The sequence below is a fragment of the Drosophila innubila genome (genome assembly GCF_004354385.1).
Source record: "Drosophila innubila isolate TH190305 chromosome 3R unlocalized genomic scaffold, UK_Dinn_1.0 2_E_3R, whole genome shotgun sequence".
NCBI classification, from domain to species: domain Eukaryota; kingdom Metazoa; phylum Arthropoda; class Insecta; order Diptera; family Drosophilidae; genus Drosophila; species Drosophila innubila.
Genome location: NW_022995380.1, coordinates 22,096,543 through 22,159,252, shown reverse-complemented (window position 1 = coordinate 22,159,252; position 62,710 = coordinate 22,096,543). Strand labels below are relative to the sequence as shown.

Below are 62,710 nucleotides of genomic sequence, written 5' to 3'. Positions count from 1 at the left end.
CCCAATGATGACTTTATTTTTGTAATTATGATTTTATTTTTTGTCTACTTTGTGCGGTGAAATTGAACCGTAATGAACCTTAAACGTTAATTCATTTAACAGCAAATTTTGTATGCTGGTGAAAACATTTTCATATGCTTAATTCACACATTTCCGTCAACGTGCCGGGCCAAATCAAATCTCTGCGGCGATCTGAGACGAAATTAGAAAATCGCATGCTGCGATTCGATATTGATATTGATTATAGGCGTGTCAAATGTGACCCAGGTAGGCCACATTATATTACATGGCTTATATAAGCATCGGGTGATGCATTCGTATTGCATTTATGCTAATTATGTGCACACATCATCGAGAAGTCGAGCGAGAGATTGAAGTCAAGTCACAGTGAAAGCGTATGCATGCCAAAGTCTTGCGCAAATTGCAGCAGCATGCACACACACACACACACACACACACACTTGTATACATACACACTAAAAAATAGTTTTCTTTGAATATTTATTTCATTTGCAATGGGTTTTAATTGGTATGCAAATGGCTGAAAAACAAAACTCCAGGCAAAACAAAGCAAAGCAAAACAAAACATTAAATGCAAATCAATGACGCAGCCGTGAAAAGGTCGCAGCAACAACAGCAACAACAACAAAGTCAACAACAATAACAGCAACAGCAACAGTATTTTTGTGGCCAACTTTCCAGCGAAAACGGTGTCTAGAAGAGTTGTGAGCACGCTGTTAGACGACTTGATGTTACCTCATCAAGGGGCGTCGCTGTCGACGTCGTGAAATTGCAACAATTATGGTCAGTAGGCAGCGACGCTGACAGCGACGTCAGCAGCAGTTGCGGTGTAAATGAAAATCAATGAAGCGGCTAACAAATGTTGCCAAGAGACGACGACGAATGTTTTGGCCAAAGAAAAGGCAAAGCTAAAAGTGCCGCATAAAAAGAAAGTTCAATTTTTATTGCTTTTTCTTTGCTTACGAGTGTTTTTTGGCTTTGATATATTTGTTGCTGTTGTTGTTGTTGTCTTTGATTTTTGCTCGAGACTATTTGATATGAGCTAACAAAAGTTGCCGGCCGCTCAGCAAACAGTTAATTGTCGTTGTCATTGTCATGCAGCTGGCCGAAAAGTCAGACGACGATCCAAACCACGTACACATTTACTAAGGAAACGGTAGCAAGCGTAATAAAAATCTAAATCAAAATAAAATGTCGACTTTATGAGCACAATTTTAATGCAGGCGACGCAGTTGATAATTGCCTGTGTAAATCGAAGCTCAACAAAAAAAACTAGTTATTTCTGTGTAACTAAACAACTAAAACAACTAAGCAACTAAACAACTAAACAACCAAAAATTGCAACATTTGCCAACGGCGCCAAAGAATTTGTGTCATGCGCTTGCACAATGACCACACAGTCGCCGTTTGCTTTTGCCGCTGTTGTCCGTTGCCGTTGCCGTTGCCGTTGAGTTGCAGTCGCGCCTTGCACACGGGGCGTATGAGCAACGTGTTGACTACGAGGGCAAAACTAGCAGGTAAACATCGACGACCAGAAAGAAGTAAAACAGCAATTGGTAAAACGTTGCATAATGCTTACTTACTTACATATACAACTGGGAGTCGGCTGAATCAACTTGGCAAAGCCCACTTGACGGAAGTCAAGAAAACTATATAACACACACACACACCAGTATATTCCTATATGATATAAATGCATACAGGTCGGGTGGGAAAATGTTAGTCAAAAATGACATTAAATTTGTTGAATACACTTAACAGGAAAAATTGGCGAGACAACGTCAGCGCTATGTGGAGTAAGCCAATAAGTAAATTGGCCAAAAGCGACAAATAATAACAACGCAAGTAAGCAACAATTGCCAGCGACAAATTGTCAGCTAACCACAATTTCAAAACAACCACAACAACTGCATTTGACTTGGCAAATATACAAACAAAAAAACATCAATATCCGGTTTGAGCTGGTAAATTATTTAAACAGGATAACAATTGGTATATTAAAGCTGTTGCAGTTTATGCATAATAATTTTGTGTTAATAACCAACACATTCACGCCAAAGCAATACTTATCAAACTATTCAAGTAGTTTACTCTAATTGAACAGTTCCATTATCTTTATTGACGTCTGTTATAAATTGATGTGATTTCAAATAATGCGCGTTCATATAGTCGTACTGCTCACACTTTAGTGGCTCTCTCGCTCGCACATAGCTGAGTTGCTGTGAAAACAGCGCCATCTGTATGGGTAACATGCAGGGTTGCATATGCTACTGGCGCCATCTATACAGCAGAGTTGTGAATTAGTCACGCACAAATATCGATAGCTTTTCGATAATAAATGCAAGTATATCGCCCGACCGCCACTATCTGTCGACTGTAAAAATTGTATATGTCGCGCAGTTTTTATTAAAACAAACTGCAAAAATTTTAAAAATTCTAGCTTTAAAAATTAGATGGACTCGGAATCGCATAGTTTTTGGAAAAAGTGAGATATATGACTATCGCCCATTTGTGGAATTGAAGGCTGCCAGATGATCAAACTATCGGCCACTTTTTCTGGAACATCTGGCAACACCTTCGACAAAACGCCGCATTTTTTTACGTAAATTCTTATTCATTTCGTAAATTCAACAAGTTAGTTATTCAATTACCAAAATAACTAAAAGTAACAGCGTTGACAAACTCGAATAACTTCGACAAACTGAAAATGATCTACACAACGACGCTGCTCTCGCGGGGTTCCCTAATTGGGTCGCTAATCAGCAAAGTCAGGCAAGTTGTAGCCAAAAATCCAAGCACAGCACATACAAATCAAATCAACAACAATTTTACACCTACATCGAACACAAACAGACCATTGGCCGCAGCTAACATTAGCAACAGTTCGGTGCATCAATCCAAGACGCTGGAAGAGCAGGTTGGACTCCCGCCAAGACCCAAGAAGCCGTTGACTCCCTATTTTCGTTTCATGCGGGAAATGCGTCCCAAGCTGCTCGCCAAGGATCCAAAGATAACCACAATTGGTATAGTACAAGAGCTGTCCAAGCAATGGGTCGATGTCGATCCCAAGCTAAAGGAGCGCCTACAGTCCGAGTACAAAAAGGATCAGGAGACGTACATGGAACTGCGCACCAAATATGAGTCGAAGCTAACAGACGAGCAACGTGCCGAAATCAAACAGATGAAGCAGGATATCAGCGATGCCAAGGAGCGTAAACAGCTGCGCAAGCGTGTCAAAGATCTGGGACGTCCCAAGAAACCCGCCTCTGCCTTCCTGCGCTTTGTGGCCAGCGAGCGTTTAAATACGCCACAAACATCACAGCAAACATACCGTGAATGGCATCAAAAGGCAACAGCCAAATGGACACGCCTCTCCGATGAGGAGAAAGCTGTCTACTTGCAGGAATCCCGCAAGGAACTCGATCACTACAAGTACGCAAATAGATTTGCCACACTCTAAAAATAGAATCTTTCACTACATTTCAATCACTTCTCTTACAGAAAAGCCATTTCTATCTGGGAGGAGAAAATGATACGACTTGGCCATATTGATGTTGTGCGCAGCGGCATTCTCATCGATCCCCCAGAGCCAAAGGCCCGCAAGTCTCAATCGATCAAAGAGAAGCTAGTCTGAAAACTGCATGCCAACATTTTCATAACATTTTATTTTCTACAACTACAACTACAAGTTTTGTTTTCTGTTTTTCTTCATCATTTAAAAATTGTAATTGTTAAGTTCAATTCTTAAGTAAGTTACTACGGCTGAATGAAAATGGTGTGAATTCTGTTATTCTCTTTGAAGAATGTAAATAGCTGCAGCATTATGTATTAAATATAAAATATATATTTAATTTTTTGAATTGAAATAATTCTGTTTAAATATTTAAACTAAAATGGGGAAGCAAAATTTTTATATTTACTTAAATAATTTAAATTGTAAAAAAATTTATTGAAAAGTAAATGTGTTTATAGAAAATTTTACATTACAGGGCTAACGTAACACTACAGATTAGGTGACTAAATTCATATAAAAAAATTTCCATAACTTTATTTGGTTTTGAAATCTGAAATAATGCTGTTACCTACCATTCTAGGGTTAAATATAACCTACGATTATTTTATATTTGAAATAATGCTTTTTAAATATAAATAAAGGGGGGTTAATATTATATATATTTTTTTTAACATCTCAAACTATAAGTATTAAAAAAGTGTTTAACAAAAGCATGCTTTGTAGGGTTAAATATAACTTAACACTATAAATTGGTTGAAGAGAATGTTGAAATGTTTATATAATTACTTAAGCTAATCTAATCATAATAACTAAAGGGCATTTGGCCAACACGTGGCATTGACCGAAATCTATAAAAAAAAAATTGGCTGCAAAAGCAACACGTGTCTGAGTCTTACGGGGTTAAGATCACACTTGTTTCTTAGTTGATTTAACACGGTAATCGACACAGTTTTAATCTATCTGCGTAGATCACGGTAAACAAATATGCAATAAATTTGTCACCTCAAATGCGCAGAATATCAATTGACAATTAAATTCAATTAGTACAGTACTCTATATACATATATGTACATATGTATAGCTATGATTCTTAAAGTCCGCTTGCAACGAGGCACAACCGTACGACTCTTAAGTCAGTTTCCAAATGAACGATGCACTCAGTTTTGGGATAGGCTTGACTGGAGAGACTGAAGGCAGCCATATTTAATGGACTGGAATGTTGCTGACTGGATGACTATTTCCACTGGTCATCAAGTGTACGCTCACACTCTCTCTCTCTCCCACTCTTTTTCTTCGTTTGACATAGATAACAGTTTTATATTTTGGCTGCTCCGTGAGCATTCCATTTGTTACGCTCAGCATTTTGTTACTGTTGCTCTCTCTGAGTCTGTTATATATGACGGTGTGCCTCTCTCATACATAAAGTCACTTCAGTGAGAGTTGGATCTCTTGTTGATGTTGTTGTTGTTTTGTCAACAGGTAGCTAAAACTCATGGCTTCAAATTTTCATTTGCTACCTGACTGTAAAAAACTGGCTAGGAACTGAGCTCTATACTTAATGGAAATTGCCGAAAATTTTGTTAGTACTGTACAATTGCATGGTCATACATATGTATGTATTTATGTAGCTGGCTGCTTGATTGGCCGCCACATTCTTTAGTTTTTAGCTAGAATTAAACTTACCTCCGATTTTTGGCCAAATAACACGTTCTTGCAGTGACTTAGAGCCATGTCGGCAGCGCAATTGCGAAAGCCATACGGGTATTGGCAAAACCTTGAGCTACTCTAAAAGCCACACAAAAATAAACAGTCAAAATATCTCTACTAAAACTAACTGTGTATACTTAGCCAGGCCAATAAAATGTGTATAAAGTTTTTCGGCTGCAAATGACAACTTGGAAAATACACACAAGTCAACAGTCAACATTGGCGCACGTTTAAAGATCCAACGATTTGTCTTGCGTTGCATGTATCTTGAAGATACGTAAGTATCTATATGCATGTAGGTAGTCAGGTAGTTAGCCAGATAAATAAAGCTCTTGATGTTCTGTGCCAGCCAAGTGGAACTGTTTATACTGCAGCTTTTGCTAGCTGCTGTTATTAGCCAGGTTGATTGTCTGCTTTGTTGGCATGTGTGTGTTGTTGTTTCAGCTTATTATATTCATTATTAGCCCATAACATTGCCCAGTTGTGCCGCCCTTCCCTTCCTTCTGCCGCTTGAACAATCTTCTTCAATAACCTGGCCTAAACTGGAGGCCAACATGTTGTGTTTGTTGCTTGCGCAATCAGAGTTCTGCTAGAAATTAAACATTAAAGTTTTGGTATTATAATTTTTTTTATTCAACAATTTGGTTCGATGCAAAAATATATATATATATTTAACAACTATCGAATGACGTCCTCGTATTGCTCGAAATAATTGCTAAAAACACAATATACAAATATATATATTAGATATTAATATTTATTAGGTAGCCGGCATTAAAACTAAGACTTAAAGAACATCTACAAAAATATTTACATACAATATTTGTATAATTTTGGACAAATGAAAAGAAAATAATTTAATACTTGTGAAAATGGAAAATGTTTGCTCAACTTGAACTACATAAAATGTGATGTGGATTTTCGTAATGTTTGTGAATAAAATAAAAATAAAAAATAAAAACAAAAATTAAAATAGAGCCGCTTGAAGTAACACCTCCCTCCAAGTGGAAAAAGAGCAATAATATATTTGAATTGTTAACTTTATGGTAGTTACTTCATTTGGCAGAGTCAAGTATGTGTGTATGTGTATGTATGTGGATGCAAAACGATACAATTCGCTAAACAAAAAGAATCACGCAAATAACGACTAAGGATTTAGCCTCGTTTGCCACTGGATTGGGCATAGGTGTGACTATCCTCCGAGGGGGGACGCACCCAGCCGCCATAACGACGCTCCATTTCGCGTGCGACGGCCAGACAGAGATGATCCTGGCCAGGATTGGCGACCACTTGAATGCCCATGGGCAGATTGCGACGATCCAGGCCAATCATACAGTTGGTGACAGGCAGGCCAAGAGTGTTGAATATGGCCATATACATGGGCTCCAGCAGCTTGTGATAGATCTGATAATGCTGATGCGCTGTGTTCGGAAATGTTGGATAGAGAAAGACGCCATCGGTTCCCAGCAGCTCTTTGAATTCAGTCTTGAGCGCCTCAATGATGCTGGCCAGATGCTTGTGCCTCGAATTGGGTATTATCTTCATGAAGTTCTGCAGATGTCCAAAGATCACCGATGGCAGAATGCTGTCGGAGCAGCCAAAGAAATACTTGACCGTCTCCTTGCACACGGTCTTCGGTTGTTCACCCTCCTCCGTCTTGTGGTAAATCGTCTCGATGTTCTTCATGGTCAACATGGCCGACAGGGAGATGTCCAGTGACCACTTCATTTTGCGTATATTAACACGCTTGGCATTGAAATCACTGGCCACCCGATTGATGGCCGCATGCAGATCTCGGCTGAGGGGACGCATCATGCCCGATGGTCCATCGTTGTCCATGAAAAAGAAGCGTATGCCATGTGCGCTGATCTCCTTATCGAGCGTCAACTTCGGTCCAGTGGGATCACTCATGCACTTGAGCAACAGCGGCAAATCCTTGGCATAACGTGTCATCGGAGCAATTGTAAAAAAGTCACCCCATTTGGGAAAGTCACTCGTCGGATGATGACCACGAAAAGAGACCGCGTATGGAGTCGGCTTGTGGCCCCAAATTCCACTGAACATGGCGGGCAAACGAGACGAGCCGCCAATATCCGAGGTAAGACCCAGCAGGGAGGCGCCACTGGCCAGCAGCGCTGCCTCGCCACCCGAAGAACCACCCGGTGTGCGCTTCAAGTCATATGGATTCTTTGTCTGACCCGTCACATTGTTGTAGGTCTCCCAGAGCAGGCACAGCTCAGGTGTGTTGGACACCAGCAATATGATGCCGCCACAGCGTTTGATCTGCTCCACGACAGGTGCATCCGATTGGGCAATCTGGGGTGTCTTGAAGACTCTTCCCGCCTGGTTGGTCAGACCCTTGACGGCAATGCTCTCCTTGACTGTCACCGGGATGCCCAACAGTGGTGTGAGCTCCTCCATAGACTCGACGCTGTTGATGCCCATGGCAATAACATTGTCAATCTCACGCGCCTCCTCCAATGCCTCCTCGAAGCGATCCTGCACAATGGCGTTGATCAGCGGATTTACCTGCAGAAATGCACAATTCCCTTCAATTACAACTTATCTAATTCGGGTAATCACTTAATCTCTTTACCTGTCGACATCGTTCTATATAGGCCTCGACGACTTCTTCGCTTTTAATCTGTAAATACAAATAAGAATAAAACAAATTGGATTGATCAGTTCCGCATTTTCTACAGTATTATTTTTATCGTCTCGATCTCCTTCGCCAATCGTTTAAATGTGCCATTGTTCCATTCTTGTCGTTTAATTGCTTGTGAGAAACAAGCGACAATACAAAAGCAATTTACGTTAAATTAAAATCAATAAAAATTCACATTCATGCAGCATTCTCAATTGTCTGGCTTGTGGAATGAAAAGCCAAAGCAACTCTACAGCGTGCTACGTGGCGTATGAGTAATCTTTGTATTTTACAATAGATAAAAGAAAAAAATTTCAAAGCGGGAACCCTTACCATCAACATAGAACTATGGCTTCGATTTTCGAAAAATAATAATTTTACTAAATCAACAAAGTTTGAATACAGAATAAATAAAAAGTCCAAACCATGATCAAAATGACATTTCGCTTGAAAATCGGTAAAGTTTTGCCAAAGTTATGACAGTTCAAAGTTGCTCAAGCCTCTGACCTAGCAACTTTACAAGTCAAAATATTTGCTAATTTTGACAAGATTTTTTACAAAAAAATGAAAGGCTTCAGAATCAAGTTTAAAGTGTCGTTTTATGCTAATTACGATATATGGAGTTGATTAAAAGTAAAAACTTAAGATTCAAAATTTTGAATTTTCAAAATTTCAAAGGGGGGACCCTTACCATTATCGTGGAGCCATGGGTATTATGGTCAAAAAATAATAAAATTTTCTAAATGCATAAAATTTAAATACAAAATGAATTTAGAAGCCAAATCATGATCAAAATGACATTCCGTTTGAAAATCTATTCAGTTTTGATCAAGTTATGACAGTTGGAAGTTTGTCTTTGACCAAGCTACTTTGCCACAACCGTACTGGTACAAGCGTTTCGGTTCTTGAGAGAGAATTAATTTCAGTTACGGTTTAAGTTTCGGTACTAAAAATGAAACGGTAAGTTTCGGTTAACGGTTTCGATACACGTTACGGTGCTATTCCCTGATTGATATTAAATATTTTGAAAAAAACAAAATTATTAGTTTTAAAAATGTACATAAGTGTATACTAATTACACTAGGCAATTATTTTCTAAGAACTACTTTAATTAATTTATAATTTTATAAATTAAGACGCATATTGAACTGTATTTTAATATTACATTTAGTTAAAAAAAAAAACAAGTATGTATTTATTCTTATTTCCTTAAACAAATAATGCACTTTATTTTTAAATTGTATATGTATTTATCATAATTTGCTTAAGGCCATTGCATTTACAGCTAGCTTAATAAATAGTTTGCGTCAATCGTAATTTGTAATTGCAGCTTGGCGGCAATTAGAATAAATAAACAAATAAATGCCGCAATAAAATAAATTGTAGTAATTGTTGAAAAAGTAATACGATGAACAATTTTTGACTCGGGATTTGGACATGGCTTGAAAATACTAATGGAAATGCGAGCACAGAAATGGGACTCAGATTTCACAACCGCTCTTAGTTCAAAGTATAAAAATTATAAGCTATTCAAAATTATATTTTTAATTTGTTATTGCAAAACAATTTAGATTTGTTATGTAGATAATCCCAAATGTTAAACTTTATGCGATTTTTTTATATTTCCGCAATAATTAAATTTTGCTTATAGATTGAATTAGAATAGAATTTAAAAAAATTGAATTTATTGTTGTATAGTTATTATTGTATAACTGTGTTAACAAACTTCACAAATTGTTCAAATCGTGTTGAACTGAAACTAAATCAGCTAAACGTAAACTCAGATGAAATATCTGAGTTACCTACCGAATTTCAATGTCTGTAAATTGAAATTACATTGAGGCATTGCCGCATTAACTCTTGTTGTTTAAATGCGGTGCATATTCACAAACACACAGATATAAAAACACGTTCATCTATAGTACTTACTTACATACATATATAATTAAATTTAAGGCTACTTGACTTTTTCAATGACTTCCAGTGTAATAATAAATCAGAAGCGGCAGCCAACTCAAACTCGAATCAAGAGGGAGACTGAAAGGGGCGCTTTGAGTAAGCGGGGGGAGAGAGCATAAAGCAGATACTGATACAGACGTCATAAACCCACATAAAGGTATGTATGTGCACAACATGCACATTGCTACAAGAGTCTCAGACAGACGGACAGACAGACAGACGGACAGACAACGGAGCCGCAAGAGTGGAACAATGGGTAAATCAGTGACCCAAAAGCAAACCCAATTCATATATTGCGTGTATAATTAAATTAAATGGAACACATGCTTACATTGATACCCTGTAACTAGAAATAGGTAATACAAATTAATGCAGCGAACAAAGTTCAATAAAGTATTCTGTTTGTCTCTAATAGAAGATAGGGCTACCAAATATTGAATGTAACTTCTCTTATTTGTGTATAACTGGATGATACCCTAGAAATTGTAACTAAAATAAAGAAGCATAAGTTAAAAGAAGTATATAATTTAAAGAATTCAATTCGACTTTGGCTATACCCTGAAAATTATTATTTTTTAAATCTTTTAAAGTATTATTTCCAGTTCTTCGGATGGGAATCTACGACTAGACTAAAAATACATACATCATTTGTATGTGATGTGATCCATCTCAACGTTGAAATAAATCTTCTTTTTAACTGTAATTAAGCAGAGTATCGTCTACTTTTCTATCTCATCTATTTGTTGTTGAAGCGATGACCCCAAAGTCTAAGATGAAGCACGCAACTAGTTTGAAACTGAAAACAATTGAAAATTAACAAATATTTGCGTAAACAAAGTGAGGCAATCTGACAATGAGATTTGACAGCAACAACTATAAAATAACAATTAAAATAATAAATTTTAAACACATGCATTAAGACGGTCCCCAAAAAAAAATTCAAAATGTTTCATGAGAGACGAACGTGCAGTAAAATGTAAACATAAATAAAACCGACTTGAGCTGCGATTAAAAAAAATATAACACAAACGCAATGCATACAGTGAAGTTTTTCTGGGGGGAGTGGGGAGGGTCTCGATAAGGTCTGTCAAGTAACAACCTTATTTGCGGTAGATGTGGATATATGTATCTGCCGGAGCTCAACAGACAACAATTATGAGCATAAACCAGGCGATTGCAATTAAGTACAAGTATAAAATATTTCACAGATACTCGTACTCTTTACTAGGGGTATTCGTCATCTGATCATGTGTGTGTAACTTGAGGTAGCTCAGCAGATGCTATTGATATGGTCGGTCTGGTCAGTCTGTCGAGTATATGGGGATTGGCTAACCATTTGCGAATTACTGACTGTTCAGACTGGAATTTCTACAACTTATGCGACAGGCTGATTTTGAAACCGTCAAAGTCGAATACATAATAAACAGCTTTGTTTAAATTGAAAATTGAATGAGTAAGATACGAGTAAACGCATTGTTGACGAAAGCCTCTCCACTTGACACCAAATTGTAAATAAACTTGAAAAACATTAAAATATATTTTTATTTATTAAGATAAAAATTTTCGAAAAATTAAAAAAAAAATTGTAATCAATCAAAATTTTTCAGTTAAGGATATTTACATTTAAATAAATTATACTTAACAAGTCGAAAAGACTATAGTCGAGATTCCGACCATAGAATACCCGTTACTTATTTCAATATATAAAAAAGTACTTTAAAGAAATTACTTGTATTACTTGGAAATCATTAAATCGCACACTTTCTATCTAATATTATGATTTACTTTTAAATAGTACTGTACTTTAAAATATTTTAAAATAAATTTTAAGAATATTCAATTTTACGGCCTCTATATTTTACGCTAATGTTTCCTTTTAAGTACTTTCATATGTAATTTTTAATTGAATTAAAGTACAGGCTATAAAAGCTACAGCAGTCGTTAATCACACTCTGTTGCCTAATTTAATTTTTGTTGTTTTTTATTCATGCCAGACAGTATTAAAAGTGTATGAAGAAGTAAAATCTTTGTGGCAAAGTTTAACACAGCTGACACCTGCGACACGACCCGTTAATGGGCGTTGACTTGGCCAACGGCCATCGAGAGAGTTGAGTCAGATTGCCTAAACTTTGCCACAATGTGTCTAATAAATGTGGCAACCGCACCGAATGGCCTTTGTTGTCGTTGTTAACTTGGCGCGTGCATTAAGTGGACTGAACACTGTACTCCCCACCTGCCCAACTGTCTATCTGACTATCTAACTATCTACCTATTGATTTTGCAAGATTTCGCCAGCACCAATTTTGAGGTGCGTTCGATTGAAGTATTTTTTTTTTTTTTTTTTTTTTGCGCAAGTTACCAATTGAGTGTTTTGCTTAGAGTTGGCCAGGCTAAGTTGAATAATATGAGCTTGTAATATTTAGTTTATTTTGGCTGTTGCACTTACCTTTCTGGTGCGAATCAGCTTGGCCAGATCGACGGCAGGTATCTCCAGCAGATGGCTGCGGATGGGCGGCAGCTTGCGCCGCATCACCTTGATGTTGGTGTAGCGGCTGTAGGGTACAACAAACCAGCTGAAGACAATCATGGCCGAACGCAAGAAGCGACGCATGATGTACCCCAGGATCCTGGAACACAGTAGCACAGCAATTTTGGCGATTTAACGTTAACAAAGTATTCAACAAATCGATTGTATCTGTCAGATACAATGCGGTCGGTACGTTGTGGCAGCGTTGAAGCGAACAGGTTGGCCAACTAGCGACAGGATTGTGCAATATGCAGCTGGCCTGACTGCAGCACGGACTGCAATTGCAGCGCCAACAGCGACGTCAACGTTGGCGTCGGCAGCAGCGACTTCGGCTGCGGCTGCGGCTGCTGCGATTTGCGCTTGCACAATTCACTCGAGTACACGAACTCGAAAGGCGACGCTGTTGTTGCCGATGGCCTAATACTTTTTTTTTTCTCCTATTATTATTATATTTATTTTTTTTTTTGGTCAGTTGGCTAATAGCTAAAGTGGCAATACTTTCTTGAAACCGACTGCATTTTGTGCTAGGCGAATTTGTTGTTGCTTTTGTGTATTTGTGTTTGCTAGCTTTGCAACTAGTTTTCACAGCGAATGTAATTTTGTAGCCGAATTTGGATTCGCTGCAAACGCATGCGTAACGTTTCACTGGCTTTCATTTTGTAACACACTAACTATGCGCTGCTTTCTGGGCCTTATCACAGCATTTGTTGCTGCACTTTGCATCAACAACGAACAAGCGAACAAAACAAACGGACAAGTAAACAGACCGAACCGCTTCGTACGACGTGCGCTTAGTAAATAACTGAGATGTTAAAGCTTCGTATAGCATTTAAAGCGCCGCTCACAGTAAGCGGCTGAAAGCTTCAACCGGTTCAAAGCTCTCTTTGAGAGAGGGCGAGAGACAGAGAGTAAGATCGCCTGCTCTTAAGTTGAGTATGCCCGGCTTTAAAGTTCACTTGTAAATCCCATTTGATCAAAGGAAATGGCATTGGTTAGATTATAAACAGGGCTATAATGCTATAGCTGTATCTGTATCTTTAGCTATGACTGCGTCAATTCGACTAATGGCATGTTGTATTTCCGACTAAACTGCAATTACACTAACCTGTGAACTTGCACTTGTTTATTCTGGTTATTCTCATTACTTAACTCTAGCTCCTTTAGTTGATTAATTGCACTAATTACAACATTAAAAATTACTTTATTCATTACAAATTGCGATAGGTTAGTGCCGAATGGTGTGGGTAATTGAGTAAAAGCGGCTAATTACAATGACGTTAGTGGCTATCTTAAATCACATGTGATATCATCAAATGATCACTTAAAAAAGTGCAACGTCTGTGTGCATTTTAGTATTGTTATTTGACGTATCAATGCAAAAGTTAATATTGACTAGACACAAACAGATCGCTGCTTTTACCTGTAACCTTTGCTTTCAACTATGGAAATTGTTTCTTGAAAATCTTGTAAAAATATTGCTCGGTCAGAAAGTAATTTAAGAAAAAAACAGAATAATTATAAGAAACTACAAATTAGAACTTTCTAGTTATTGTTTTTAACGAAAAGAATAAGGAATATACAAGCATTCTATTTTCAACAATAATTTTCTACTTTACATAGAGTTATAATAGCTTCTGCACTTCCCAGTACAGAGTATTATAAACAAGCAATTCTAGAAATAAAAAAAATGACGTTGTCTATTATAACTTTTATAACTTTGCCAAAACTCAACCAATTTTCAAACGGAAAGTAATTTTGATCATTATTCGGCCTCTAAATTCATTTTCATAACTTTTTCAAATAGAATGTCATTTTGATCATTGATTGGCCTCCAAATACGTTTTGCATTCACATTTAATTAAGTTTGGTAAAAAAAATTTCGCTCTAGATCGTGGTATCTCAAGTTTTTACTTTTAATCATTTCCTTTTTAATTATTGTGTGTACAAAATCAAAGACAAAGACTCAAAACTGACCTTAAAAATCAGAGCTCTTTTTTTAATCTTCGATTATATTAAAATTTTCCACTTAATCAATTTAATTTCTTAAGCGGAAGGACTGATAAGATTGTCAATGAATATTTATTCCATCTTAATCTAACATTAATTTTACAATTTACATAGGGTTAAAACCCTTTTCAGTACAGAGTAAAAAAAAAGCAAACAAATTCTGAAATATAAATATGACGTTGTCTATTATGTATATCTGATAGTATCTGCTAACAGCGCAAATATAAAATATATTAAAAGCTGAAACTATAGATTATTGACGCACTGACGCTTGACGCCGTTCATAAATGTAATTTGGGCACTTTTCCAAAATGTTTTGTTTATATTATTTTGTAAATATATATCTAAATATATCTAAATGTACATCCGCTTAAATTTTCTACAACCTTCAAAAATTGTTTTTTAATTGCGTAAACATTAAAGACTAATGAAAGAAGAGTGGGACATTTAAGTCCGTTTAATTAAGATATATATACTTATATACGTAGTACCAGAGTTAGAACTTAATGGCCCAAATTATGGTCACCAGCCTGAGCGCAAAAAACAGAGCGATTAAGGTAAACAACAAGAATAACAATTTGCAGGTAGTAATTCCTTGGTATACTCATAGTGTAAAAAAGATCACCTTAATGTTGTAGAATTCGTGCGAATTGCATATTTGTTTCGTTTTTTTCTTGAAGTCTGTAATCTGGTGGGGAAAAACACTGAGCAGGTTTTTGGGAACAAGTTAGTGTCTCAAGATATGGGGGAAAACACCAAGGTGAATGCAAATAGAGCGAATGAAATCAACTCAGTTGGAATAGTTGAAATCAAGGAACTTTCCGTTTCATTTAAGTTATATTTAAGAGAGCCTTAAATTGAGAGCAAGAGTTACAGTTACTCGTAAATACACAGAATTTAGTTAGTGTGCATAAGATAACAACTAATATGCTGTTATCGTTGCTAAGAGAAAACGAAACGAGCTAAACGAAGATAAAACTCGTGTAGAGAGTCAACTCAATTGTTGTTCTGAGAAAGCTTTAGCTGTTTGTATGATGAGTTCAGTGGGCTGGAAAACTTTCCATAGTTCGAACGCAGATATAGAAACAAATATCTATAAAAACAAAATAAGTAAACTACCGCGAAAGTGACAGTAAATAGCAATATTAAAAGGAAAAGCAAAAGCAATTAATTGGTGGTTAACTATTAAATTTATCTAAAGTTCTCAATGTGGTTACAGCGATTACGATTCTCTCCAGCGGCTGCGGTCCGTCAAAGCTTAAGAAGCTTTGCAGCTGTCAGTGACAGCAACAACTACAACAACAATGTTAGTGATAAACTTGAGACAGTTTCTGTAGATGAGCGACATCCGTTGAAGGGCATACGTATTTTGGATCTGACCCGCATTGTGGCTGGACCATATTGTACCATGGTCTTAGCTGATCTCGGAGCGGAAGTGATCAAAGTGGAGCGACCGCATTTCGGAGACGAGGCACGCAAATGGGGTCCTCCATTTTTGGAGCACAGTGGAGATGCTACATATTTTTTGTCCTCGAATCGGAACAAACAAAGTGTTTGCATTGACATGAAACGTGGCCGAAAGATCATGCATGAGCTGATCGAACAAAGTGATGTGTTGGTGGAGAACTATGTGCCGGGCACATTGGATCGCTACGATTTGGGCTATGAGCAAGTGCGTCAAGTGAATCCTCAGCTCATATACTGCACCATTAGTGGATATGGCGCTGTGGGACCTTATGCTAAAAGACCCGGCTATGATGTGATAGCCTCATCGATGGGGGGACTATTGCACATAACCGGCGAGCGTGAGGGGCCGCCTAGTAAGGTGGGCGTGGCTGTCACAGACATTGCCACAGGTCTTTACGCACATGGGGCAATACTGGCAGCTCTGTTGCAACGCCAGCGCACACAACGTGGCCAAAAGATCGACGTCGATTTGCTGTCCACTTGCTGCTCGCTGTTGATTAACGTGGCCAGCAACTATTTGAATGCCGGCACTGAAGCCAAAAGATGGGGCACCGCTCACTCCAGCATTGTGCCCTACCAGAGTTTCAAGACCGTGGACGGTTACTTGACCGTCGGAGCTGGCAGCGATGCACAATTTGTTGAGCTTTGCCAGCGACTTCAGATTGAGGAAATTCCACTAAATGACAAATTCAAAACCAACAAAGATCGTGTGAAGAATCGCGAGGAGCTTGTCAACCTTTTGGCCAAAATACTAGCGAAAAATACATCGAAAAACTGGATGAATCAATTTGAGGGCGCCTCCTTTGTAGTCGGTCCCGTGAATAGCATTCGAGAGGTGTTCGAGGATGAACACATTCAGGCCATCGGCCTGGTCAAAGAACTGCCCCATTCAAAAGACAAGAGTGTCAAGGTTGTAGGTCCACCGGTCGTCTACAGTGAAGCACGCAATGATGCTCGAACTGCGCCTCCGATGCTGGGCGAGCACACGGACGAGGTGCTGGGCAGACTTTTGGGCTATAGCACCGATAAAATTGCCGAGCTACGCGAGCAGCGTATTATCCAGTAATCGGACGATATAAATATTATATTTGGTACATTTGTGTATAGTAATAAAAATCTTTTATCTTTTAAAACCGGCCTCTGTTTTTACAATTAACACTAGATCAGTTAAAAATGATCTCATTTTGGAATATTTAACAGAGAAAGTTCAAAAGTCAGCCATATTACAAGCTTAATGTAAATCTATGCTAATCCTTCAACTTTAAATTACATGGTTGATCTTGAACTTAAGATCATTTTAAATAATCATTAAAATCTGAAATTGAGTGTAATTTTGAACAAAGCGTACGACACAATTATTAAACAAAAATTACTGATGGAAACACGGTAAAATTTTTTAAATATTTCAAGAACTTCAAGTTTAGATACAGAAACAATTTATAAGTCAAACCAATGATCATGTTAATAAGCACTTTTTTAAATTTGCCATCTTAAGATTATCCTATAAATCTGATTTATGTACCACCTTTATAATGCCGTCTCGCTTCAACAGCCGCGCAATTGCCAAGAAAATCAACAGGCTCAATAAAAAGTTGAAAGTCTCATAATTTCGTACTCTTTTCACAACATCCAATATCAAAAATTCAAAAATAATTTATTGTAAAGCAACTTACCGAGAAATGAGAATCTCCCGGCGTAGGCGCGTCAGACGGATAATCGATTTAAACAAACTCGTCACTGTTTGCAGACACACACACACACACATGCAGGACACCGAAACAAAAAATAAAAGGGAAAGTAATAAAGAATGGAAATGAGCAAAAGCAAAATAATAACAAAAACAAAGAATGTGAAAGGAGTAGCGCAATAAAAAATGATTTTAAACTAGAGTTTTTAACTCACTTTTAAATAATTGACAATTTTCTTGTTTCTCTCTTTTATAGACACATATGTAAATAAATCTAACAATTTGTCTCCCGCTTATTTCGTTGTTGATGGACTGCAAGTGCTATCCAAACTAACTCTCAGCTCAGACACAAACTAACAACTCGCATGCAATAGTCAAGGCAATTTCTTGGTTGTTTTTGTCAGACGGCTTCGATTTTGTTTGTGTACAAAGTTCACAGCTGAGATGAGACAGAGAGAGAGACCCTCTGATGCGACCTCCCCCTTTAGCACCTACGCCAAAACTGAGCTCACAATGTCAAGTCGTTGTTATTGTATTGTACTTTGTTTACAGAAATCACTTTATTTGCATACATGTTCTATGTTAAATGATCAAGAGGTTGAGAGAGAGAGAGATAGGGAGAGAGAGAGATGAAGAGGATGGAAAAAAACAAAACAGATGTAAAGAGGGACAATAAACCAGATGTTTATCCCATTGGGTTATCCCTAACCGGATTCTTCTTTTTAAATTATAGAAATTGAATATTTTAATATATTTTGATTACAATTCATATTGAGAGAGCCCCCTCTTCCTTCATTAATTACTTTAATGTGTTTTTGAAGCAGGTGCTTCGATAACCAATATGCACATTGGACCAAAAAACAGTCGCCAATCCGCCCTATATTTTAAAAATGTAGGGGATATGTTTATTGTTTAATTTTTCCGCCATTTGATTTAAAGATTTTTATTTTTTCTCTTTATTTAAAACATTTGCTTTGCGCGGCGTCTAATAACAAACGGCTACCACCCGGCCCAAAGGTTGCCCCTCAGCTAAATTGTCCGATCTGGCAGGCCGTACCATCAAAGGTAAAAATGGTATTTTTTAATCCATTTATGTAACTTATCGAAATCTGTGCAGGCTATCGATATGTTGATGTTAAATAATAACAACAATAATTGTTTGTGATCCTGTCATAATTTGTTAATAAAAATGCCGGGGCCACAGAAACAATCGTTTTTATCGCGAAACCTAGTCGCCGTGGTCATGATACCCAGTCTAATTGGCATACATATTGGCTGGAAAGTATTACAAGATAATCGCAAACTTGTGACAGTTGAGGAGAAAATTGATTTGCCTCCAATCACGGTGAGTTTTTGTTAACAAATTAGTTAATAAAGAAGCTTACATAAAGAGGCTTATTTGCAGTTGGCCAAATTCGTATGGAATAGACTGACAAATGGAGGTGACACTCCGGCGGTGGAAAATCAAACGGACAGCACAAAATGATCACTTAAAATTATGTTAAGTTGCTAGTTAAAATTAATTTATTGCATTAAAGTTATGCAGTAATTAAATCTATGAAAAATTAAAAACTTTATAATACATGCTAACAGATAGCCGAAGGACATGCATTCAATTATGTAAATTAAACTTTGCTCTTCTTGGACATGGAAACGAACAATTAATTGATTGTTGTTTTCATATCTTACAATTGATTTATAAAATATAGATAGATAATAAATTATTGCGTCAATGAGGAATTGACAGTGAGATTGTCGAGCTGGGCGTTGAAGAGAACATCGCTGATGAGCTTCTCGGCAATAATACGTTGGGTATGGTTAATGGATCGCAGTTTACTCGCAACATTTACTCCAATGGCATCGTACTCATCCTCATGGCGATGTGACGTGCTGGGAGCTGTTGTTGTGTATGCCGTGGTTGCCGTATTTCCAAAAAGCGGCTGGTAATGATCGCGTCCAATTTGAATGGTCGGCACTGGCTGGGCATGACCGTTGGCCTGATGATGCAGGTGCTGCAGCTGCTGCTGGTGATGCTCCAGCGAGTTGACAGCCTGCAAGGAGTTACATTAAGTTGTGGCATTGTTCGTGGAGATGCATGGAGCACTCACCTGTTGGATCTCGCGCTGCGAATTCGAGTCGAGCGATGTAATCTCTAATACTTTAACCGCATGTCCGCCAGCCGCAGCAGCAGCCAAGGATGTCTGTGCGGCTGTCGCCTGTGCTACCAACCGTTGATGCGCCTCAGAGGCATCTTCGTGATGTGCCTGATGCGACTCATCTTTGACCAGGGTTACACAATCCGCCGGAGTGACGGTTATGGTGCTGAGCGTGGTGCCCTGACTGCTGACGACAACGTTGTTAGACGGCGCCACTTCCTCGACTTCATCGCTGGACGCGGGCACGATTGTCTCAATTGTGTGCTGGGACTGTGGTGCATGATGCGACTCCTCCTCATAGTCCATCGAGTCCTCGTCGTCAAAGTTGATGTGCAACTCACGCTTTGGTTTGCCGGCCAATTCATTAGAGTGTCTCTTGGGTTTGTGGTCGGCTATGAAGAGCAGTTTGTCGTAGTACCAGAGACGTGTCTCGTAGTCACTTTTGTTGCTTGACTTGCGAAACTCGCGACGAAATGCCGATCTCAATGAATTGATCTTTCTAACGACCATGGCGCGATCTGGATTTGGCTCAACTTCTTTTAATTTTTCGACTAGTTTGTCGTACGCTTTGTTTCTGGACGCGTGATTACTGTAATCATGATGCTTTGGCTGCCACAGGCACTCCTCCTCCTGGTACTGCTCTATGAACTCGGTTAACCAGTGGCGGGAATAGGACCGCAAGTCGTTCAAATTTGACATATTCATTTTTATATATTTTTATTCTTTGATACTTTGCTGTTTTGCTCCAAGTGCGTCTCGCGTGAAGTTGGCTGCAGCACAAACGGCGTTGCCAGATCCAAATGTAGAACATATTTCAGTGATGTGGCAGCATTCATTCGTTAACGTTGCAGCCCTGCACTATTCAATAAAAGTGGGATCAACAAAAATTAAACAAATGGAAGGAAAATGTGGTCATCCTAAAAGTTTTAAAAATTGTTGTTTATAAATAAATGAAATAAAAAATTGATGTCAAATTTTGTGTAATTTTCAAAAAGCAAAATTCAATAACTTTTCAATAAATTAATTAATGAAATTTGATAATTTTTATGAATGCTTGAAGTTTGTTAAATGTAATAAGAACATGTAACATAATGAACAAAACTATAACAATAATTTGAAAACATTTCTGACTTCAAAATTAAAAAATTCAAATAAGGTAAATATAAAAATGTACCTAAGATGGTACGACTTGCCAAATGAAACATTTTTACTGCGTGGCAACATTCGCTTCAAGACGCCTCGCAGAACGAACGAACGGGACCTCTGCAGAGACAGACGGAATAGAAAAGCGCGATAAATAAATGTTTATTATGCATTAAATATTAACAATTTTGTTCTGTGAATAAAATTAAAATAAATGCGTGAAGCCTATATTATAATCAGCCACAGCTTGTGAGTGCATATGTGTGCGCTGTAATTGCTTGTTTTTATTTTTGCACTGCGCTCCAATTGGAATACGCAAAAAAGTCTGTGTTAACAAAAATAAAGGTGCGTTATCGTTGCTCTAGCAGCATAATTCAATGTTGTCTAAATTTGGCTTATTATATAATATTTGGTGTGTGTGTGTGTGTTAGTGCTAAGTGCGTAGAGAACCAAAAACGTGATGTAAAATATACCACAAAAAACAAAACCGAGAGCACAAGAATTGTAACTCAGTTACAGTAAGTTGCTCAAGCAACAACAAACAGGTGGGGGGAGGGGATGCGATATATTTTTGGACTTCATAACAAAGGCAACAAAATGAGTAGAGTACAAAAATTGCAGCAACAGCTGTTCGCTCTGTTGTGTTGTTGTTGTGTGTATAGCAAAGCAGACAGTTCCAATCAGAATTTTGGCACATTAAGTTGACATACGCGGAAATCGGTAAACAACAGAAAATAAAAAAACGCCATATTGTTTTATATATGCACATGCATAATAAATTAATTAATTGCATATATTTAGGTATTTAATTGATTTACATATAGTCTGAGTATTGACCTCAGCCTTTTCATTGGGGTACAAAGTCCAATCCAATCAGAATTATTGCTATAAACGAAAACAGACAAACCTGCTGTGAGGAAAACTATTTATAGCACGCTTAATCGAGAGCTGTTAGAACATGCGTGTGTGTGTGAGAGTATATTATATACTTGTGGATAAGCGGCAACCTTGACTACATAAGTGCAAAATAACAAACAAACGCTTAACGAACTTGTTTACATTCGTTACGCCGGCTGCAAACGTGCCTACCACCCCGTCCTCCCTTCCCCATCCCCACCCCGCCCACCTGTCCCATACGCAAGGCAGCATCCAGTGCACTGTGGTTCGTATTTGATTTGCATTGTATTGCACTCCAGATTTCTGTCTAAAAATGAAACAGACACTATAAATTCGTACTATCACGGAATTAATATAAAATTCATTTCAATTTAAATGGAATATTGAATTTTGACAAAAAAGCATAGGATTTTTTCCTTGAAAAGCATGTTTCAATTTGCAATAAAGTGAAAAAAATCCGTATCGAAAATCGTATTAATTTTTTTTATTTATCAGTCGCTCTAAAACTTTTCCAGCTTATTCATTTATCTCTAAGGCAGCTGGACAAACAGTTATCTTATCATTGAAGATAGTTTTTATCAAGGTTTATTGTTTAATCTGCGCCCAACATTCAACTTGTACAAGGTGAAAATATTGCCTTGTAGATATCAATTGAAAACCGCACAGAATACCACATTTAAACGGACACACGTGTCGTATGCGCAATGTATTAATATATTAATGATATATACAAAGCATACACCGATTTCAAATACATAATAATCGGTATTTACGGACTTTCAACTACCCTAACATTCACAAAAACATTTCATAGGAAAGTATTTAATTTTCCTTGCAAACAATCTCTGGAAATTAAATATATCTCAAGTCAATATTACTTTGCAATTATCAATACACTTTGAGGCACGCTTGTTATACATAATTTTTGGTGATAATTTGTTGTTATTGCGCTGTTTACGTATTAAATGAACCGTAACTGGTTTTTCTTCCCTCTACGATAATATGTTTATATATACTTATGTCTATATACACATACATATGTATGCAAATGTAGTTGTGTTAATAATTTGGCTTGTCTATGTTGTTTGCACAATAATGTTGTTGACTGAGGCTAAGGCATGTGCTAATAAGGCCTAAACGGAGCCTCATAGATATAGCCTTATAGAACCTTTTCGAAAATTATCAAAGTCTTAATCAGCAAATGGCTTTCGAACTCGAATAGTCCAAACAAAGTACAATTCCATATCTCGTATAGTAAAAGAATTAACGGTTTGAATGTCTCGATTAACAATTCCAAATATGCTATTTTAAATAGTATCGCATAATATTATATAACTACTCGTATTTTCAATGTTCTTGAATCGCTGCCAAAACGTGTGAAATTGAAAAATATGTTTATTTTGTTTTCAATTATGAAACAATTGCGAAATTTGCTGGCTGACGTTTTTTCTATTTGACATCAGAAAACCTTTAGAAATGCTCCCCTACATCGTCTTATCTGTATTATTGTTTTGTCTGACACGCCTCAAGCTGATAAGCGACAGTCAAGTCATTTACCTACTTTGATAATTTATTCCTGTCAATTCTCAGTAATGTCTGGATTATAATTGAAAACGCGTATTTGATAAATTGTTCCTATTTTCAGTCTGCCATGAGCCGCCTTATAGAGAAGCCCAACATTGCCATGTCCATTACAACAACAACAGGTAGTCAATTATCCAGCACAGTTTCCGCCAGTCCATCCAATAATGCGGCACCAACGGATGACACAGCTCCGGCAACGGAGGACGAGGATGGACACAGGATCAGGACGACTACGTCTACGGAAGGAAGTCACAATCAAAGCACAAATCCCGCAAAATGTAAAAATAAATTTCAAAATAATAGATTAATCCAAAAATTATTAAAACAAGTGCATATTAATTAAAATATCTTAAATTCAATAACCATAATTTCAAAATTAATTCACATTCAAAATATAATAATTTACAAAAGTTCTTAAGATTCATACAAAAAGTGTCAGCTACGAGTTCAAACTTACCCACTGTAACTGTTGCAATAATATTGTTGTCATCAGTTTTTTGCTTTTTGTAGATTAAGATTGTTTTCATTTATTTTGAAATTACTCAAACGATCAAATGAATATTTCAAGTACAAACAAAATCAATAGTTGTTTTTTATAAATAACCAATTTTGGTGTTGTTTTAAATTGGAAATGCCAACAAACAAGTAAGATGCACTGCAACAAGATAAAAAAAAGTCTGCAGAGTTTTTTAAATATATTTATATGTGCATATATAGTAGACAGATTTCATTTAATGTCACTTTTCAAGAAAATTTAAAAAAATATTAATAAAGTTCAATATGATATAATCAATCAACAATCAATATGTATAAATCGCATTTTATACTTATTTTTTAGTGCACAATAATCTTGACGAGGTGATCATCAGTCTGATATCCGGTGCAGCGGCTGGTGCACTGGCTAAAACCACAATTGCTCCGTTGGATCGAACGAAAATCAATTTTCAGATACGCAAGGATGTGCCATTTTCCTTTCAAGGATCCCTCAACTATCTGCGCCAGACATACGTCAAGGAGGGAGTCCTGGCACTGTGGAGAGGCAACTCGGCGACAATGGCTCGCATTGTGCCCTACGCGGCGATTCAATTCACATCCCATGAACAGTGGCGACGAATCCTGCAGGTCGATCAAAATGGCGCCAAGTAAGTTAACCTTGAGTTAAACACTTCTGTAATTATTTAATTACTTTTAATTTAACAGCACGAAGGGTCGTCGATTTGTGGCCGGTTCGCTGGCGGGAATTACATCACAATCGTTGACGTATCCGTTGGATTTGGCGCGAGCTCGGATGGCGGTGACGGACAGATACACGGGATATCGCACGTTGCGTCAGGTATTTGCCAAGATTTGGGTTGAAGAGGGTCCCAGAACACTCTTCCGAGGTTATTGGGCCACAGTATTGGGTGTTATACCCTACGCGGGCACCTCATTCTTCACCTACGAAACGCTCAAGCGCGAATACCACGGTAACAAATTACTATTATTTATTTCTAATGGAATTTATTACTAATTTTTGCTTTGCTTTAGAAATTGTTGGAAATACCAAACCAAATGCTTTAGTCTCGCTGGCATTCGGGGCAGCGGCAGGTGCGGCGGGTCAAACTGCAAGTTATCCCTTAGATATAGTACGTAGAAGAATGCAGACAATGAGGATTAATCCTGCGTCACTTGATCGCTGTCCCACAATACTGGAGACTCTCATAAAAATCTACCGGTATGTGCGATGATTGATATTTAAACACCTTTAATTTACAAATGCATATTTTACAGTGAGGAAGGTATCAAGAATGGTTTCTATAAGGGACTGAGCATGAACTGGATCAAAGGCCCAATTGCCGTGGGTATTAGTTTCTCCACTTACGATCTGATCAAGGCTTGGCTTAGGGAGCTGTCCCATTTGAAGCGTGGTCGGGTGGACAAGTAGCAACTGGCCCCCAGAATACACACATACTCATACACACGGCCACACACATCAAACACACACCAAAAAGAAGAAAAAATGCACTGCTCTCGTTCTTGAATTGAATGTATGGAGTGCAAGGATTAAGTAAGGATTTAGTGCAGCATACTCATGCGGCATCAGCATTGTTACATTGATATTTTTAGTTGTTAATTGTGGAAGAGTAACGCTTACTATTGTTATTCAATGTAAATGAATGGTTTTCTTTAAGCTGAAAGTAAAACACAACAATAAAATTGTCTACATAGCGATTCAAATGTAAAACTACTATTAATATCGACCAAATTTGGTGCTTAATTTGTGGCCCACTTTGACAATAACTTTACTATTTTATGTATAAAACTAAATCTACTATTGTTAATTGAATTATTGTAGCTCTTTAGTTTGTCATACATCCAGGATATTGTACGAAAAAAAAATGCAGTGAATTTATTTGTGTTCAACAGCAAAATATGCGGATATTGTATATGAATGTATTTTATATTAGTAAAAATAAATTTACAATGTTTTAAAATTTAAACTGATAAATTGAAATGGCGGGCCTTTTGTTATTGGTAACTTGTTCTATAAAGGTGGCAACGCTAACGATATCATACGACTTGATACCCTGAATAGTGCTGCCAACAGGAAAATCTTAAAAAAAAATCGCTAAAATTGCGATGCAGAAGGTAGACAACTTTTTTTAACAACAAACTATATATTTGCTTATAAAGTTACTATAATTTTGTCTTTATTAAAAATAATTTAGTCCAAGATCTGAACGCTGAGCAAGTTAACCACTTTTGCACACAGTTGTATATTTAAAATAGCCATATTTTCGGTTATAAAACAGCTAAGTTGGCAACAGTGCCCTGTGCATCACTTTTTGTTTTACATTTGTCATCTCTAGTCGCGTTCATTTAGTTGTGCAAAAATAGTGCGCAAAAACAAATTTTTGATTTATTTTACATTTGCTGGTGTTAACGCAAGTCATAACTGTTAAATTGCCTTTATCTGCGTCGCGTACTTATACCCAGTTAATTTAATTTTGTCACCGGTGTTATTTATTTACTTTTGAATGTTCGCAAAGACGTCGTTCAACTGAGTACTTTACGTACATATGTATGTACTTAAGCTTATGATAAGCTTTCAAAAACTGTTAAAGGCTATAGGTGAGTTTGGGTTAATGGTAGAAATTAAACTACAATTATGCAAATTAAGGAGTCTATTGATTTGTTGTAGTCATGGCCGCTCCCTTTGTGGGCGGCTGGCGCTGTTGCTGGCGTACAACAGGTGAACAGAGTTGCCACACGGCTGATTAAGCCTTTCGGCAATTTGTTTTGCGAAAAATCAATTTAATTGATTATAATTACACAACCTTAAATCAATGGCAAGTGACAAAAGGGAAGCTTTTAAGCCTTTTCTTAAATTTGTAAACCCCCTCGAAAGTATGTAAACGTTTATGTATAAATTTTATGAAGTGTCGTGCCATGGTGCTAATACTTCTTAACTGTTGCTAATGAAAGCTATTAAAGTAGTGCTTGGAAACACTGAATATTAATACTGTGCGGAAATTAGTAAGAGCTTCCGATTTGAGATTAATCAGTTCAAATGTACCACATTTGATACATTATCAACTGTTAATGACAATCCGATAGTCTGGCCAATTAGCGTTAACAGTACCATTTTGAGTAAAACAGTTGTGTGTCGAGCTAACAGCTCGGTGCTACATTTATGTTCGTGCGTTCAATCGCGTTGGTGGTGTGCCTTCGCGGCTAGTGCAAATATAATAAAAAATTCCAAATTTTAATGTCACAGCGCTTGGTAAAAGTTTAATAATTCGAAACTTGTTGCAATTCAAATAATATATGTTTGAGCGAATTTTCGATTGTTTTGTTTTGAAGCAACCATCCAACGCGAAACAGAGAGCATAAGAGAATAAGTAAAGTGAAGTTTCAGTGATAGTGTATGTATTTGTGTGGCGCGTGTGTATGTTCGATTTAAAAATAAAACGGCAAATACATATCAAAATATTATAAGCAAAGAAACAGACGAAACGGTCTCTCAACTTGTGTGTGTGCTGCTCAGCACTTGTGCGCGTGTGTATGTGTGTATGTCTGTGCGGCCATCGCAACCAATACCAACATATTAACATACGTTCCATACGTGTTTACACCTTTTGAGCTGTTTGTGTATTAAAGGTAAATAGAATATAGAAAAAGCAAAAAAGAGCAAAACACGGGCACGTTCTCTGTGCACAAAACCAACAAGCAAATGTTATCGGCCCCCCGGCTAGGACGGGGCCATGCGTGGGCGGGCGGGCCGGCTGCGACGCCGTTGCCGCTGCCGGTGCACTTTTTCCCCTTTTCTTTGCTTCTATTCTGTTTTAAGATTTGTTGTGGCAAATTCTAGGAATCATGAAGAATTGTTTTGACTTTGATAGATGTTTAAGATTCCCGTTGTCTTCAAATAGATGTTTAACTAAGTATTCTATACATTTTTAAATAAAATTTAATATCGCCCACACAAACAGTTGGTCAAGAAAGTGTTTTGACACAATCAAAAATTGATACATTTGATGGGTATTTATTTTAATTTTATTTTTTGTTATTCTTGGCTAACAAGCTAAAAAAAGAAAAATTATTATATAAAAACAAATATGTGCATTTTTATTTTGTCGAAACACTTTCTTGACTAACTGTATGTATTGACACACGTGTGTGCAGTGTGTGTCTGACCATGCAAAATCATGTGTTCCCACTTGGGCAGAGACTTTAATGTACTTCATGTTGTTGTTTTTGTTTTTGTTGTTGTTGCGCTCCTGTTTCTTATTGTTTTTCTTGCTGGCTGCGCATGTCGCAGTTGCAGTCGTTGTGGCCATCGTCTTTCGTTGTTAATTCCTGGAAAAATCATAAAAACAAAAGCAAAAGAATTTTCGAGTGCAATAGCAACAGCGAATATATTAGCTCCCCTCTCCCTTCTCCTTCACTCTTTACTACCTATCTATCTCTCTATCCCTTTCAATCTTGCTTACAAGCACATTTGCTACTCTTGCTTTCTTGCCAAGGCAGCGACAATAACAACAACAGCAACAGCAATAGCAATAACAACAACAAGAAGAACAGGGACAGCACAACGCCTTCGTCGCTTCCTCTCGTCGCGTTTTCTGCCCGCTCAACACTTTATCTTCTTCTGTGTTCTTCTGATTCTGTTCTTGGTTCGTTCTTTCGCTCAATGTGTTGCGCACACGTTCTCACTGGCCGTGGCCTGCCTTTTACCATTTTGGACAAATTACATTTCTCGTTGTCGTGTCAATGACGTCGCAGTCGCCGTCGCCGTCGCAGTCACTAACATTTGTGACCAACTGTTTGGCCGGCAGTTAGCACTTTTTAATCGCGTCTATCGAAGCTCGTCAAGATAAGCTGCGATAAGGTTGCTTTACCTTATTTCTATCTCTCTCTCTCTCTTCGCTCTATTTGATTATTACAGCTTGGTAGTAACTAAACTGCAACGCAATTTACACTAAATGAACTTTATTGTACATATACAGTTGGAAGGGGGAGCTTATCAAGTTTGTTTACCTACACATGCACATATACACACACACACATACACACGCACGCACACATACTTAAGTGTGAACTTTAATCAATCAGTGCATAAAAATAAAAAAACTTAAAGAAACAATCACCAGATGTACAGTGGTTTCCAGCTTATTTGACCAACTAGATTAATTTATCTTTTAATGCAAAGGAGATAAAAATCAAATTGCAAAGCAGCTAATTAATGTTTAAAATTAAGCTAAACATTTTCATTTATTATATGTGATAAAAAATCCAAACCAGGTTATAAATTTAGTGGATCAAATAAGCTGTGAGCCACTGTATGTATGACTGTGTGTTTGGGTGGGCGTCAAAGTGTGAGTGGTTTGATTAAAAGCAAAAGTAAAAATGTTAAATACTTAGCATGTGTGTGTTTGTACAAAAATCAATAATTTTATAAGCTGTATTGTTTTTCAATTCAAAATTTTAAATGGATTTTTTTGCAAAGTTTTATTAGCAAAAACCGATAGATTATTTAATCTACATATGTATGTATGTACTTTGCATATACTTTTTAATCACTTTGTGGTGGGGAGTGAGGAGCGTGCTGTGAGGTTTTGACATTTAATGTTCGGAGGGATCGCACAGCAAAAATGTAAACACCCACACAAACACACACTCTCACGAGTCTATGCACAGTCAATCACGAACACAAGCAAAAGTGCTTATTAAACTTTTATAAGCACAATAACAAATAGAACAACAACTGCAAAGAATAAGCGTCAGTAAGTGTGTGCTTGAGTTTGTATTTGTATTGATTATAAAATATTAAAAACGTACCGAACACATTTCTTGGCCAATAGCGAAGCTTAACATACACTTCACATTGTTTAAATTGATTTTCTTTTAGTTGTTATAAAAGATATTTCGAAATTGTTAATTTAAAAAAAGGATAGATTTAGTTAGTCTAAGCTTTTGCTATCACTGCTAACTTTGGTCTGTTATGTGTTGTCTGGTATGTTATCATGAGTGAATTGTGTTACAAGACGCACAGCAAATTTAAAGTGCCGATTTTTGAGTGGGCAACTGAAATACAAAGCAATTTGCAGGCAGACAGGAAAGCGAAAAACAAATGTCGAAGCAGCAAAAAAAAAAAAAAAAGAAAAGGGCAACAAGAAAAACAATAAAGTATAGATACTGACTGCATATACACAGACATCAGAGTAACATACATACGTGTGATATTAGTATGTATATGTTTGTGTCTTTCTCTCTCTCTCTCTCTCTCTCTCCCTCTCTGATGTGCTTACAAACATTTAACGATGTACATTTGTATATGCATACGAATCTCGTTTAGCGATCAACTGGTTGACAATAAATGTTAATTTATATGCGGTCTTAAATTACTTGTATTGTACTGTGCGTACATATGTTCTCTGCAATCATAATATACTTTAGATAAAAATTAGCAATAAATTGGAACTCTTTCTGTATTTGTACCCATATGTACAGAGCTTGTGGGTTACATCTCTTGATATATATTTTGGCACTACAGATCTGGTTATATCATGAAAATTTGTTTATCTGTTGCCATATCGCTGCCGTTATTTGTTTAGCAAGCGAATATGTTTGCTTAGCTAAATCCACATCTGGAATGGTACGATGTGCGTCGGTTTGTGTACTAAGCATTATTCTGGAATTGCCTTAATGCAATTTGTTTATGTACCTAAATTTGCGGTACTTTTACAACTTTAATTATGAATCAAGATCCGCAAAATAAACAAAGAAAACAAAAAAAATGCTACGCCTGAGAGTCGGGAAAAGGAGATCTGTATGGCTTTAGGCGTAAGAGTTCAAGATCCCATGGGGCTTCACCTACAGTATTCCGTGAATTAGCTTAAAAGCTATAATAAAATACTATAATTAAACTATTTTTTCTAATAGTTTTGAAAATGATAAGCCACAGTTTGACTGATAATGATTAAAGTGTATCAATGATGTATATTCTAAGCCTTTAACCTAACATTTCGAAATATAATAGAACTATTTACATTGAATAATTTAGAAAGAAATAAGCCACAGTTTGTCTGACTTTACTTTAATAATACCGCCTTTCGAAGTGTATTATCAGGGAGCTGTATAGCTATTGAGCTTTAACATGTATTTACTGTGCATATTGCGCTTTAATCTTGCCCGAGTTCATTTGTCCTAGATGCAGTGTCTAGAATAATTCCTTATCAGCTTAGTACCTCCCAGACATTTTTGCTTAGCATTATTCATAATCTAAAAATGCAATTCACTATTCACATTTTGCGTTCGAGTCAATTTTTGTTTGCTTTTTCGTTCGTTCGTTCGTTCGTTCGTTTCTTTCAGTTGATGTGAATGCAGCTGTTGTTTTTGTTTGCTGCCTACGTAAAAGATACAGATACAAATATTGTACTACTTCTACACATACACATACAAATTACACATTTGTGTACATGTGTATATAACGCGATGCGGTCAGCAATTCTAATTGAATGCTATTCAAATTGCTCTCTGGGTTTTCCATAGATCGTCACAACGTCAATTGACTTAAAAGCATGAAGAAAAAAGCAACAGAAATGTTGCCAAACTAGTTTTCACTGCAATAACAACTTTCTTTGGCATGTAAAAAACTATTGCACTAGTTTCCTGTGCTGCAAATTTAAGTTTTCAAGGTCGCTCCAGCGCGATAGAAGACAAAAAGAGAGGGACAAAAAGGAGGGAAGACAAAAGAGACTAAAAGAGAGGGAGAAATGAAGACAATTGCTTTTGAACTTAAAATTGCATACTGTAATGACCTAAAATTGCAAATTGTAAGATAACAAAGATTTTAAACAGCTGAATATACATTAGAGTGCATCGATTTGTATGGGCCAAATAAAAAATCCCAAATGGTACCCAACTCAAAAGCGGGGACAAGGAATAGATTTTAGAAACATAGTTAGTTGGTATAACATAATAGAATTGACCGTAAATTACGAGTATGAGATACAATTTTTTTCTTTTTTTAAATCTATGCAACCTAATAATTTACATAGTTCTTAGCTTCGAGACTATGATGAGAAACAACGTCAAACAATTTGTCCCAGATTACAAATTTAAACAATTATACTAAAATACGTCACAGTCTTATCGCCTAATTTATTTTCGTACGCAATTTATCGCAACGTGCCACAAATTATTTATTTAAGTTTTACTTAAAGTACTGGCGCTTTCGTGGTTTCTTTCCAGGAAGATACCAATTATGTACGTTTTTTTGAAAAGATCTTTTATGCCTTTAGCAAATATACCTATATATATTTAGGTTATTACCTTATCAAAGTCAACGAAAGACATAATGAATATACAAAAAATGCTCCTTAGAATGATGGTATGCTTGTATACTCTGTATCCATTGAATTGATGTGTTCTAATTATGATTTCTATTATGTAATAGTTAGATGGAGGCATCTCTGTCCTTAGTTTGGGCATATACCTGCATACAGGGTATCTAATAGTAGCCCTTCACGCCAATGTCATTTGTTAAAAATACAAAGTATATTGTTCTCGGCAATGTGACCTAGTTTACATACTTATTTATTGTTATCCAAAGGATTGTTGATAAGTATACACTTGCATATAAGTAACGTTTTTGTTTTTATTTTATATAAATACGGCCATCGCATGGGTTTACAACGTTTATATAAAAAATAATCTGTCGTCTGTTATAGTTGCTGCTTAATTTGCATAAAAGAGAGAATTGTAATTCGTTGGAAACGGCTCAATAGACGTCAATGCTAAATTGTTAACGCATCTGCAAGATTCAAGTTTTGTTTTTTCAAGAAATTGATTTAAAATTTATAAAGTTGTTGTCTTGCATGGGATATGTAGACACGTTTTTGAACCATTGACGACAGCAATTCGTTGGGGATTTATTTATATCGCTTTTATATTGTGTATTGATACCAGCTTCCGTATGGTCTTGCTACTTTATAAATATTATAATATTGGCTCAATTTTATTACTCAGCTGTGCTTGTTGCACTTGGACAGATGCAGCATTCACTCTCAACCACAACCATAAATATACACTTTCATCTGTAAATATATGTTCTATTGGTTTATAATCTGCCGTTGTCCGCAAGTCTTGAACTCGTTGTTGCCTTAACTTAACCGGTTATTGCGAAAGTTTCTTTATACGCTATCCCAAGTGGTTAGGCCCTTTGAATGTAAGACAAACTTGCATCAAATCTTATTGTAATTATATTTGTTGGTGAATAAATGTGGATTTAAAGATATTGCAGTTAAATCTTATTTAAATTGATCATTCATTTCAGCTTAGAATTTTCTGCTGCAAATAATAACCATGGAAAATTAACATCTTTGATATTTTCACTGGTTTGACAATTAAAATTTTCTATTTATAAATTTGACATTTTAACTTTATCAGTTTCTCTGTTATTCCAATGTTTTCACATTGATAAGAGTATATTAAATTCGATAGTTCCAAATGAAAACTGATTTTATAGCTTTTTATTATTGGCATAGTTTTATCGGCAATATGTTATGCCTCTTGGGAACCGCAACTCTCCTTTGCCCCGCCCCTACTCCCTCTCGAAACATTGTTTCTTCACAGTTTCAGTGTGTTTTTTATAGCAGGCAAACAACAAAAAGAGTGCCGAAATTTGCTTTTTTGTGGTGCTTTTTGAGAGTCGTACGCTTGGCTTAGTTTTTATACTTTATACGAATTTTTTTAGGTCAAATGCTAAAAGCTGCTTTGTCAAGGATACCCAACAATGTAAAGAGAATACAAATATGCGCATTTAATTATTAGTTGCAACTCAATGTTAGATTTAATAATACGTCAAACGTTCTTCTTTCTGCTCAAAACACACAATCTTAATTTACATAATTTTCACATTTAAACAGTTTTCATAGAAACGGCTGACGAGGAAGTACTTGGCATAGATTTCATGTGTTCGCATTATTAACCTATCTAAATCATTTCTGACTATTTGGTTGATAAGCGCATTTTTCACAGTCAGCTGTTGAGTAGCTTATCAATCGATTTAATCTTTTATGGCAATTGATTAATCATGAAAAAACTAAATTATATTATCATGACGATTCCAACTAATTTGCAATTCACAGTAAATACCTACTTAAATTTATTTTGTGTGTTCTATTTAAAAAATTGCACTTGCTCAATTGTTGTTGGCTCCTTATCGTCTGATGAAAATTGTATAAAAGTAACGCTTAAGTTTCCAAAGCAGTTTAGTCGCGTTTCATATTTTGATTAAAAAACTTGCACATTTCCATTGTTCTACTTTGGATTGGTACACCGGTAAACTCCATGTCTTATAAACATAAACAAATTATAAAACAGATCTCAATTCTTATAAATAGTCTGGCGCTTCGACTGACTGGCTTATTGTTCATTTATAAACATTGCAAGTGAGACAACCAGGCTTTTCTCAGGTGACGTAGGTGTAGCTTATACGAGTATCAATAAATAAACAAACTGTGTCTCATTTCTTGGATTTCCGTTCTATTTGGAAACAAAAAATTTTCTCTCAAGGTCGTCACTGGAAAGCAAATTTAATTTGTCTTTAAGCTTTTGCAACGTAGCTTTTTTCATCTAACAATCATAAAAGAAAAATTCATTGCAAATGTAGAATTTTAACTGATTTGGCATTTCTTTTTTTTTAGATCAACCTCAGCCTTGAACTACTTAGTTTTTTGTTAGAAGATGAAAAAAAGTTATGAATCGTAGAATTAAACCTGTGGAAACCTAAAGAAGCGTTGTCTACCTACGTGATCTCGTGGTTGTTAGTGAGCCGCACATCCGATTGAATCGGGATCGTTTATGGGTTGCCCAACAACAGGTAACACACACACACAACAAGCCACGGGTTTGACCTGTTTTTGCTGTTGTCCCTTTTGTTCAGCCTCTTTCGATAGAGATGAGCGCGATGTTTGAAGTTCACGATTCCAAATAATACGAAAATGGTATAGAAATTCCAACTATTTATTATAATTTTGGTAAAGTAAAAGATTCTATATCAGTTTGTTATTAATTATAACGGTATTCATTTGATTGTCTAATCTTAATGTTACATCGTGACACGACTGAGAATCATCTCTACTTTTCTGGCCTGCAGTTTGGAATATGTTTGTTTAACGATTTTTATCTAATTTTCAATGTTGCTGCTGCTGGTCTCTTTTTGGGCCTGGTCGGACTGGTTTGGCTTGTTTAAACATTTTTCTCGTGTGTCTGATGTTGTGGCCATTCATATTTGCTACGTGCGCTACGTTCTCGTTGTCCCTTTTTTCCCGAGAACTACGAAAATTAGCGTATCGACCGCAAAAGCAAACAAATGTCTGGCCCTGGGTCGTTTTTGTTTGTCGGGCAACGGGGTCTCAGGGTTTGAAACTCAAGTTCGAGCTCGAGTTCTTTTGGGTTTCTTCGAGTTGTTTATATTTTTTTAGCGATCACGTTTTGGCCGCCCAGGAACAACCTGATCAACTCAACTCAACTAAACCGAAATCAACTCAACTCAGTTTAGTTTATTCGTTAAACAGTGCTATTAAGACTCGCACTTTGCGAGTCTATGAATGCAATAATTTATCACACCTGTTGTACACGAGGGAGCGTCTTAAATTTGCCTCCATTTTAGCGAGTTTTTGTCGTCGTGCTGTGCTGTGTTTATTTTCTCACTGTTGTGCGAGTTATCGTCGTTTTATTTGCCATTCGACATTATTTTTGTTATGGTAATTAAAGTTTTGTTTTGCTAACACAAGCTCTATCGAACTCTCGGGGACCACCATATATATAAAACACAACACACGATATACATATGTAAACACTCACACTCACACAAAGTCGCCTCTTGTGCCAAGTTCTGTCATTTCTGTATATGAAATGGGACTTCATTGTTTATCTATTGGGGGCTACTGGCGACACTGAAGGTAGATAAACCTCCCCATTGCATATTAAATGAGTGACATTTAATTATTAAAATGAACTGCACTTCAATTGTGGCAACCTTAAAATTTTGTTGAATGAATTCAAAGCTATTGCTTCAAAAATTTATACTTCAAATAATCGTATACAAAATACTAAAAATTTCATAATGTTGTAAAAATTGTATTGCAAATATTTTTATGAATTAAACGGCAAATCTTTAAGAATATTACTTTCTTATATTTTCAATTCAAAAAGTTTAAATGGGAATTCGCTGGAATTTTACCAAAGATTTTGGGAATTCCGCTTATGGGAAAATATAATATAAAATTAAATCGTTTATAATATAACAAAGTTTGAATTATAAGCACGTAATTTTCATTATTGTACTATTGGATTTTACGATTGCAATACTGAAACTTATCTTGCAAATGCTTTTGGATTGATTTTAAATGAGTGCGTTATAATAATTGCATCATAAAAATGATTGCATTAATTTTCAGTACTACTCGTACACTTATTCTATATTCTGATCAGTCAAAGTTGGTTAAATCTTCAAATATATATTTTACAAAAATTCACAAACAAACACACAGTCTCATAAAGAAACTCATATTCATTTCCCTCCATAATATACTCATCATGTAATCCTTGCCACTTATATGCTTATGTATATGTATTTTATTTATAGTTTTCTATCAATAAACATTCATACCTAACATTCCGTTTGTGCGAGTGCATTTTATGGACGAATCAAACTTACGATTCGCTTGTGGAAGTCAGCAGCTGGACCTTGGCCAGGTCAACGCAGACGCCACCACCAAGCAGCCAGAGATGCTCACAAACAAAACACAACAATAACGAATGCAAACATTAACAATAACAAAACAGAAACAGTAACCAAAACAGTAACACCCACACAAACAACGCACATATTGTCAGCTGTGTCCCTGTCATTGCATCCTGTTGCAACACATGCAACAAGCGCCATCGATCTCGCCAAACATCCCATCCATATTCATCCAATAAACAAACAAGCATATGAGCATGAGTCTGTGGAAGCGCATCTCGAGCCATGCCGACTGCGAGCAGCGCATGGCTGCTTACTACAATAAAAAGGGTCTATACGACTTGCGCCTCTGCTTGGCGCCCTGGATCGAAGACAGAATAATGTGAGTAGTCGACCTAGGTCCTAGAAATGGGCGCTACCCAAATGACAACGTTGAGTTATAGGTTATTTTGGGGATTGAATTCTATCGACTGTTAAATATCCACTGTTAATGTGACGTTAACAATGTGACAATAACATAAAAGTAGTTTTTCTTTTGGCCTTTTTTGCGAGAAATTTATGTGGTGTGGGCGGTAATAGTTATAGGTTGAACTTGTTTATAAATGATGTACTGAACTTCACTTATTCTTATTTTTTTCTTTTTATCTGTCGGCACACAGGTCCGAGCAGGTAACGCCCAATTCAACTGATCAATTGGAGCAAGTGGCGCACAGATTTAACGAGGATCTGCAACAGAAACTGCTATCGACACGTGCCAGCGATCAAGTCTTAAAGTATCGACTAGTTGAGCTCTGTGCGTTAATACAACGCACACCAGCCCTCGAGCTCTACACGCATCTGCGCAGCGGCCTGCAAAAGGAGTTGCAGTTAGCCGCCGAAAAGAGTGTTTCAGTTGCCGCCGCGGGCCAATCAATGCCCCTTAATCATTATAATATGAATAATCCAGCAGCAGCAGTCGCTGCTGTCGGAATGAACGGTAGCTATATGGAGACCAATGATTTGTTTGGCGTCACCGGTTCTGGTTCATCTCCAGTCAGTCATGTTAGCATGTCGTCTGGAATAATGCATAATGCACCTGGCAATGTAACGCCCGCTTCAATGGGCATGGTTGCACCAAAGGTTGAACTATACGATGTCCATCATCAGATTATGCAATCCCTTAGCGATTTTTCCACATGCTCTGATAATCTGAAAATGTTAGTGCAAAAATATGCATACATGCTAAATGCTGGACAAACACCCGAAGCAGAGGCAGTTTTCAAGAGTTTGATTGAGGAGAAGGCAGCAATTGTGGTTAGACTGCGACGCACCTTTATATACTATGAGAGACTGCAGGATATGGTGATTACCGAGCTGAAGAACTGGCGTCGACAACAAGCTCTAGCCGGCAATGGAGCACAGTTCAGCGAGAATATGTTGGATGATATACAACGTTGCTTTGAATTGTTGGAAACTTTTGTCACCCATCTGCTGGCAGCTGTCAAGGAGGCGATTATGGTGCGACTTATGAAAGATGATCAGGAATTGACGTCTTTGCACGAACAGATTCATGTGGCACAAAAGAATTTGGTGTGCTCCGCTTTCATTGTGGATAAACAACCTCCACAGGTGATGAAAACAAATACGCGCTTTGCTGCCTCAGTGCGTTGGCTAATCGGCTCCCAATTGGGCATTCACATGAATCCACCGACAGTCGAGTGCATTATAATGTCAGGTATTTATTATAAAATGTATATTAATTAATATTCTCTTACTTATATTCGCTATTTTATGTTGCAGAGCAACAGGCACAGCGTTTTGTGACACGTGGCACACATGTGGATGTTACCAATAGCAGCCTGTCCGGACAGTCATCGGGCGAGATACAGAACTGCTCCAGCACCATGGAGTATCAGCAGAGTAATCATGTTTTCTCCGCCAGCTTTAGAAATATGCAGCTGAAGAAGATCAAGCGTGCCGAGAAGAAGGGCACGGAAAGCGTAATGGACGAAAAGTTTGCACTGTTCTTCTATGCAACAACAACGGTGAATGATTATCAGATTCGCGTTTGGACACTTTCTCTGCCCGTCGTGGTCATTGTCCATGGCAACCAAGAGCCACAGTCGTGGGCCACAATTACCTGGGACAATGCGTTTGCAGATATTGTACGTGATCCATTTGTGGTCACCGATCGTGTCACCTGGTGTCAATTATCTGTTGCCCTTAACACCAAATTTGGTTCCTGCACACAGCGTGCCTTGACCACAGAAAATTTGGATTTCTTATGTAAGTTCCGTTGTTAATGTTATAGTTGCATAATAAATAATCTGTGTATAATCCTTAGTTGAAAAGCTGCAGCGTGATAACATTGCCGGAGAGCGTAATGAGTATATATCCTGGAATCAGTTCTGCAAGGAACCCCTGCCGGATCGTACTTTCACCTTCTGGGAATGGTTCTTTGCCATTATGAAACTGACCAAAGACCATTTACTGTCCATGTGGAAAGCGGGACGTATCACGGGCTTCATCAACAAGGCCAAGGCACACGATGATCTCATGCGAGCCGGTACTGGCATCGGCACTTTTTTGTTGCGCTTCTCCGACAGCGAGTTGGGTTCGTAATTTCTTTCCATGTGTTTCACTAAAACATCCTGCTCAATGGTTTCCTTTTATTGCTCTCGCTAGGTGGCGTCACCATTGCATATGTGAATGAAGGTGGTTCAGTAACAATGCTCTCGCCATGGACCGCACGCGATTTCCAAATACTCAATCTGGCTGATCGCATACGCGATCTGGATATGCTGCGTTGCCTGCACCCGACTGACGTTAATGTCCAACCGCTGGATCGCGATGTCGCCTTTGCCGACTTTTATACGCAGCGTCCTGGTACGGTTGCAAGATCTTGATTTTGCAACAAATTTATTGCAAATGTTTATGAAGTTGATTTATTTCATAACAATTACGTTTTCAAGAAGAGATCTATAATTATAGATCGTTAAATTGGAATTGATTTAAGATCAGAATAAGTTATAATTTTAAATTGCATTTTTAATTTATTTGAAAGTATGTCAAATTATATAGCAACTATTTTAAAAGTTACATTTGTAATTTTGAGTTGTTTAAATAATTTTTATTTATATTTATTACTTGCATTATTTATTTATTTTAAGTTAAGTAATTCATCTTATTGGAAATCTTCTCATTTGGCTTAAAAGCTGTTTTATTATTTGTATAATGCCTTTTTTATTGAAAGTTCTATTTAATTTTCTGAATCCTCTACTCACTTTAAATATGTTGTTGGAGAAATCAACTCAGTAAACATTTTAAGGACACTTTTTCATAAAAAAAAAATATTAATAATTTTATTCTATTTTCGACAGAGCCAACGCCCCGCGTCGATGGTTATGTGCCCAGCACGATACGTGTTCAGGTGCGTACCAGTGGGGATACCGGCTCCATCAGTGGCACACCTCATCATCCAATGCAGTCACCGCCGCAGGATAGCATGTCGATGGGAAAGTAAGTTTTACATGGTCGACTTTGGCAAGCATTTATGGTCCACAATTGACAATTTCAATTGTTTGCTTTTATTTTCAAGTTTCTTTTTGCTCAAGCCGGGCAAAGAGAAATTATTATGAGAACTTTAAACCAAAAGGCAAAAAAATTATAATTATAAATATAAGAACTCAAAGGCCGAGTTGCTTCCAGATTCTGTGTATTCAATTTTTTATTTATCTGGCTGTAATTGATTTATAACCGCTTTTTAAAAGTTTAATTAGATTGCAATACTTTGAAATCGAAAAATACGTTGAAAATTCGAAACCAAAGCGATACCAAAAACCGTTTTCGCGACCCTTAAATAAAAACAAAGCTATTTAATATCGTTGTTTCGTTTGAGTATTATTTATTTTCTTTTCTTCATTAAGTTTTGTAGTATTAGTAATAACCACAACAATAATAATAGCAAAAATAAACAAAGATAACAATTGTACTACTTACTATGTATTAAGCAGTGGTAAAAACTCTCTTACTTACTCTACTCTATGTTTTATTTTCATATTCTACTTTTATGCGTTATTTAATTTGTTGTGCAATCACTTGGTGTTTTGGTGCCGTCCAGTTATTCTCCACGTAGTGGCATCATGATTGATAATGTACCGAGCGTCGCAACCACATTCTATAATATGGACGATTCTGATTCAGATGATGGCACTGTGGCACGTGCGCTAGAGAATTATGTCATCAATACGCAGCCCGATGATCCAGTACTGGGTCAGATAACTGAAATACTCAATGAGTGGACGATGCCCACTAGACCAACATATTCTGTGCCATCGTCATTTAATCAAATGGTCCAAAACTAATCACAAGTTAGTTGTGGGTGCGTTTGGGTTGTGCTACTTACCGAAAGGTATAATCTACATATCTATCTATAAATATTTATGTTCCAATCGCAATCGCAATCGCATCAAAATCACCCAGCAAATAAACAACCAACGATAATTTAATAATCGTCTCAAATTAGTTATAACAAAGGAAGAATAATCGCTAATTTGTTTGTTTATAAAGCCGTGGTTCTAACATTTTGTCTGGCCAAAATCATTGCACGGCTCTTGTTGTGCCTAAGCATTCCATCCACGCTTCACTCGCCACTTGCAACACTCTTCACTTGTCTCACTCGTCACTTGTCTCACTCGTCACTCGTTACATACATTAGAAACCTTTTGTTGCCATCTACTTTACTAACCCCTTTTCAGCTTAGGGTCGCTCGCTCAGTTACAGTTTACAGATACTCAATATATGAATTAATTTTTTTTAATAATTTCTAAATTTCTGACTTCAAAGTATTGCCATCTTTTTAAGCTTTTCAGCGGCTGCAAATCATATTTATCTGTATATGTTGTATAATTTTTATATACAATTTAATTTCTAGCTAATAATATTGTACTTTATTCTAACTTTTGATCGCAGCTTGCAGAATAGCACCATCATGCATCTGTAAATGAAATGAACAGAATATGCCAAAGAACAACACAAATTGATCAGATCAACAGATCAACAGAAAAGAACAAATTTTTGGGCTCAATTGGGATTTTATTCTTATAAATATCCAAGTTACTTGCATGCGCTTCTTCTTTCCTAAATATTCGTAGTGATGTTTGTTCTTAATTGTTGTTATTGTGAGGTTTAAATCGTCAATTAAATATTATAATTGATGCTCTTCAACTGAGCCTCACTAATTTCGTACAACGAGTGCGATATGATCATATACAGGGTATATCGAACAAAGTCATTCAATATGCAGATGAACAATTTTTAAATTTTTGGTTACTCAAATTTCACTATAATCATTTGCTCAAGCGCATTTTTCAGTTTTCACATGATTCCCTACTAACAACAGACTCATTTAATAGATTTAATTAATTATATATAATTTTTTGATATGATTTCAATTTAATTAATTTATTCTGTTTTTAAATTTCGCCCTTTTTTAGTGGTAGTGATTTTGCAATGGCGGACTTTGACACGATGCAGAACTTTGATGTATATAATAGAATAATATAAAGATATACATATTTATGTACTAGAAATATATATATCGAGATGTATAATTAAATTACGTCAAATGTTACATAAACGAAATCGTATAAATATTTGCAACAATTGCCGCTATTATCGACGTCCATTAGATGTTAACCTCATCAATTTACAACGATCGGGCACTTCTCAACCTTGATTGAAAGGTTTACCCGAAAAAAAAAACACAAATAATATCAAAAGTTATTTTCATAATGGGAATTTACATCGTTGTGGCATGCGTTTTAATTTTTGGTATGTATTAAGTTGATTCATCGGCTTTTGTTAACAAGTATTTAAGCACAAGATACAAATTTGTGGGGTAGCTTGCAGATATTTTCAACAGTCTATGGAACTTATATCTGGTTGTGATCTTCAAATAGAAAATTTATCGTTGACGAACTTATACACACTTATTCGAAAATATCATTGTTAAAAGTAAAAAGTACAAGATACATTATATGTATGTAGATTAAATGTGTATTTTATATAATTATTTTATAAAATTTGCTCAAACAATTTATTGAATGTTAATATTATTATCGAATTTACTGTTAACCGAATTTATAAATGTTTGAATGTCATTATTCGCTATGTATATACATACGAGGTTGGTCCTTTTAGAGTGATCAGAGGTGGTTTCAATGTCGATATACGACAGGAGCTTTCGAAAGACTAGAGATGATATGAAATGTGTTTCAACTGATGGACGAAATGTATACGAATTTACACAAAAGAGTCAGCTATATTTATATGTATGTTTATCTAGTTATATACGAAGTACGATATTAATGTTTAATGTGCTTTACCTGTTATCTATCAATAGATAGAACATTTTGTGTTCATTACTAAAAAATCTATTTCATTTATTCTTGCAGCATTTGTGAAACGCCAAAAACGAACCAACTAAACGACAAGAGCAATGCATGCAAATTGCAGCACTTCAATACCCACACATACACCTACAACTACACATTTACACACAGACACACCCTGAAAATGATGTTATGTTTCTTAAGTCTAAACATTTTTTTATTTATAATTTTAATATGTATAAAAAATTTGCATGCCTTTTTTGCATTTGTATAATCGACACGATATTTAACTGTCAGTGTCTGTATGAAAAAAATACATACAAACTTATTGGATTACGAGTAGTACGTGGACTTAGTTAGTTTTAAACCTACATTTGTTGAATCTAAATTTGTGAGTTTTATTTTAATTTTAATCGATTTTTTTAATGTTTAGATTATTTAGATGAGACACAACGAAATTTGTTGTACTTCAATTGTGCTCATTTTAGTTATACTTTACGTATATACGTATTAATTATACTACTTATATATCAACTGCTTTATGTAAAAACCGTTTCATTGGCTTCCATGCTGAAAATGCAAAAAAATTCATGAGTGTACTATATTTTATTTTGTTTGAGATAGGACAACGTGTGCATTGCATTACAAATGCGTTAAAAGTGTTGCTTTTGTTATCTGAAAAGATTGCAAAAGCATTATAAGAAGGAAAACTAAAGAGAAAAACTAAGTAAAAATTACGAAACGAATGAAGAAAAAACGGAATTAAAACCTTTTTTTGTGTAAACGCCTAAGCTTTCAACGTGAACTGTAAGAATTTTATAATACTTAAGTACCCACAATTATTCAATTAATATACACATACAATAAATATACATACTTATATATTACTATATATATATACAAAACAAGTATATAATAAAGTTAATTACACATTTTTTGTGCAGCTGTCAAAGCAAATTCAATTTGATCAACGACAAATTCATTATGTGTGTTCGTGTTCAGCGTAAAGTTTTCAATTTTTAAATGTTTTAATGTAAAACTAATGCACACATTTCCAACGAAACTTTGTTATTGGGAATTATTTTTAAATGTGCACATTAAATAATTTAAATGGAGTTTTTTAATGTAAGCAATATATGAATTGAAAGAACTAATGAACTATTCTTGTCAAAATGGCCAATAAAGATTTGATTTAAAAATTATTATTTTGTGTTATTAATTAATTTTTAATACTGTAGTCCGACTGTAGTCCGGAATTCATAATACTAAAACCTAATTCAATTATTCAAAGTCTATGATTTTGTATTACAATATATTTAAATTTTAATTGTCATTAATAAATCCAAGGAACATCAATTGTAAGGTAACATTTATTCAATTCTTATTGGAGCAGCACTTGTCCTTGGGTCCATTCTTGCAGGCGCAATTGCATTGTTGACTGCAGGCGCAGTTGTCTCCACACTTGGTAGCCGAGCACTGGCAGTCTGTATATGGAATATGGGTTAAATATTGTACATCTATAGGCCACAAGTTCCACTTACTAGTTCCACAACCCTTGCACACCATTTTGAGTTTGATTTAATTTTATATTTGAATATGATACTCAACTGTTTAGCACGATGTCTTCTTACTGACTTTGACTCTGACTGAGCTCCAACCGCGTTTTATAGATAGGTAGTGTCTGCGGTTTTGCACACCGTTTGGGGAAAGCTGCACAAACGCGAGTCATCAATTATACCGCAATAAGCATAGGCAGTTCGGTTTATCAAAGCGTGCGCAAAATTGCGTAGTCGACGTGTTATCTCAGAAAATATAATTTTTGAGCATAGTCCGATTCCGAGCGCAACTGCACACGACTTTCTTATCTTATCAGCTAGTTTGAGGGGTATAAAAAGCAGCGATGGTTGAGCAATATGTTTAGAAAGAAAGGAGCGAAGCTTTCGTCAAAATTATACATTAACTTGTTGTACAAAATTATTATAAAACTTACCTCAAAATGCCTTGCAAGGGATGCGGAAATAGTAAGTGAAGTGAAGTTTTAATTGTGATAAATTACAAAATTAAATCCTGATTATTCAACAGATTGCCAGTGCACTTCCGGCCAATGTGGTGGTAACTGTGTCGGAAACCAGCAGTGCCAATGTGCCAGTAAACCAACCTCCAAGTGCTGCCAGAGCAAATAGTTGCTGCCTGAGTACTTTATAGAGTTAGATACTGAAATCTCTGACTGATCGTTATAATCTGAATTTTAATAAATTTTATATTTAACTAATGTAATTTTATTGTTGTTGATGTAACCATGTGGTTAAGTGGGAGATGGGTTCTTGGGTAGAAATGATTGTATTGGCAAAAGAGTCCAACAAATAAATCAATCATACATGAGACGCATTTACTTTACGTATTAATCTGACAAATTTACTACCATAATTTAAATTGACAGGCTAAGCAGAAACAAATGTACTTCTGTCTATCGGTTATTATAAGGCTTAATTGCTGCTGCTTGTTGATATTCTAAAAAGTCAGAGACTGCATCACATCACGTTATCATTGAGCTGATTTAAAATAAATCGAACGAATAAATACAAAAATAGAATTTGATAGCTTATATCTTTTTATCGCTTTTTCTTAAAATTATCAAAGTGTATGTTATAGATTTGTATGGCTATTAATTGAAGCTATCTGTCTTTCTTTTCATACTTAAATTCCAAATACGTAGTCAAAATCTATTTTAATAGTTAAAGTCTCTAGCTCATATTATTTTAAGTATTTGATAAATACTTACTTACTTACTTACTTACTGTCTACTACTGAGTATACCAGTGCGTAAGCTTTTATTTATTGAAGCTTATCAAAATAGTAATGAATAATCTTAAATAAAAAGAAAATTAAAAATTGTTTTAAAATTCATATTATATTTGTGACATAATTATACAGAACAAGCAATAGCAGGGTAAGGCAATGATTTAGTTATTTAATTCTTATTGGAGCAGCACTTGTCCTTGGGTCCATTCTTGCAGGCGCAATTGCATTGTTGACTGCAGGCGCAGTTGTCTCCACACTTGGTAGCCGAGCACTGGCAGTCTGTATATGGAATATGGGTTAAATATTGTACATCTATAGGCCACAAGTTCCACTTACTAGTTCCACAACCCTTGCACACCATTTTGAGTTTGATTTAATTTTATATTTGAATATAATACACAACTGTTTATGACGATGTCTTTTTACTGACTTTGACTCTGACTGAGCTCCAACCGCGTTTTATAGATAGCTAGTGTCTGCGGTTTTGCACACCATTTGGGGAAAGCTGCACAAACGCGAGTCATCAATAATACAACATTGAGCATAGGCAGTTCGGTTTACTAAAGCGTGCGCAAAATTGCGTAGCCGAAGCGTTATCTTAAAAATAGAACTATAGCGCGCAATCAGAGTCCGAGCGCAACTGCACACGACTTTCTTATCTTATCAGCTAGTTTGAGGGGTATAAAAAGCAGCGTTGGTTGATCAAAAATTTCAGAAAGAAAAGAGCGAAGATTGTGTCACACATTAACGTGTTAAACAAAATTATAATAAAACCAACCTAATAATGCCTTGCAAAGGATGCGGAAATAGTAAGTGATTTAAAATTTAAAATGTTATTATTTGATGAATTAAATACTGATTATTCAATAGATTGCCAGTGCACTTCCGGCCAATGTGGTGGTAACTGTGCCGGAAACCAACAGTGCCAATGTGCCAGTAAACCAACCTCGAAGTGCTGCCAGGGAAAATAGTTGCGGCTCTAAATACTTTAATTCTTTAATGAAATCTCTGACTGAATGTTGTAATGTAAAGCTAAATAAATTATATTATTAAACTCTTATTTAAACCTTTAAGACTCTTTTATAATTCTGTGCATTTTAAATTAGCAGAAAGGTTCTTAGACTTGTTATTTGGTTTGATTTGCAGCCAAACAAAACACTTGAGAACTGCATAAGTACAATGTTTGTTGTAATTTGCATAGTTGAAGGGTCATCATTCCGACAAAGGACACTTGAGTCACCACACTTTTTAAATTTGCAAATGCAATTGTAAGTCTCTTGGCAAGTTGTGGCTTGTGCGTGTTGTGGCCTATATGAATGATGGTTAGTGTAAGGGTGGAATTTCCACTTGGGAAGTAGAGTGTCTGCTAGGTTGATGGACATGTGGAAGAGTGACACGAAATGGCAGTAAATTGGTATCCAAAAAGTGCATTAGCTGCGCTAATTGCAGTTGACAATTACATTTCAGAATGGCTTCAAGGCCTTGTGCCGTAACTGTGCGCATTGGCCAAATTTCAATTTGAGCCATTTTAATGGCGTTAAGCGGCGGAAATGAAAACGCGCCTCAAACTGCTTTTTGTGCCAAGTCATCAAAGTTAATTTGTATGAGGGAAGTTCGAGCTCAAATGTTTTTACAGCTATTTCCTGTACTGTTAGTCAAAATGGCAGTGGCAGCACTCGATTTGCTTGCCTCGTTATGGCCCATATCCGTTGCAGCGACAGGTTTACTCACTGAAGTCTGAATTATAGAAATAAACTATTGTTTACCTCATTTTCTTCCAGCAATCTTTTGAATGTACTTCTTAGCAAAGGTCGCAGACAACAATCAACACATATTTTGAATTCAGTTTGCTCATCTCAAGAAGATTAAATAAACTAAAATTGACTTGGTTTCTCACTCCACCAAATATTTTAGTTTGAACAAAAACACAAAAGTGTCTAAGCAGTAACAACTTGAAAAATCCTTAGTCGAGTATTCATGCAAATTTTTGTTGCTTTTGGCATTTTGAGATTTGTGTTAATAAAGTTAAAAATAGAAAGAGAATGAAATGTCATTCAACCGTTTACTTTTTGCAGTTGCTTTGCCCTTAAGTGAAATCTTAAATGTCACGAGATGCAGCCGCAAGTGGGTCACGCCACTGGCGGAGGTCGTTAAGTTGTGCAAGTTGCGGCTTAAGTCGCACGCTGCGTATACGCGATATGCGCGCCATTTAATTTGGCTGTCGCGGCCTTTAAGCGCAAACGCAAACAGTTAATTACGGCATTAAGTTTTCATGTCGCAGTCAAAGGACAAAAAGCAAAAGCGAAACAACTGCAATGCGGGCACTTCGTGAACACTTTTCCGCCAGCTCCACCAAACGCCGCAACGCAGAAAAAGCTAAAGTCGGAGAGTCTATGGAAAGAATGTGACATCGCATCTCTTATGCATAAGAACATTTTAACTTTCCGTTAGCCACTTTAGACTTGGGCACGTTCCAGAGCCGAGCAGAGGATGAGACAGGATCAAGGGGAATGGAGCAGGGAGAAGGGCCAAGGGATGAACTGAGTTGTGAAGTCTGTTGAGTTTGTTTATCTTTTGCGTGTGACTTTTGCCTTTTTGGCTGGCTAGTGTTCAAGCAAATCACTGATATTCCACCAGCTTTCCCTATAACCTGGTGCAGGACAATATACTTGTATTAATGAAATGCACAAAAAACAGTATACGTAAATTTGGGCTCTGTCTGCGGTGTGAAAATATTCTTAATAATTTATTGCATTTTGTTTGCTAAGCTCTTCAAAGCTTGCTGAACTTTTTAACATAAATTAACAGATTAGTTGTTGGCCGTGAGACAACAACAACAACAGCAACAACAACAAGAACAACAAAATGTGATTCTCAAAACTTTGTAGCAGGTCACACTAGAAATGTGTTGAGTTGCGTTTTTGTCTGGCACAACAGCTGCTAATTTCGACTGTTTCAAATGGTAAATGGTAAATGGGAAAATAAAGAAAAAAAACGTACAAATGTTGGGGCAAAAACTTTTCGACCAACACGCACTCTAAACGCTTTGAGCCCTCGCTCCCCTCCCTACACAACGCTTTGGTTTAACCATAAATCTTGGCTATTTTGGCAATTTGTAAATCTGTTTTTGGTCCGAGTATCCCTTACAGGATTCACGCAATGGCATTTTGCAACGTGACCTGTAAACTTCCACACATTTTATGTTAAATATTTATATTTAATTTGTAATTCACTTTATTCGATATAGACAGCTCCTGGCTTGGGGAGTCAATAGAAAGTGTGTTGATTGCTTTGGAATTTTTACAGAAAACGAAATACGAGTACTCGTAAAAGAGTGTAAGATTATTAAAGTTGTATTTTTTGTTTTTTTTTCTAACTATTATCGAGATATTGTTGATTTGTTGTGATTCAGCGCTCCCAAATGAGTAATCAGAGTTACGCTTCTTATACACTGAAGCATTCTCTGCTGGTGAAACATACATATATTTAACAAAAACTCATTTCGATTTCGATTTGTCGCTGATTTCCCAAAACACTCTCAAGCCATGACACAAATACACATGACGCGATGTGTCTGACGATTGCAGCGACTGCGTGAATGTCTTTGGCCTTAGCAAACACATTAAGCGCCACATCCTGGGCGTGTTTCAACTGTCGGCCGGATGTCCTGTCCGAGCCCAGCCCCAGTATTGACTGGCCTTGCTGTTGACAGCAATTTGGGATGCACGACTGCACCATCATTTGAAGGTGTCACACAATGTCCTTAAAGTCCTAATGACAATGGCTTAACAGTCCAGTAATAAAAGCTGCATAATAAGAAAAGTTTAGTCATGAAAGTTTTATCAACAAATAATTAAGTAATGCAAATAGTTGAATAGGACTTTTAAGTGCATTTATAAATTGTTCATAAATAATATTATTAGTTTCCGATTATAATTATATGTATTAAATCATTCGAATTCAATTTCTTTGGATAATTTAAGTTCTGAAATAAATATTTAAAGGTCTCAAGAATCTTATATTAGAGACGCATATAATAAAAGTTTTTAAAGACCTCTATTTTGATTAAAAAATTTAAAACTCTCAAAAAACTTTTATTTGTAAGGAATAAAATATAAGTCTTTAAATAATTTGAAGTCTGATGAATACATTTAAAGGCTGTTATCGATTAAAGAAAAATACAATTCATCAAGCATTAAGCTTTCCTTAATATAATGTGTGCTATCTAAAGTTATTAAACGCCAGCAAAACTTTATCATAATTAGTGTGTATTATATAGTTTTTAGTTACAAATACACAGCACAGTCTTCAGATAACTGCTCATCTGTCGTGTCGTTTCAGAGATTTGTAGTTTTCCTGCTTGCCATTAAATTTATTGTCCAACTTTAATGCTGTAGCATGTTGGCAACTGTATGTGTTAATGTTGTAATGTTGTTAATTAAGCGAACAGGACGAACATCTGTGGCCTTCCAGTTCAGCTCCAGCTCCAGTTGGACAGTTGCTTGCTCTGCGCTCAGCTCAGCTGTCAGCTACAATACGATATTCTCTGTTTGCAGTGACAATTGTGCGCTGTCATCTGATGCATTCGGTGTAATATCAGGTGTGTGTTTGTGTGTGTGTGTGTGTGTATATATGCATGTGTGTGCTTATGTCCCATTCCTTGGGGCAATGGCCCGTTCGGCTCATTAGCTAACAGCACACGTGCACAAATCAATTTTGCCACGTCCAACTCGAGTCACACACTCCAGTTGAGTGCTCCAGAGTGCAGCCCTCCATTCCCAAGGCAACAAGTGCAGCAAAAACAATCATACGACGCGTTGTCCAAAAGCAATCAAAGCGAATGGCTTTACTGCAAAAAATCACATACTTATACACCCCATATCACACGCAACCGCACAAAGGCCACAAAGGATATGGGAACCAACTGCATGTTTTAATAAGCAATGACGCCGGATGTGATGATGGCATAACTATGCAAGTGCCATATTGCATGCTGCATGCTTCATGCTGCACTTGCAACGAGTCTCTGAATCGTCGCAGTGTCTCTCTATACAAACATACTGACTGTTTTAAGCTAAGTATAATGCAGTTTTCTTGGCTGATGCTTATCTATAGCACTGCTTGCCAAGCGCACTGATAAGTGCATCAACATGATGCTCAAATTATATGGTTTCACTTGCCAGCAGTGCAAACGAGCTCCATCAGCATTACATACACATACATATACATACACAGGCACAGGAGCGGTTCAGGTCATAGCGGTATAGATTTTAAAAATATACACCAGATATGCTATTTAACATAATATATATATATAACATATATATATAATAATCTACTTGAAAAATATACAAAATTCATTTCTGTCAGAACATCATATTTTTTTTTTTAGAACATAAATAAGTTTGGGCGTTTTCAATTTAAATGCGCTCCTGAACGCACACTTACACACATGGAAATAAGTGCATCGCACATTGTTGCACAGGCTATTAAACATGCTGACGAAGGCGATGAAAATGCGTTTTTAATGCAGCGCAAATGTGGGAACTGTTTGTGAATCGCATGTAAGCTCAAAGATACTCACACTTACACGTAAGTACATGTTTGCACTTAACTAAAACATTCAAAAATGTTATGCAAATTATAGGCCAAAAACTCATCAGACAGATGGCCTGTCTATTAATTACTTAAGTATATTTTAATATCGTGCCTGATATAACAAGATTTCTGAGGAGATCCACTAATCAGCTTGAATAAATAAAGTAAGTAGTCTTTTCACTTTTTTTTTTTTAATTAAAGAAATTTAAAATGTTTAATTTTCTTAGTTCCAAAGGTTGGAGTCTTGGCATTGAAATAAGGACCGAGATTTAAAGGGAAAACATTTTTTTAACGAATTTATTTAATTGAATTTTAAAGTATTATAAAGAGAGAAACAAAATCAAAAAAATTTTAAGCGTTAAACTCTCTTAAGAATTATTTAAAAAAAAAATTAACAAGCCGAGTGAAGGCTTCAAAGGAAAACCACACAACTTGCAATTTTAAGCTCAGTTAAATTTAATCAGCAAGTTTAAATATAAATGTTTGAATGGAGCAACAGAAAAAGAAACAACAAACTTTCCTTAACTAACAGACAATGCAGTTCACGTTCAGCCAACTAACAAAATCAGCTAACCTGGCTTACACATTTAGTTGATGGTTTTGTCATTTGCATGCCTTGGCTGTCGATTTGAATATCGTGTCATCGTTGAGGAAATCGAATATTTTGTCAAATTGAGAATGTCAAGTCTCGAACTCTAGCTTTTGACGTTTAATCAGGCACTTTTGGACGAGCAGACCACGTACGCGAAAGTAGCGCAGTGAATGAATGCAAACCCCTTCAATTTGTCGTCTAAACAAAAAGCCAAATACACCAAATACTCGTCGAAGGCACGACAACAAAAAGAGGAAGCGAATCAACAAAAAAGGGAGCAACTCAACGTGCTGAAATCAAACCCGATTCGAGTTATTTTTGCGGTGTAGTCAAACAGACAAACGAGATCCCCATGCGAAATGAGTAAGTACGATTAAGGAGCAAAGAGAAACCAGAGGAAACTACAAGGCCAAACCTATTTTTGGGATATATACACTTTTAACTATATTTTGGCCTGCTGCCGGCATAGTGGTATATTGTATAGAGTCTATACACTAACTCCTATAGTTATTTATATTTTCTAAGTTTATAAATCGTAGTACGGTTTTGGTTCCGGTACGTCCCGAAATAACTGCATCGGTAAAAGGTTCTATTTCAGGTCTCCGAATCAAGTTTAATGTGTTGTTGATTACTAATTACGATATAAGGAGTTGATTAAAAGTAAAAACTTGAGATACAAAATTTTAGCATCGAAATCAATGTCTAGTAGAATCTAGAGAAAAATATTTTTTTTTTAAGAATTTAATAAAATTTAAATGCAGAATGAAATAAAATGCCAAATAATGATCAAAATGGCATTCCGCTTAAAAATCGGTTCAGTTTTGATCGAGTTATGGCAGTTTGAAGTTGGTCAGACTACTGACTTAGCCACTTTACAAGTCCAAATTTTTGTTCAATTTCACATGATTTTTTACAAAAAAATGAAAGGTCTCAGAATCAAGTTTAAAGTGTTGTTTTATACTAATTACGATATAAGGAGTTGATTTAAAGTGAAAACTTGAGATTTTAAATTTTGAATTTTCGACATTTCAAAGGGGGGACCCTTAGCATCGAAATCAATGTCTAGTCGAATCTAGAGAAAAATATTTTTTTTTAAGAATTTAATAAAATTTAAGTGCAGAATGAATTAAAATGCAAAATAATGATCAAAATGACATTCCGCTTTAAAATCGGTTCAGTTTTGATCAAGTTATGACAGTTTGAAGTTGGTCAGACTGCGAATTTAGCCACTTTACAAGTCCAAATTTTTGTTCAATTTCACATGATTTTTTACAAAAAAATGAAAGGTCTCAGAATCAAGTTTAAAGTGTTATTTTATACTAATTACGATATAAGAAGTTGATTTAAAGTGAAAACTTGAGATTTTAAATTTTGAATTTTCGACATTTCAAAGGGGGGACCCTTAGCATCGAAATCAATGTCTAGTCGAATCTAGAGAAAAATATTTTTTTTTAAGAATTTAATAAAATTTAAATGCAGAATGAATTAAAATGCCAAATAATGATCAAAATGACATTCCGCTTAAAAATCGGTTCAGTTTTGATCGAGTTATGGCAGTTTGAAGTTGGTCAGACTACTGACTTAGCCACTTTACAAGTCCAAATTATTGTTCAATTGGAATATTGGTCGAAAATAGTAAAATTTTCTAAATGAACAAAAAATGAATACAGAATGAATTTAGAGGCCAAATCATGATCAAAATGACATTCCGTTTGAAAATCGATTCAGTTTTGATCAAGTTATGACAGTTGAAAGTTGGAAAACTCTTTGACCTAGCAAACTTTACCACAACCGTACCGGTACAAACGTCTCGGTATTCGGTTCTTGTTAGAGAATTTTCATTCGGTTAGTTTCGGCTTACGGTTCCGGAACCAATTCCGGTGTTATCCCCTGGTTATACCTTAGCTTTTTGTTAACTAAAAAAAACTAAAAAATCTGTTTGGGAATTGAAGATAGAGTTATATGACCTGTTTATAGTATAACTAAAATTATATAGTTTTCAATGGCTTTTGTTGCCCCCTGATGATACATAAAGTGCAGTATTTCGGTGACAGTCACCGAAACGTAAGAATACACTTTGGTTGGCTTTTTGGGCTTCTCAGGGGCATTTTAAGGCATTGCAGTGTTGCTCGTTTTGATAAGCTACGACTTAGACAGTTTTTATGGCAAACTCCGCTTGCGGTCATAGTAAAAATAAAAAAAAATAATAAAAACCGAATTTCATTCATATGCATGCCCTTAAATAATTCAGTAGCTGAGTAAAAAACATGAAAAGGAAACACACAATTTATTTCAAATCTAAAAACGCGTTGAATATGTTAAACCGTGGCCAACTTACTACATGAAAGTGCTTTTAAAAAGTTTGAATATGACAAATAATCAAAATGTGTCACTGCTGCTTAAACCTTTTGTAATCAGTGTTGAGAATTAAGTTAATTAAAATTGAACAGCATACAGTCAGACGAGTGGCAATCAAAGGACATACCATATATTGGATCTTATTAGCCAGCAGGCAACTTCACTACGAATTTACACTTTACTCGGTTTGCCAATTGGGCGGGGCAACAACCTTAAGTACAGACTTATATATATATATATATATAGTAATATGTATATGTAAGCTTATATGTATGTGTGCACTCTGGAAATGTGGCTACGTGTCGGTTTCAATGAAATGAAAATATAAAATATGCATTTACTGCAACCCGCCTCCAGCTACTGATATTTGCCGGCTGCTGTTGCTGTTGCTGTTGTTGTTGCTCCTGCCATTGCTGCTGCTGCCCGGATAAGTATGCTATGGGCAACGTGCTCAGCGTCGGGGAATTGTGTCGAATGTCATGCGCGCCCCGCATTCAAATGGCAAGGTTTTTGGCCAAATACTGTGAGCCAGACAGCTAAAAAGTGTGAGGGAGAGGAATTGGTGGATAAGAACTCCATTGTTTCAGCCACTCAATAATAAATGTAACGAGCGCATTACAAACACTTATGGATGGCAAGTTTAAAGTGCCAGGCAGCACTGTATACAATCTTATAAGCATAAGTATAACGGCTTGTTTCACTCGCCTCATCTGCAACTTGAGTAGCAGCACTTTGCCAACTTGCAACTTGCAACTGGCAACTGGCAACTAGCAACTTGCAACCGGTAACTTGCAACTGCCAACATATGTATATACTTACTAATATAATTGCAGAATCAGTCGCAAAATAAAATGGACAGCAAGTAAGTCAAATGTGCACCAAGTGAAAACTTGTCTCAACTTTTTCGCAAGTATTGTGTGGGAGTGGGAAGACCCTTTCCCACCCGCCCACTATTCACGCCCACTATTCGCGCTTGCACTTGAAGTGCTAAAACTTTGCTGCGTTGTGTTGGTAAAACTTTTGCCTGATAGTTCTACCATGAAAAGCAAAAGTTTGCCGTCAAAGCGAAAGTTAATGCCACCAGCAAAAGCATCAATACAATAAAATGAGCAAAAAATAAAAAGAAAAATTAAATATATATTTATTTGTCTGAATTAAGGTTCGTACAGTTGATAACTTTATATTAGTTTAACAAGCTAAGCTGCGGCTAAATACTTTTTTGAATTTTTCTTTACTTCGGTTGTTGCCTGCTGGCAGTTGAAATAATTTAACAATAATTAGTTTTAATTTGTATTTTGCTGTATGCAACGTTGACTGACGTGCTGTCAGGCAAAGATATAGCATAGACAGGAGGAGAACGAGGCGGTTATGTGGGATAGTGGGGGGCGTGGCTGAGGGCGCGGGAGAGCATACATTGAAATGGCATAAAACTTTCTCGTATTCTCGTATTCCCCTAGCAAGTTGCACGAAAATTTTTGCACAATTGGCAATCGAAAATTGGAAAACTTTTTCCTATATTTGTTTTGGCTTCATTCAGTTGACTGTGGCAACTCACACATACGTACACAAATTGCTTAGACTCAGATACACATACACTCGTTACGGTAGCTGCTATTAGCAAAGTTTTGTATGCTTTGCTTTAGAAGCAAGTTCCCCCTGTAGCTTAACCCAAAGCAAAACGAAAGCAAAAACTTTAACGCAGCTACAACAACAATAACGTGCAACAACAAGCAAGCACAACAACAAACAGGGAGTATCTATTGGCAAATGGCCGCGTTTATAATTGCAACTGGCAACTGGCAATTGGCAACGAGCAATTTTCAATTTGTTTGCATTGCATTGGCAACTTTATGATCCACAGGCAACACTGACCCACTGGCTAATACCACCACCAACACCACTACCAACACCACCACCACAACAGCATTGGCTGCAGTTTAACTCTGACACAAACAATTGGACTGTAAATAAATGACTCTTAGCACAGTTTCTGCAACTACTTTTTCTCAATTCTTTTTATTTTGTGCAATAAAATGGATGTCTTCCAAGCAGAAAACTATCTCAATAAAAAAAACATACAATAAATATAGATAATTTTATGGCATTAAAGTGAAGTTTATTCTACTTGATCTGTGCAAAACAAAGTTAACATGCAGGACGCTCTAATGAAGTATTTACATATAGATAGTTACTTGGTTTTCGTACCACTTTTAGACTGTTTTAATTTTCATAGTTTTCTCTGTGCTTTCTCGTGCTTTTCATTTGTCTGCTTGAATTCTTAATAGTTACACTTGCATTTACCTTTCTGGTCAGAGAGCAGCGGAGTACTCTACAATCATGGCATGGCTGAAATTCGTTTACAGTTGGACTGTCGCTAATGAAGTGTGCAGATTGAAAGGTACCTCTGGCATTCTGCAGTACGGTACGTATACGTAATGTGCCTATAGCAACGGCAGGTGCTTTCGCCTGTTGAAGTGAAAAACTTTCACCACTTGCGAGCATCGATTTTATAGTTCACACACAGTTGGCAAATTACTCGCGGTAGCACATTTTTGGACGCAATTTGATTTCGCAACTTGCTTGCACTGCGAGCAAAAAAATTTGATTAGTCTGACGTCAAATATTTTTTGGCAGTTTTCCCATTTAGCCTGACTCTCTTGCTAATTGGTTTGTGATTGCTTTGCACAATTTGACTTTTCCTTCGTTTCTCGACAAATTTTCGATATATGTCATATAGCCGACAAGCAATCGACAATCGACTCAATTCTGTACATGAATATCTGCCTATCTTTTGGCTAACTGCGTATGACCATTTTACTTTGTTGCTAACACTGATTTCCCCAAGCATCGAGAGTGTCAATTTGTTTGGGTTTATTGCGCACTTTTGTCGGGTTATGATTTAGGTAAGCGCCCAGGGAGGCAGCGTTGATGTCCTTCTCGATGTCGATGTCGATGCTGAACCCCACAGCGTCTCCTCGACTCGTCAGTTGTGATTTTATTATTTATGGCCATTGTGGCAAGCATTGTGATTTTGTTGTCCTAACAGCAAAAAGATTTAACATATAAATGTATTGTTATGTTCCCGTGTTGGCCTAAAACCGAAACGAATTTCATTCGAAAAACATTTTTGGACTGCTGTCAAAAGTATTTGCATTTGCATTATAATCGCCATATACAAAATAAATTTGAAATGTTTGCATATTTTATGAACGACCAATGTTTTCTAGAGGGTTAACTATAAGATTTGCTGGGTTAACTCTCTATTATATTAAATAACAAAAAAATAGTATTATTTTGTCGTAAGAAGTATGCATTTTATTAAATTAATTTTAATTATTTTTGAATTTATATTTCTTGTTTCTAGGAATCTAACTGAAGTTATTGGGCCACCCTCGTGGAAATATTGCGTCTAAATGGATTAGATGTAACGTGATAAATTTGAATGTTCCGACAGTTTCGTAGGTATAGGACCATCTATATGTATATGTATGACTACTCATAAATTGAAATGAAAATTGTAAGCCATTTCAAAATATTTTGACATTTGTTGTAATTCGAAATAGAAGTGAAATTTTCAACCAAGAGTAATATTATGTATACGTAATATACTTGAAGCGCTCATCGATTATATGATCAAAGTTTGCTGCTGACGTGCTCGACTGAGCGTTAATGACTAGTTAATCAATTGTCAGTGATAGAAACCGCAATTAAATGGGCAAGTGTGAAATAACACTAATTATAATTGTGGGTAACTAATTGCGTTAATGCCAAACCGCAAATTCCAATTAATTAGGCACGATTGGCAGGCAGCCACAACCACAGCACGTGCAAGTAAATGACAGTGCGTTCATTCACGTATGAGAATTGAATTCGGAGAGAAAGGGGAAGGGAAAGGCTGGTAAGATGGGAATTAGATTGCTGAAAGATCGTTTGGCGTAGAGAGACAAAAGGAGCTGCCGGCCATGTTTAATCTTTGGCTTTTGTTGTCGATGCAGGCGAACTCTATTTTATGATAATTCCATTTGAGGGTCTTTTTAATTTCATTAGCGGTCGCATTTGCGTTTGCGTTCGGGGCTTGTAATTAAAATGCCACAAAGCGCCGCCTGACGATGCGACGCGACGCACAGGGCTCAGCATTCGGTTTCCGCTTCCCTCTTCTTCCCCCTTTATCCCGACGGACTTTGACTGCCAGTGAATTGTGGACGCGCCCACGCATTTGCCAATTAAAAATTTTCAATTGCGGCATAAAAACGCGCGTGTAGAAAATAAACTTGCCTGAAATGGAATAATTAAACAGCTGAGTTCATTAAATTTGCACAGCACAAGTTAAATATAAATTCAAAAGCCACCTCTTCAGTCTTTTGTACCGCATCTGGCCAAATCATTTCAACCAGCTTAATAGAATTGTTCTTGTCTACTTAAGGGCGTCGATTTTGCAAAACTTTAACAACAATATTAATAGAGTTGCGGTGGACCGGCCATAAGTCTTATGGCCGCAAGCCAAAATTTGTGTCAACAATACGACCCAGAAATTATATGGCTAATATGTACAGTGGGGAGCAAAAATGAGTACATGTTCACAAACCTTGCACTTCATCGCCCATAAAATTTAAAAAAGTGAAGCAAAACGAACAAATCTTTTTTCCACTCAATAAGTATTTAATTCTTAACAAAATTGTGAAGATATAAACAAAATGTAATAATATTCATTGATCATAAAAAAACAAAAACGTAACCAACTCGCATGTACTCATTTATGCACTTTTAGCTAAAATATAGAAAATAATTTTTTTTTAATATTTTATCCAAAGGCCATTATTTTTAATGACTTTTTTCATTCGGCCTGGCATACTCTCTATCAAGTTTTCGATTATTTCTTTGGGAATTTGCCTCCATTCGTCCTGCACACGTTTCCAAAGCTCTCCTTGGTTTGATGACACTGTTCGGTACTTCCCGAGCCGTCTCTTCACGATTGCCCACAAATTCTCAATCGGATTGAGGTCGGGACTTTGCGCTGGCCACTCCATCAATTTAAAATTTTGCTCACCCAACTACTCCTGGACGATTTTCGCCGTGTGCTTTGGATCTCCATCTTGTTGGAATGGTTTATCGGCCTCAGGATAGGCACACTTTTCAACAAAATCGGGGAGTTGGGCTTGCAAAATACTTAAATAGGCCTCCTTTTTCATAATATCATCAATTTTCTGTAATGGCCCAACATTCCACCAAGTGAAGCATCCCCAAACCATTACATTGCCGCCTCCGTGCTTAACGGTTTCCTTCACGTGGTGCCTTTGAATTCAGCCTCCGGGTCTGCGCCAGCATCAGTCGGATGCTTTCCATCCGACTGAAAACGATTAAATTTGGACTCGTCAGACCAGATCACCCGCTTCCAATCGTCCTTTGTCCAATTTTTGTGGCACTTGGCGAATCTTAGGCGCGCTTTGGCATTTTTCTCTGACAGCGCGGGCTTACTTCTTTTAATAGCTGAGATGTAACCAATATTGCGAAGGGCTCTCCTTGCTGTCCATCGACTCACACCCTTACTGATGGCCACGGAGGTGTCTTTTGGTGTTGGCATCTTGTCTTTTCGCATTTCCGACATCAAAATTCGGGCGTCTGCGTCTGTTAGCAGCCTAGGGCGACCTCTAATTTGTTGTTGAGGGACAACACCTCGCCGCTTTTGCACTCGGATCACCACAGACTGACTTATTTTCAGCTTTTCCGATATCAAACGAGTTGATAAGCCTTGTTCAGTCAGGCACAAAACATTATTTTCAACGCTGTTCGAAAGTTTTTTTCATTTTTAAAGCACTGAGCAATGTCTTTTAATTTAAGGTATTAAATAAGCTTCTGCATCCAACAAGCATGTGTCAAATTTAAAAATATGTAAGAAGAATGCATACTGAATAGAAAACTAACTGTTGATCTTGATCCGTTATCTGATAAATCAAATTGAAAGATCGAAAGTAAAGGAAATGCGAAAAGTGCATAAATGAGTACATGCGAGTTGGCTACGTTTTTGTTGTTTTATGATCAATGAATATTATTACATTTTGTTTATATCTTCACAATTTTGTTAAGAATTAAATACTTATTGAGTGAAAAAAAGATTTGATTGTTTTGCTTCACTATTTTAGATTTTATGGGCGATGAAGTACAAGGTTTGTGAACATGTACTCATTTTTGCTCCCCACTGTATATATGAATATATTAGTATATGTATGTGGCAGTTGCCGGCTGGTGCAGATTATATACTATACAGTGTATAGTATACACCCAGAGAAAAATTCTCAAAAATTTTAGTATTAACACTTCGATTTAGGTACAAATATTTTGCACTGTGATTAAATAAGGAATTGGTCAAAATAAAGTTTGTGCTTCTTAGTTAAAAAACGAATATGAATACGGAGAGATTAAATAAATTTCATATTAAATTCCAATATATTTATTACAAGTGAAGGTTGCCTACGAAAATATTTATATTAGTAACGTAAATAAGTGTGCAACATAAATAAATCGAATAAATTTTATTTCAAAGTTAACAAATGACGTTTTAAATTTTAATTATTCACTATTATTTTGTAATATTCTGATTAACTTTTCACACAAATGTTATGTTTATTTTTAATTAAAAATGTTTTGTGTTTAATATTTATATTTAATGTGGTAAAATCACAGACTTTATTTATATTAACTATTTCTATGTGTTTCTCTGGGTGTATATACATTTATATGGAGTCATATATGGAGTCATACATATGTGAGTTGAAGCACGAGCCTGCGGCTTGGTTCTGTCGTATGTCAGACACAGAAGGAAAACAACAACGGAGTCCAAGCCCTGTAATTCAAGTTGCAGCTGTTCCACTTGAACCAGACAGCTAACCATAATGCATGCAAACTTGTAATAATTTTCCGTAGCTTTGCGAAAATTTTCACCAAATTTTTACAGCCAATAAATTTTACGTTTTTCAGTAAAAAAAACAAAAAAAAACGGTAAGTGGAAAAACGCCAGCAGCTGCAGCGCAGTGCTTGGCAGCTTGTAAAAAAAAACATTTGTGGCCCTTTGTAGATACGAGTTCGAGAAGCAGTACGACGACTCGTAATTAAGTTTGAGGTTTCTGTAAGACTCTTCTTGATGTTCAAGATAAATTAAAACACAAATAAACGAGTAAGTTCTCTTTAAAAGTTAACAGCCCAGAATTGAAGTGAGAAGTTTGTGATGAGATATGAGATAAGCCATCAAGTTGACATGGTCGATCATAATTCGCTTCCGCTTTGTTGGCCAGCCATCCCAGAGTGGCAGTTGGAGTAATCAAAGTCGCATTAAGCAAACTTCACAGCTCTTTTTCATGCCGTTACGCTGGGCACATTATTCACTCAAGTTACGTGGCAGTGTGTCCTTTTTGACTGTTTTGTCAGCAGTTGCCACAACTCGAGTGCCCACTCAGCACAAATGTGCAAAAGGAGCTTCGCAGTCGTCAGGTAAGACGAGTGCACACTTCAAGCCCACCGCAAGCATCCAAAATAATAGCAACAAAACGAACAAGGCACTTCAGCAGTGGCAGCTTCAGTGGCAGTGGTAGTAACAGGAGCAGCAACAGCAGCAGCTGTACAATTGCTCGCAAACACACACGCACAATTGCTGGCGTTTGGTGCAGTGTAATACGCACTGAACTAGGTTACGCGGAGGCTGCTTCCGTTGCCTGATGTTAAAAACAACAATGACGAAGGTAAACAAAAACACGTGTGTTCAAAATTATCCGCAGCAGCCGCTTAAAAAGCGTCAAACAAAGCTACGCAGCTGCGGATAGAAGAGCGCAAACTCAAAGAGCACGGATAAAACACAAGAGACGGCAATGCGGCGTATAAGTAATGTTATTTACTCTCTTAACTGCAGGTAAGCTTCTACTGGCTTACCTTCAACAAATATCGTTGCATACTTTTGGGCAGTCTGCCTAAAGTCAGAGTAAATTGATAAGAATTTAAATGTTAATTTCAAGTTATATTTTTCCTAAATCTTATTTTAAATACTTAACAATTTGTATTTTATTTTCTGCTTCATCTGGCGTAAATAAATAAACAAGTAAAATCCAGAAAAATTTTAACTTTGCCTTGGGTTATTTTAAATATGCATCTTTTAGCTAAACAAGGAAGGTAAATACTATAAATGAATTCTATAAATATTCTTTCAGTATATTTTATACTTTTATGCTGACCACAAATATGCAAAGACATAATCAAAGATATATGTTCGAATGTGGTTGAGTTATGTGCATTTTATCAAACATAAAATGCTTTTTATACCTTTAACCAATCGACATCAATAAATCATGGTGTGTTAAAAGATAAATTGCTGTCATTGACGGCACACACAAACACTAACACAGCGTGAAGCATAAACTCATACCCCTTGTACACATAAATGTTGTTTAACAT

General features: G+C 36.4%; 11 protein-coding genes across 15 annotated transcripts; 7 read left to right on the top strand and 4 right to left on the bottom strand.

Moving 5' to 3' along the window:
- The first annotated feature begins 2,568 nt into the window (after positions 1-2,568).
- LOC117790204 (transcription factor A, mitochondrial) lies at positions 2,569-3,887 on the top strand. Of its 2 annotated transcripts, XM_034629548.1 has the most exons (3): positions 2,571-2,793; positions 2,875-3,453; positions 3,523-3,887. In XM_034629548.1, the coding sequence occupies exons 1-3, from the start codon at positions 2,729-2,731 to the stop codon at positions 3,653-3,655; spliced, it is 777 nt and encodes a 258-aa protein (XP_034485439.1). In that variant the 5' UTR covers positions 2,571-2,728; the 3' UTR covers positions 3,656-3,887. The 2 variants fall into 2 exon arrangements, with proteins under 2 accessions (XP_034485438.1, XP_034485439.1); XM_034629547.1 differs by having other exon boundaries at positions 2,569-3,453.
- A 1,978-nt stretch (positions 3,888-5,865) lies between these two features.
- LOC117790377 (fatty-acid amide hydrolase 2-A) lies at positions 5,866-18,062 on the bottom strand. Its single transcript, XM_034629814.1, has 5 exons — positions 17,749-18,062; positions 17,520-17,583; positions 12,292-12,472; positions 7,839-7,886; positions 5,866-7,771 (listed from the first exon to the last, which is right to left on the bottom strand). Coding segments are annotated over exons 1-5 (1,668 nt in total). The 5' UTR covers positions 17,750-18,062; the 3' UTR covers positions 5,866-6,397.
- LOC117790378 (succinate--hydroxymethylglutarate CoA-transferase) lies at positions 15,388-16,979 on the top strand. Its single transcript, XM_034629815.1, has one exon. It carries the CDS (start codon positions 15,587-15,589, stop codon positions 16,910-16,912), a length of 1,326 nt encoding a protein of 441 aa, XP_034485706.1. The 5' UTR covers positions 15,388-15,586; the 3' UTR covers positions 16,913-16,979.
- A 612-nt stretch (positions 18,063-18,674) lies between the features above and the next one.
- On the top strand, positions 18,675-19,198 carry LOC117791701. Its single transcript, XM_034631517.1, has 2 exons — positions 18,675-18,878; positions 18,939-19,198. Exons 1-2 carry the CDS (start codon positions 18,723-18,725, stop codon positions 19,017-19,019), a joined length of 237 nt encoding a protein of 78 aa, XP_034487408.1. The 5' UTR covers positions 18,675-18,722; the 3' UTR covers positions 19,020-19,198.
- On the bottom strand, positions 19,040-20,492 carry LOC117791700. Its single transcript, XM_034631516.1, has 2 exons — positions 19,642-20,492; positions 19,040-19,584 (listed from the first exon to the last, which is right to left on the bottom strand). Exons 1-2 carry the CDS (start codon positions 20,392-20,394, stop codon positions 19,255-19,257), a joined length of 1,083 nt encoding a protein of 360 aa, XP_034487407.1. The 5' UTR covers positions 20,395-20,492; the 3' UTR covers positions 19,040-19,254.
- A 466-nt stretch (positions 20,493-20,958) lies between these two features.
- Positions 20,959-25,636, top strand: LOC117791101 (mitochondrial coenzyme A transporter SLC25A42). Its single transcript, XM_034630758.1, has 6 exons — positions 20,959-21,177; positions 23,375-23,591; positions 24,152-24,455; positions 24,514-24,779; positions 24,841-25,027; positions 25,084-25,636. The coding sequence occupies exons 2-6, from the start codon at positions 23,381-23,383 to the stop codon at positions 25,235-25,237; spliced, it is 1,122 nt and encodes a 373-aa protein (XP_034486649.1). The 5' UTR covers positions 20,959-21,177; positions 23,375-23,380; the 3' UTR covers positions 25,238-25,636.
- A 516-nt stretch (positions 25,637-26,152) lies between these two features.
- Positions 26,153-44,123, top strand: LOC117792063 (signal transducer and transcription activator). 4 transcript variants are annotated; one of them, XM_034632019.1, is made up of 10 exons: positions 26,974-27,453; positions 36,452-36,932; positions 37,210-38,264; positions 38,330-38,815; positions 38,874-39,143; positions 39,215-39,415; positions 39,910-40,048; positions 40,650-40,940; positions 42,025-42,361; positions 42,985-44,123. In XM_034632019.1, the coding sequence occupies exons 2-8, from the start codon at positions 36,802-36,804 to the stop codon at positions 40,891-40,893; spliced, it is 2,526 nt and encodes an 841-aa protein (XP_034487910.1). In that variant the 5' UTR covers positions 26,974-27,453; positions 36,452-36,801; the 3' UTR covers positions 40,894-40,940; positions 42,025-42,361; positions 42,985-44,123. The 4 variants fall into 4 exon arrangements, with proteins under 4 accessions (XP_034487913.1, XP_034487910.1, XP_034487911.1 ...); XM_034632022.1 differs by lacking the exons at positions 26,974-27,453; positions 36,452-36,932 and adding an exon at positions 26,153-26,424; XM_034632020.1 differs by lacking the exon at positions 40,650-40,940 and having other exon boundaries at positions 26,975-27,453.
- Positions 44,124-44,238: 115 nt separating this feature from the next.
- Positions 44,239-44,617, bottom strand: LOC117792066 (metallothionein-4). The gene is made up of 2 exons (XM_034632024.1): positions 44,463-44,617; positions 44,239-44,405 (listed from the first exon to the last, which is right to left on the bottom strand). The coding sequence occupies exons 1-2, from the start codon at positions 44,485-44,487 to the stop codon at positions 44,296-44,298; spliced, it is 135 nt and encodes a 44-aa protein (XP_034487915.1). The 5' UTR covers positions 44,488-44,617; the 3' UTR covers positions 44,239-44,295.
- Positions 44,618-44,781: 164 nt separating this feature from the next.
- LOC117792067 (metallothionein-4-like) lies at positions 44,782-45,198 on the top strand. Its single transcript, XM_034632025.1, has 2 exons — positions 44,782-44,942; positions 45,004-45,198. Exons 1-2 carry the CDS (start codon positions 44,918-44,920, stop codon positions 45,102-45,104), a joined length of 126 nt encoding a protein of 41 aa, XP_034487916.1. The 5' UTR covers positions 44,782-44,917; the 3' UTR covers positions 45,105-45,198.
- Positions 45,199-45,841: 643 nt separating this feature from the next.
- Positions 45,842-46,220, bottom strand: LOC117792064 (metallothionein-4). Its single transcript, XM_034632023.1, has 2 exons — positions 46,060-46,220; positions 45,842-46,002 (listed from the first exon to the last, which is right to left on the bottom strand). The coding sequence occupies exons 1-2, from the start codon at positions 46,082-46,084 to the stop codon at positions 45,893-45,895; spliced, it is 135 nt and encodes a 44-aa protein (XP_034487914.1). The 5' UTR covers positions 46,085-46,220; the 3' UTR covers positions 45,842-45,892.
- Positions 46,221-46,492: 272 nt separating this feature from the next.
- On the top strand, positions 46,493-46,793 carry LOC117792068 (metallothionein-4). Its single transcript, XM_034632026.1, has 2 exons — positions 46,493-46,532; positions 46,594-46,793. Exons 1-2 carry the CDS (start codon positions 46,508-46,510, stop codon positions 46,692-46,694), a joined length of 126 nt encoding a protein of 41 aa, XP_034487917.1. The 5' UTR covers positions 46,493-46,507; the 3' UTR covers positions 46,695-46,793.
- Positions 46,794-62,710: the final 15,917 nt, after the last annotated feature.

Bases quoted from the DNA above. Each gene is read 5' to 3' on its own strand.
- LOC117790204 (XM_034629547.1), top strand. From the start codon at position 2,729: ATGATCTACACAACGACGCTGCTCTCGCGGGGTTCCCTAATTGGGTCG. The intron at 3,454-3,522 runs GTACGCAAATAG...CTTCTCTTACAG, and splicing joins AAGGAACTCGATCACTACAA to AAAAGCCATTTCTATCTGGG.
- LOC117790378 (XM_034629815.1), top strand. From the start codon at position 15,587: ATGTGGTTACAGCGATTACGATTCTCTCCAGCGGCTGCGGTCCGTCAA.
- LOC117790377 (XM_034629814.1), bottom strand. The intron at 12,473-17,519 runs GTAAGTTGCTTT...ACTGTGTTCCAG, and splicing joins CGGGAGATTCTCATTTCTCG to GATCCTGGGGTACATCATGC. The intron at 7,887-12,291 runs GTAAGTGCAACA...TTGTATTTACAG, and splicing joins AGCTGATTCGCACCAGAAAG to ATTAAAAGCGAAGAAGTCGT.
- LOC117791701 (XM_034631517.1), top strand. From the start codon at position 18,723: ATGCCGGGGCCACAGAAACAATCGTTTTTATCGCGAAACCTAGTCGCC. The intron at 18,879-18,938 runs GTGAGTTTTTGT...GCTTATTTGCAG, and splicing joins TTGATTTGCCTCCAATCACG to TTGGCCAAATTCGTATGGAA.
- LOC117791700 (XM_034631516.1), bottom strand. From the start codon at position 20,394: ATGAATATGTCAAATTTGAACGACTTGCGGTCCTATTCCCGCCACTGG. The intron at 19,585-19,641 runs GTGAGTGCTCCA...AACTCCTTGCAG, and splicing joins CGCAGCGCGAGATCCAACAG to GCTGTCAACTCGCTGGAGCA.
- LOC117791101 (XM_034630758.1), top strand. From the start codon at position 23,381: ATGAGCCGCCTTATAGAGAAGCCCAACATTGCCATGTCCATTACAACA. The intron at 24,780-24,840 runs GTAACAAATTAC...GCTTTGCTTTAG, and splicing joins GCTCAAGCGCGAATACCACG to AAATTGTTGGAAATACCAAA. The intron at 25,028-25,083 runs GTATGTGCGATG...CATATTTTACAG, and splicing joins ACTCTCATAAAAATCTACCG to TGAGGAAGGTATCAAGAATG.
- LOC117792063 (XM_034632019.1), top strand. From the start codon at position 36,802: ATGAGCATGAGTCTGTGGAAGCGCATCTCGAGCCATGCCGACTGCGAG. The intron at 36,933-37,209 runs GTGAGTAGTCGA...GTCGGCACACAG, and splicing joins TGGATCGAAGACAGAATAAT to GTCCGAGCAGGTAACGCCCA. The intron at 38,816-38,873 runs GTAAGTTCCGTT...TATAATCCTTAG, and splicing joins AGAAAATTTGGATTTCTTAT to TTGAAAAGCTGCAGCGTGAT.
- LOC117792066 (XM_034632024.1), bottom strand. From the start codon at position 44,487: ATGGTGTGCAAGGGTTGTGGAACTA. The intron at 44,406-44,462 runs GTAAGTGGAACT...TTCCATATACAG, and splicing joins GTGCAAGGGTTGTGGAACTA to ACTGCCAGTGCTCGGCTACC.
- LOC117792067 (XM_034632025.1), top strand. From the start codon at position 44,918: ATGCCTTGCAAGGGATGCGGAAATA. The intron at 44,943-45,003 runs GTAAGTGAAGTG...ATTATTCAACAG, and splicing joins TTGCAAGGGATGCGGAAATA to ATTGCCAGTGCACTTCCGGC.
- LOC117792064 (XM_034632023.1), bottom strand. From the start codon at position 46,084: ATGGTGTGCAAGGGTTGTGGAACTA. The intron at 46,003-46,059 runs GTAAGTGGAACT...TTCCATATACAG, and splicing joins GTGCAAGGGTTGTGGAACTA to ACTGCCAGTGCTCGGCTACC.
- LOC117792068 (XM_034632026.1), top strand. From the start codon at position 46,508: ATGCCTTGCAAAGGATGCGGAAATA. The intron at 46,533-46,593 runs GTAAGTGATTTA...ATTATTCAATAG, and splicing joins TTGCAAAGGATGCGGAAATA to ATTGCCAGTGCACTTCCGGC.